The sequence below is a fragment of the Rosa chinensis genome, chromosome 3, assembly GCF_002994745.2.
Source record: "Rosa chinensis cultivar Old Blush chromosome 3, RchiOBHm-V2, whole genome shotgun sequence".
Classification (NCBI taxonomy): domain Eukaryota; kingdom Viridiplantae; phylum Streptophyta; class Magnoliopsida; order Rosales; family Rosaceae; genus Rosa; species Rosa chinensis.
The window spans coordinates 23,702,120-23,766,976 of NC_037090.1; the positions used below are offsets into that span (position 1 = coordinate 23,702,120).

The 64,857-nt window shown below is 37.3% G+C and overlaps 7 protein-coding genes, 2 long non-coding RNA genes and 3 other non-coding genes across 31 annotated transcripts; 1 reads left to right on the forward strand and 11 right to left on the reverse strand.

Annotated features, from left to right (window-relative positions):
- Positions 1-12,817: 12,817 nt before the first annotated feature.
- Positions 12,818-13,432, reverse strand: LOC112194318. The gene has a single exon (XM_024334569.1). It carries the CDS (start codon positions 13,430-13,432, stop codon positions 12,818-12,820), a length of 615 nt encoding a protein of 204 aa, XP_024190337.1.
- Positions 13,433-25,987: 12,555 nt separating this feature from the next.
- On the reverse strand, positions 25,988-28,460 carry LOC112191515 (EEF1A lysine methyltransferase 1). Of its 2 annotated transcripts, none has more exons than XM_024330867.2 (5): positions 28,043-28,460; positions 27,817-27,975; positions 27,400-27,481; positions 27,030-27,203; positions 25,988-26,463 (listed from the first exon to the last, which is right to left on the reverse strand). In XM_024330867.2, exons 1-4 carry the CDS (start codon positions 28,349-28,351, stop codon positions 27,058-27,060), a joined length of 696 nt encoding a protein of 231 aa, XP_024186635.1. In that variant the 5' UTR covers positions 28,352-28,460; the 3' UTR covers positions 25,988-26,463; positions 27,030-27,057. The 2 variants fall into 2 exon arrangements, with proteins under 2 accessions (XP_024186635.1, XP_024186634.1); XM_024330866.2 differs by having other exon boundaries at positions 25,988-26,430; positions 28,043-28,459.
- A 9,319-nt stretch (positions 28,461-37,779) lies between these two features.
- On the reverse strand, positions 37,780-38,334 carry LOC121052291 (pentatricopeptide repeat-containing protein At2g20710, mitochondrial-like). The gene is made up of 2 exons (XM_040517004.1): positions 38,271-38,334; positions 37,780-38,105 (listed from the first exon to the last, which is right to left on the reverse strand). The coding sequence occupies exons 1-2, from the start codon at positions 38,332-38,334 to the stop codon at positions 37,780-37,782; spliced, it is 390 nt and encodes a 129-aa protein (XP_040372938.1).
- Positions 38,335-38,974: 640 nt separating this feature from the next.
- LOC112191518 lies at positions 38,975-43,689 on the reverse strand. The gene is made up of 8 exons (XR_005808763.1): positions 43,622-43,689; positions 42,340-43,461; positions 41,387-41,451; positions 40,603-40,712; positions 40,160-40,309; positions 39,997-40,061; positions 39,851-39,889; positions 38,975-39,607 (listed from the first exon to the last, which is right to left on the reverse strand). It is a non-coding gene; the product is annotated as an uncharacterized LOC112191518 (long non-coding RNA).
- LOC112195592 lies at positions 42,003-42,079 on the reverse strand. The gene has a single exon (XR_002934645.1). It is a non-coding gene; the product is annotated as a small nucleolar RNA Z195/SNORD33/SNORD32 family (small nucleolar RNA).
- Positions 43,690-43,905: 216 nt separating the features above from the next.
- On the forward strand, positions 43,906-46,910 carry LOC112191520. Of its 2 annotated transcripts, XR_005808006.1 has the most exons (4): positions 43,906-44,293; positions 44,448-44,500; positions 46,082-46,237; positions 46,354-46,910. It is a non-coding gene; the product is annotated as an uncharacterized LOC112191520 (long non-coding RNA). The 2 variants fall into 2 exon arrangements; XR_002932990.2 differs by lacking the exon at positions 46,354-46,910 and having other exon boundaries at positions 43,913-44,293; positions 46,082-46,341.
- Positions 46,911-47,245: 335 nt separating this feature from the next.
- Positions 47,246-47,776, reverse strand: LOC112194320 (pentatricopeptide repeat-containing protein At2g20710, mitochondrial-like). Its single transcript, XM_024334571.1, has 2 exons — positions 47,711-47,776; positions 47,246-47,653 (listed from the first exon to the last, which is right to left on the reverse strand). The coding sequence occupies exons 1-2, from the start codon at positions 47,774-47,776 to the stop codon at positions 47,246-47,248; spliced, it is 474 nt and encodes a 157-aa protein (XP_024190339.1).
- Positions 47,777-49,075: 1,299 nt separating this feature from the next.
- LOC121048854 lies at positions 49,076-54,712 on the reverse strand. Of its 18 annotated transcripts, none has more exons than XM_024330874.2 (8): positions 54,572-54,712; positions 53,567-54,420; positions 51,471-51,536; positions 50,755-50,819; positions 49,971-50,080; positions 49,598-49,685; positions 49,385-49,487; positions 49,076-49,284 (listed from the first exon to the last, which is right to left on the reverse strand). In XM_024330874.2, the coding sequence occupies exons 2-5, from the start codon at positions 53,706-53,708 to the stop codon at positions 50,072-50,074; spliced, it is 282 nt and encodes a 93-aa protein (XP_024186642.1). In that variant the 5' UTR covers positions 53,709-54,420; positions 54,572-54,712; the 3' UTR covers positions 49,076-49,284; positions 49,385-49,487; positions 49,598-49,685; positions 49,971-50,071. The 18 variants fall into 18 exon arrangements, with proteins under 18 accessions (XP_024186642.1, XP_040372042.1, XP_040372041.1 ...); XM_040516108.1 differs by having other exon boundaries at positions 49,598-49,657; positions 50,755-50,828; XM_040516107.1 differs by having other exon boundaries at positions 50,755-50,828.
- On the reverse strand, positions 51,388-51,463 carry LOC112195591. The gene has a single exon (XR_002934644.1). It is a non-coding gene; the product is annotated as a small nucleolar RNA Z195/SNORD33/SNORD32 family (small nucleolar RNA).
- Positions 51,631-51,712, reverse strand: LOC112195614. The gene has a single exon (XR_002934669.1). It is a non-coding gene; the product is annotated as a small nucleolar RNA U31b (small nucleolar RNA).
- Positions 54,713-54,903: 191 nt separating the features above from the next.
- Positions 54,904-57,081, reverse strand: LOC112194321 (pentatricopeptide repeat-containing protein At2g20710, mitochondrial). Its single transcript, XM_024334572.2, has 2 exons — positions 57,067-57,081; positions 54,904-56,552 (listed from the first exon to the last, which is right to left on the reverse strand). The coding sequence occupies exons 1-2, from the start codon at positions 57,079-57,081 to the stop codon at positions 55,311-55,313; spliced, it is 1,257 nt and encodes a 418-aa protein (XP_024190340.1). The 3' UTR covers positions 54,904-55,310.
- A 319-nt stretch (positions 57,082-57,400) lies between these two features.
- On the reverse strand, positions 57,401-60,160 carry LOC112195049 (pentatricopeptide repeat-containing protein At2g20710, mitochondrial). The gene is made up of 2 exons (XM_024335374.2): positions 59,759-60,160; positions 57,401-58,877 (listed from the first exon to the last, which is right to left on the reverse strand). Exons 1-2 carry the CDS (start codon positions 60,035-60,037, stop codon positions 57,747-57,749), a joined length of 1,410 nt encoding a protein of 469 aa, XP_024191142.2. The 5' UTR covers positions 60,038-60,160; the 3' UTR covers positions 57,401-57,746.
- Positions 60,161-64,857: the final 4,697 nt, after the last annotated feature.

Genomic DNA, 64,857 nt, shown 5'->3' on the forward strand with positions numbered 1-64,857 from the left:
TTTGGTTCTTTTAACACCTATTAAAGTGTTAGTACTGTTTGTGTTATTTTCAACAAGTAAAATTTCTTGTTGAGCCATTGAACAATTTAACTGTAAATAATCATTCATAATAACACCAGAACCAATTTGAACAGAATTTTTAGAAATAAGAATTCCATTACTATCCATAACAAGTCTACAACCAGATTTTACTAAAAGAGAAACCGAAACCAAATTCCTTCTCATGGAAGGTACATAAAAAACATTGTCCAAAACTAACAATTTTCCTAATCCTAAATCGAGCTTTAAGGTTCCAATAGCCTTGACTGCCACTCTCATGCCATTGCCTACACACAGGTTCACTTCATCACTTTTTGGGATTCTCCTCCTTATGAATCCCTGCAAAGAATTAGTAATATGAATAGGTGAGCCTGAATCTATCCACCAAGACTGTGGTTCAACATTTATAAGATTAATTTCTAAAGAAAAAACTGTATTAGAAAAAATCTTACCCTTTTTGGCTAACCAATTTTTATAGCCAGTGCAGTCCTTTTTCATGTGTCCTACTCTTTTGCAAAAGTAGCACTTGAACCTAAATGGCCTATTTTCCTTGGCCACTGCAGCTGTTGAACTCTTAGTTATGGCTTTGATAGGCTTGAGCTTATTTTGGGGCTTTTTCCTTTTAGGCTTCTCAATGAGGTTAATGGTTGTAGCAGGTTCCTTTTCTTCCTTGATCCTAGATTCTTCATCCACACAGATGGATATAAGTTCATCTAGAGTCCAGTTTCCCTTTTGAGAGTTGTAACTGGTCCTAAGATGACTAAAACTGTTAGGCAAGGAATGTAGTGCATAATGCACTACCTGCTCATCCCTAACCCCCATCAAGAGCTCCCTGAGTCTGCCATTTATATTGATCATCTTCATAATATGCTCTCTAACTCCCCCTGAACCCATGTACTTCAAATCATGAAACTCCTTGGTTAGCCTAGCAGCTTCTGCCTTTTCACTTTCTTTAAACTTAGCACCTATGAGTTCCAAAAAATCTGATGCTAGCTCAGGTTCTTCTATACTTCCTCTGACAGTCTTGGACATAGAGGTACGAATGAGGTTCTTAGCCATTCTATTGGATCTATGCCACTTCTTGTAAAGATCAGTTTCCTTCTTAGTGCTCTTTTCAGTTAACTCTTCAGGTTTATCCTCAGTGAAGCAATAGTCTATGTTCTCATGCATTCCCATATAGTTCTCTACAGAATCTAGCCAAGCTCTATAGTTGGTTCCAGTTAGCATCAAGACACTGTTCAAGTTCATGTAAGAGTTACCTAAGGAGCAAAACAAAAATTCGTGTGAGTTCTCAATTTGTAAAGAAAATAACTTTAAGTTTTCTGTGTTTTATTTAGCTTTAAGCAACCAAAACAAGAACATACAGAAAACCTAAACAATCCATACTTGCATTCATATCAGTCCATAACCAAAAATAATGTTAAGCAACACTTTTGAGCAGAAGCATAACATCCTGGAGTTCTTTATCAATATACCATGTTCAATGAAAACAAGTTATCCAAAGAAATTTATCCACATCTTTAGACAGAAGAAAAATTTTTAAGTATCCGTATTTATTTTCATCAAGCACGCATATTGCTGTTTTGTATTCTAAAACCATACTTGACCACTTCTTTGGAAGATAAAACTGAAGCATAGTTTTAAAACACAAAACACAATTTCAGTTTTGTTATTCGATCAGTTACTTGATTAGTTACCTGACCAGTTACTTGGTCAGTGACCTGGCCAGTTACATGGTCAGTGACCTGGCCAGTTACATGGTCAGTGACCTGGCCAGTTACATGGTCAGTGACCTGGCCAGTTACATGGTCAGTGACCTGACCAGTTACTTGGTCAGTGACCCGACCAGTTACATGGTCAGTGACCTGACTAGTTGGTCAGTTACCTGATCATCGTTTTCTGCCAACATCAATGAAGAATGCTTTGTGCATCATAATCACTTATGCCAACAGAAAACCACAAAACCCATGAGCTTTTAACTTTATATTCTACCCAGATTCATCCTTGTAAGAAAATTAAGCTCTCGTATCTGTCAATTTTAATAATGTGTAAACAAAATCTGGGAGATTTTTGTTCTTCATGCAATTTTTACACAATCACAGATACAATACCATATCATCAATCAATTCATCATGCATATTCAAGCACAATCAAAATTGTTTCGATTCCAAGAAACCACAGAACAATCAAGAAATTGTAAATTTCATCCGGTCACCATCTACTCTAACCTAACGCACGCCGGGAATGCAACTAGTGTTCTTGAGCACAATCAAAATTCAATTATCATGCTATGAATCGAAATCAATTTCACAGAAAAACCTGTTTTTGCTTTTTCCCCAATTTGCTGCTAAAAATCACAGCGGAAGCGTGAACTTGATATTTAACCAGATGCAGCAATTGACTTAAGTAACTTACCTTGATCAGTTACATGACCAGTTACATGGTCAGTTACCTGATCAGTGACTTGGTCCGTAAAGCAAAAACCCCTTTTCTTTTTTTTTTTTTTTTTTTTTTTTTTTGTGTTTGTTTTGCAAAACCCTAAAACGATTTTGATACTTGTGAGCCTATGCTCTGATACCAATTGTAAAATAACCATATACATGCTCACAACATATGCACACAATCATAAAAGGGATTAAGGCTTACCTTCAGCAATTACTGGCATGGATTCCATCTTATGCAACTGCAAACACGAACACTGAATATAGCCTTCTGTTACTTACCAACTTGCTTCTCAATGGACAGAACAATGTGCAAAACGTCGGTAGTAATCAGGGACCAATTCATCTGTATATATAGGTGACTTAAACCTCAAGAAGCTTCCCATTAAAGCTATCCATATCGGTTTAGGTTTCCTAGTTAGATTCTTAATGTATCACAACTTGTAGCCTTCCTTGTAGACTAAGCAATAGATTACTATCCTTAATGAATTGATACACTATTCATTAAGTCACTAGTATTGATTTACTGTTTGTATCCATGTTAAACTAGGATTGATATTAAGCTAATCATCAATTACTTTATGATGATATGTGTTATGTCCATATTTGATCTTACAATTTCGGGTTGGAAAAGGTTTGTCTAATGATGAGAAAGCACAAAAGTCAGCTCTTCAACATTGGCTTGAAGCTAGGATTGATCTAGATTTTGTTTCTTCTTAAGTTGGGTCAAAATTTCCCAAAGTTCACAATTTGGGGTTTTCTAAATTTTTGGCATTGGATTGTAGTTTGGTTTGATAAGGTACTGTGTACCTGATGTTTTCATTTGCTGCGGCTTTATCTTCGATCTGTTTTGTATGGAGCTCTGTTTGGTTAGTGGCTAAGTGAAGCATAATTTCATTTTTCGATTATGGGTTTTGATTTAATTCCAATGATATGTAGTAGAGGAATGCGTTATGGGTTGTGGATATGTGAAGCATAATTTCATTTTCCCATTATGGGTTTTGCGTTTGTGTTTGGCTTCATGTTCACTTGCATTTTTTTTTTTCTGGACCGATTCTCTCATCTGCAATATTCTGGATTGACATATTGGTGAGGGTGACTCCGAATATTTCTTTTTGAAACATGAGTTTCAGATGTACATAAACATGATTGGGTTAGATAGACCCCCTCAGAGGTGTGCTTCTTTAAAGTAGTGGGCTTTTGCTGGAAGTTGGAATTGTAAGATATATAGACATATTCAGCCTTGGATTTGTTGAAACTCCATGGTGTTGCCTTGGTAAAATGTATATGTGTTCGAGTTATTGGGACACCACGCAATAAATATCATCAGTAATTGTAGGAAGTAGCAAGAATAAAATGTTTCCCTGAGATACAGTGTAGGGATTAATTGGAAGGGAACAGTGAAAGTAACTTGAGGGGTATTTATAATGATGTATCATCTTTTTATAAACCCTCCTCAGTTTATGTTCTCGGCGCGCAGAGAAAGGAAGTATCGGAATCGCAGATGGGCTTTGCAACTCATTTCCGGTAAGTAGATTTGGTTCGATTCCGCAGATAGGGCTTTCTTCTCAGTTTTGATGGTGTTGTTGAATGATTCGAGTGATTGAGTAGTAATCGCTCCGTGTGACGAGATTGATTTGTTGCCAGTTCAGCAGCTTCCGACGATTTAGACCAACTGCTTGACAGTGCTTTAGATGACTTCCAGAAATATCAACCTCAGCAAACCCTCCCTTGAAGGGTTCCATCTTTTTCTTCAAAGCTTTACTGTTCAATTAAGAATTTCATAAGTTTCTGTGTTATGTAGAGTTCAGATCAACAGAATTTTAGCATATAGAACATTGCGTTGAAAAGGACCAACATCAGGACTTCTTAGCCTTTCATATCCATTTTACTCTTCTTCTGACTCGATGAAATGAGTAGCAAAAGCACTTGTATGTATGTACAAACAAAAGATTTTATACACACTACATTGCTGACAGTTATCACAACTATGCAACTCTAGTGGGCGTAATTCAATACAATGGCTATTAAACCTCACTGAGGTTATTTGGCATCAACTGTTACCTGTTTATATTAACAGAAAATCCATTTAATCCTCAATGTTGCAGTACGTACACTTCATTGTCGGACATAAAGAAACAAAACATATTTTCCAGAAAATATTCATTACCATTTCTGCAAGTACCTCCACTTTACTTGCATTTGCTACCTAAATTTCAGGAATTAATAGGATATGTAGCTGACAAGATTTTCATTATTGGATGCTAGCAGCTACGACTCCCCCCACTTCTGAAACTTCACTTGCTTCTTCATCTCCATTTCGACCATCCCCCTCCATTTCACCTGGTGTCACAGAGTTTGAATCTCCCTTATTTATCTTATTCAACAGTCTCTCCTGTGTAATCACGGTGATAACATTCTCATCGGTGAGGAGCTTTATATATTCCTTGGCACACTCTGGATCAAGTTTCTTTATCGAGTAATGCTAGGTGAACCACCTTTTAAGGAACCATCTAGAGCCCATCTTAGATGGCAGCTGATGTGGCAGATCCATCTTAGATGGCAGCTGATGTGGCAGATCCATCTCATCAAAGCATAATTCCTGATTTTTATATTTCTATTTTTTTTTCTTAATTATGAAAATTCCTTTTTTTTTGTTTCTTTATTTTCTTTTTAAACGCACCCTTCCACAGAAATTGAGACGTGCCTTAAGGCGCAACATGTCCTTGTTGAAGTCATTGACCCTTTTGTAGTCAAGCAAGAGGATTCCATTCCACTGAACGGCTAGTTCTGGGAGCAAAATGTCATGAATGTTCCCAAAATGTCCCTTAACACTATGCCAAAAATGTCATCAGACGACAGACATCAGACAACAGAAAATCAGTTTTCTGTTGTCTGAGTTTTTCAGACGACAGATAAATTAAATCTGTTGTTTGAATACACTTAAAAACAATACTTGTTTCATTTTCAATATATGATCATATTCAGACAACATATATATGTTGTTGTAAAAGATTGAAATTTTTCATATCAAACCCAAAGTAATTCCCTCCAAGAAGTTGAAGTACTTTCCCTCTCAAAGTTTCAAACTCAGGCTGACTAGTCACTAGGGGTGATATTCAGACAACACAATTAAGAAATTGTGTTGTCTGAGTAAGCTGTGTTTGACTTTTTTATGTTAACTCTCCCTTTCTCTTTCTCTCCCAACGATTGTACGTAGTCCCATTCTTTCTTTCTCTCTCTGTCTTCGTCTCTTTCTTTTGCTTTCCCAAACCTTCAAAAACCAACAAATTCCCCAACAGACCACTGCAATCAGCCTCATCTCTACGGTGCCTCCGCCTTTTTCTCTTCTCGCTCAACCCTTCATTCAGATCCAGTCCTCGGAAGGAGACGGTGGTTTTTCAATTTGGGCGTTTAGGGTTCTTCTAGTTTTGGGGTTTGCCTGGTTTTGGGGTTCTTTTGGTTTCAGAGGGGAGAGTCTACCTGGTCCACTTTCTCTCTCCCTATCATCCACTCATTCTCTCACGCATTCTCTGCTCAAAAACCCAGTTCTGTCTTCAAACCAAAACCTTGTCGGACCGCCTCCCCTACTCGTCGAACTCTTCTTACTCATATCTATATGAAGTCATTACTCAATTATCGGTAGCCATTGCTACTTTTTCACAAATATCTGTGTGAATATTTGATTTGACATATCACTGCTAGCAAAAGCTTCACTCGGCTTTTTCCTATATGTTTATTAATATACCGAGTTCTGACCATCATATTAGTCTTTGGCAAAGAGAAGCAGAAAAACTCCAAGTCTCAAACTTTATCCTCACCTCCACAAAGTGGAGAAGTCTTCTGCATAAAACTTTGAATATTGTGTTTATCTTCAATTTAAACTATGCTTTCATTATTTTCTACTTTTACAATCATCAGTTGGCATCCTCCGGATTCGTCTACTAGTTTCTAACCTATTCTCAGATCTGTTCTTGTTTCAAGTATGGATTTTGAGTGACGACTTAGATCTTGTTGATCGGTTGCAGGTATTTTACCCAAGAAATAGTAAATTGGTTCCAGGTGTATTCTCTCCTCCTCTCTATGCCTTTACCCATACTGTATGATCAATTTGTTATTGGGGATCTTAAATCTTTTCGGTGTTCTTAGTTCCCGTTTCTAGCAGCGGATTGTATTATGATTTGGTGTTCTTAGTTATGAAGTAGGTACTCTAAGATTTGGGTTTTGCATGTAGCATTCAAAGTATGCAATCAAAGGCGGAGGAGAGAGAAAGAGCTAATACAATTTGGAAGCACAGGTAAATGTTCTCAATCCGTAGATTTAGATAAATTTGGTTTTTGGATATAGACAAAAACTTCAATGTTACTGCCATAGAAATTGGATTTCTTTCCTTTGTTGCAATTGATATATATGATGCCATGATTATGGGTTGTTTCTTAAGCACAGGTAGCTTCTCTGGGCACTAGGCTTCTTTCTTTGAGCACCATCCCTGGCTCTGCATTTTTTTTCTCTATATTTTTAAGTAGTGCAGCTGCACTTATTTGCATTTGGTTTATCCTAATATTGGTTTTGCATTCCAATGACTGTTATTTGGAAAAACTTGGAGCAATGACTGTTTTTACTTTGACAATAGAATCTTATTTGGGTTTTGAATGTTGTTATGATATATTGGTTTAATGCATGTGAGAAGCTTCCTCCTTGTTGGAAAGAGAAGGCAGTAGAGATTTAATTCATGAACATAGGTTTTGTTGGTAATGAATTGCTTGATTCATGTCTTTGAGTTTCTGTGTATAGCATTTGGAATTTGGACTTGATTTAGTATTGTTTTTTTAACTGAAATGTTTCTGGAAACTTTCATATATGTAGTATGGCTTTGAATTAAGTTTTTCTTTAGAGACCTTGTGTTTAGTTCGGTACATATTTTTAAACCTTGTTTCAGGTTTAGTAGGCATGGATTTGTATGGTCCTTCTTTACTCATCAAGTGGGTATAAATTAGGTGAACTTTCTTATCTCTATATTATAAATCATCTTCTTATTTTGTGTAATGTAATTCGTGTTGCATTGTTATATCTGTGTTTTTTTTTTCCCTAATGGTAGGGAACTAGGGATGTAATAGGTGAAGGGATCAAATGGAGGAAATCCTGATATTAAGAGCATGTAAGTTCTTTGCTTCTGTTTATGGTTCTATATAAATCTTGTGCTCTGAAAAACATTAGCTAGGGAACTTGAAACATTTTTGCGTTGGGACAGGTGTCATTTTTTGTTTGTGTTTGCTTTACTTTGATGTAGTGATTATTACTTTGTTATATGATGGCTATTGTTAAGTACTTAGAAAATAGTTTAAGATTTATTTAAAAGAGCATAGACTTTCTCACCTAGCATTGTTACATTCAGTGACATAATTGCAGGGAGCTTGGCCAGTGGTGGAATCAGCCTAGAAACGCATGGCATTTCATGCACTCTCAATCTGGGTTTGTTAGTATAACAATTGTTTATGAAAGATTTTACACTCAATTCTTTCTGCAAAAGATTTTACGCTCAACATTTGTGTAGAAGGTTTTGGGAAAAATTTCTGTAACTTGTTATTCAAAGTTTTTATTTGATAACTAAAGTCCTATATGAATGATTTATTAGAGGTTTAAAGTAATGATGTTTGCAAGAGTTTGTGAGCAGTGGTATATACGTATTGGTTTTGGGAAAGCTGAAATAAGAGTATTACCTTGTGAAGTACATTTTCCTTTTTATTTCTGCTCGTTTGCAGGTTACAATTTTGGCTGGTGTTCTCCTTCACTTCTCTATTTCACCCAAAGGTATTGTTGGTTGCTCTTATTTTGTTTCTGAATTTGTGGTGGAGTAAGTTTGGAGGTAGAGTTTTCTCCAAATGGGATGTAGTATCAGATTAAGGAGTTGGCAGTTCCAGCTTTTAATTTTCTCCAGTACACTTGCACTTTTATTGAGAGGATTGAATATTGATTATATATTATTTCCAGCTGAGAAGTGGTCTGATTGAGAATTGTTGTGAAATATTTTTGTATAGACAACTATTAGAAATTATTTCCAGCTTGCAAGCTTGTTGCATTGCTTTTGGTAGCTGGGTTGTGGTTTTGCGCTTCATGGTATTTTTTTTTCTTTTCTTAAGTATGATATACTTAGCAAATTATCTTTTCTAGCTTTACTTTTTGTGCACACAGTTAGCTTTGTTAATTGAATGTCTATAGTTATAATGTAAACAAATATCAATCCTTGTTTTGAGCATGAGGCAGTTGTAATGTGATCTTTGGTTATGTACTTAGTTTCGCTCTTGAAATATGTCATATTTGCTAAATTTCTGTGTTTGTGTTGTCTGCAGATTGCAAGAATTATTTGGAATGACTATCTTCTCTTCAAAACTTTGATGCCTCAATTAGCTGATATCTCTGGAGGATTATCCGTTTGAAGAATCAGAGCTGTTACTTAATTGGCTAACTTAGTTGCTCTAGATTAGTATAGACGTTGCTCTAGATAGTAGTTTTTTGCCTTATGAGTTTATTGAGCTGATGCTCATTTAGGTTTATGTATGAAAAAATTATGGATGTATTTGTTGGCTGTAATGACAGATTCAATACTATGTCATTTGTGTAGTTTCCAGATTACATCTTAATAGAAATACAAATGTGACATCTGAAATACCATGCAACCACTAAATCAAAGCCACAAAATATGTTGTTGGTGCTACTTAAGAACAACAGAATTCAGGAAAAATCTATTGTTCTTTTCTCACTCAAACAACAGAAAAATGTGGTGTGACAATAAAAACAAAGACAAAAATATATAAACTTTTGTTGACTCAAAACAAAAACAGCAACATATAATTGTATCTTAAATGAATGTACAACAACAAACAATTGTCTTGTGTTGGTAGTTTAAATAACAGTTAAGTGTTATTAGAATACAAAACAAACAGCAGAAAACTGTTATTGTAAGTCATTACAAACAACAGATAATTGTCGTCTGAATTTTAATCAGACAACAGACAACTTGAAAACCTTCTGCGACAGAGGAAATCTGTCGTCTGATACCCCCAAGAGACGGCACCGTACCAGACAACAGAATTTTTTTTCATCAGACGATAGAGGAGATCTGTCGTCTGATTGCTTTTTTGGCATAGTGTAAGGGCATCCCATAGTTCTTTGGGTGTCTTCAACTGAAGGTACTCCCAGTGTAGGCTAGGATCAATATGTCGCCTCAGAAACATTAAGGCATTTGCTTTCACCTTATTAGATGGTTCATCATCTTTGGGGTCGGTAATGGTGGCAGTGTAGTCTTTTGCCACAAAGGCAGTTTCTACATCGGAAACCCAACGGTGGTACTCAAGTCCTTCTGAGTCCAAGATGTCAAATTCAGGTCGAGTTGGATCAGCCAGCTACATAAACAAGAGAGAAGATATAAATTACACAGTCATAAAGACATCCACGTAAATTATTTTCCAAAAAAATGTGAATTAGATTTCAAGACCAAGATTCGTAATGGTCACATTTTTTCTTTCGATGCTATGTGAAAATGCTTGATCACAGTAAGTGTGTATGGATAATACACATGAATTTTCATTATCATGGCCAAACAGAATTGATATGTTGCATTAAAAATAATCATAGCACATTTAAACATAGCATATATAAAAATAAACTACATGGCATGCTCAAATTTCACAAATATACAACAAATTATATACTACACATAATAAGAGCAATAATATATCATGCATAAAATAAAATACAAACGATAGCATAATATAAAGGCATGCTTAGGAATAATTTATATAAGGATAAATATAAAAAAAAAACATGCTCAAAATTTCATAAATAAACCATAAACAATGAAATATATAATCATGCTTAAAGGTAATTATATAAAACATAAATAACAAGGCATGCTTCAAATGATCAAAATTATCGACTAAACATGCTTAATAACAAAATATAATAAAATTCACATGCTTTGTTAAAATCATAAAATAAAATAAAGAAAACATACTTGATTTCGAGAAAATAAAACAATCCTAGCATACGCGCGTGTTGATGCAGGCGTGCGTATCGATGTTTTTTGGGCTTGAGAAAACTAGGCCGCTTCCTCTTCCTTTTCAGCAGTGGGCTTTGATCTTTTTTTTTTCTGGGCCTGGTCTTTTCTTTGGGCCTTCTCTTTTTTCTTTTCTTTTTCTGTTTCTTTTTTTCCGTTTCTGGGCCTGTAGGGCCTGCTTTTGTTTTATTTTTTTATTTGGGCTGGGTGTATACTTTGGCCCTTCTCTTTTTTCTTTTTTTTTTCGGGCTGGGATTCCCCTTTTTTTTTTTTTTCCGACCGGACCTTTTCTTTGGGCCGGTTTACTTTTTCTTTCTTCCTATTTTTTTTTCTTTCTCTTTTTCTTTCCTCTCTTCTTCTTTCTCTGCTTCTTTCTTTTCTCTCTATTTGTTTTTCGGTTTGCAGGAAGAAGAAGAAACTCGTGCAGATGCCGGTCTGGATGAGGGCGCGGGGGCGCTGGGGTTGGGCTAGGCCGGGGCGGGGCTGGGACAGGTGCAGGAGACGAGCGGATCCCGGTTGGCCAATCCGAGCGTTGGCGGAGGCGCTGCTGCAGATGGGCTGCCGGATTCTTCTGGGATCTGTGCTGGGGGCTGCGCGAGTGGGCTGGCCACATGGGTAGGAGGATAAACTAGGCTGGAGCAGGGCTGCTAGTCGGTTTGGATCGGTGCTGCTAGCCGGTTTGGATTTGTGCAGTGATGGAATTTGGTTGAGGCCGGCTGGAATGGTGGGTCAGCCGGTGTTGCAGGCTCAGGGGTCTGTCTGGGCGAGCAGGAGGTGGCTAGGCAGGGCTTGCGGTCCCCGATCTGGTCAAAGGAGTGGGTGTAGGCTGCAGGATTTTTTTTTTGTTGGTGGCGGCAGAATAAGAAATTTTTTTCTTCTAGGGTTGTTGATTTTTTTTCTTTGGCTATTGGCTCTAAGCGTGCTGATAACGTGTTAAAGTAAAATGACAATTGGAATTGGTCTGCTCATTTCATTTCATAGTCCCTTTATATAGGGATAGAATTCCAACGGAAATATCGATTACATTAATGATACTAAATGCTGATTGATTGTAATCACTGATTCCTTGATTCCCTCTACGTCAGTTACTTTGACGAAGGCACACAATATGTTTTTCCTTTAACAATTTGTTCTTTCTATTTTTTAATTTAGTTTTGTCTTATATGCTGCTTCACAAACTTATTTGGTTAGTTTACATGAGGACTCTATGTCCCTTGTTTCATGATCCTGTTACATTGATGAGAAAGACCTTTGTCTATTTTTTTCTCTCAAGAATAGTTGCATCATAGTTTTATTTTTCTATAATTTACCAAGTAATTTTGAATGCATGTTCTCTTGAATTTTTTTTCTTCGAAAGTTTTTTATTTTATTTGAAAGGGGTTTGGAACCCAGCCTAGCTGGGAGGCTCAGCCCCACGCCCGGTTCCATTTATTATATTAATATTACGATTTTGCAACGGAGGGGGGGGGGGACATAAAACCTGGACCCCGTGCTACAAGAGAACACTGATAATAATCCTCGTAGAGTACATCCTGAATAATAGCAGGAGTCTCATCTATCCAAACATCATCTAACCCAGAAAAACTAGCAAGGCGTGCAAGCCGATGTGCAACACCATTTGCTTCACGGAAAATATGTCGAACTTTAACTGATTGAAAAGAAGATAAATACTCTTTGCAATCATCTAAAACCTGACTTACTTCTGAATAATTCTCTCCAGTACCATTGAGTGCAGCAATCAGGAGGGCAGAGTTGCTCTTAATATCAAATTCCGTCCAACCTTGGTGGATACCAAGAAGAAGACCAGCTCTACATGCCTCAGCTTCCATATTAAATGTTGAGTGTGCATGCAGAAAAGGCCTTGCCATAGTGTTAGGGGCCGCACTTGTAATGCTACAAGCAACCTTGTCCAAGGTCATTAGTCAAGCCTTTGATTGGTTTGCTTGTGTGCTAGGGATGTTTTGGTAATTTATAAATTATGTAATTTATTTTATTTTAGCATTAGTCTCCTCGGCCTTTTTCATGTTTCCTCTTGTCATGTTCATGTAAGGTTGATATGCTCTTCGGGGAGGAGTTCTTAGTCGGCATAGTTTAGACTAGTGAACTAGTATAGGTAAGCACATGTACTTTTGCCTCCCTTGCCATCTTACCATCAATAAAAGAGAAATTTTTCAATCATCTGTGTCTTGTGAGATTGCCCTTTGATCTTTCCTTTCGATTATTCATTGTTCTTCGTGGTTGCCCAACGTTTATATAATTGTGTTCTTGCTTGTTGCTAGCACTATTTTAATATCGTGTGGCTTTGATTAATTGTTCCTTGCAAGGCACTCACTTGGCTGACTTGCTTGCCAGCAAGTGCCGCACGGTCCGCTTTGCACATTGCAAAGTTCAGCCCGTGACACATAGCTGCAATACTCGTACCCGATTCATCTCTGACCACTAACCCAATGCCTCCAACTCCACAATCTGCTCTAAATGCCTCATCCATATTAATTTTAAGCCTCCCACTCAGAGGGCATTCCCACTTCGTGACAGGCCTCTTTTTCTTCCGTGTTGCTTCCGGATGGTACAATTGGAACTCCTCCACTCTCTGCTTACACCATGCAATCATGTGCATGGGTTGAAAAGAACCACCTTTCCAAACAAGGTTATTTCTTTCACTCCAAATTAACCATAGAGCCATGAAAAAATAATCACAGAAATCAGAGCATAAATCATCCATCATGTCAAATACCCATTGTCTTACGTCATGTGCTGCATGATCTTTTGGCTTCAATTTCAAGGGATAGAAATGCCAAAAGCATTGAAGAGCCAAGCGCTCCTTAAACACATGTCGATCAGTTTCCACCATCTTGCCACAGAAGGCACATTTACAGTCATGCTTGTAAGGCACCATTCGAGAATAAAGGGCTGACCTAGTGGGTAAGGCACCATGCAACAGACGCCACATGAAGACTTTGGCATTCCAGAGCTTCTTCCAGTAACACCGTAACTGACCACCTGCAATATATTGGATGATGTCGAGGCTCTTCTCTCCAAGACCTGAGAGTTTAGGAAAACATGATAACCACTTCTGACGTTATAGATTCCCTTGGCATCATAATGCCATACAACCCTATCCACAGACTGCCGAATACCCAAAGGAATAGCAGCTTTTATAAACAAAGAAAATGAGAAGTATGGAATGAGAATTAAAATGGAAACGAATAATAAAAATACTATAGATGTGTTTCTATTATTGTAAATCTCTACAAAAGGAAAAAATAAAAATTTTCTTATTAATTTGTTGTCTGTAACAGTCTTTTTATATAAGGATACATATGTCATTTAATAATTAAAAAATAAGGGAGGTCTAGTAAGTAAATTAAGAGGTCCCAATAGAAACTCTCAAGTTTTAATTGCCAGAAAAAAGAAAACCAACCAGAGGCATTCAAACTTTGTTTATTTTTTCCTTCTGATTGAATACTCAAAATCTTGAAGTAAAAAAATGTACATACACAATGTGGTTTCCTATATAGACATGGATATTCTCTGTCTAGTCATTGTTGCATAGTAGTGCTTGGTTACCTTAAAACCTTGTACCCAAAAGAATATACATTCTGAAACATGTTTTGTAATAGCTATATCGTGAACAAATTAATTGCATACAAGGCGAGGATATATGGGAACCAATAATGTGGTGATGTTCTTTCATGAACAATTGATCTCGAACATGATCAATATTGATTATGTTCAAGATCAATTGTACGTGAATCTTGTGATCTAGTGATCTCCAATCCAGAGTTTTCTTTGGGTGATCTTTCTGCCATTCTTTAGGAGGAATGAAGCAATCTATTGAATAGTGGTGGTTTGCTTACTTTTTAATTGAGAAATTCTTAGATAAGGCAAACGTACCAACCACGTGGTACACTGAACTAATCATGTTTATATTTTATTTGTATTTTGAAACTATGTTTAGTTAAAATGAAATACCCATGATCCCCCCGAAATACCCATGATCCCCCCTACATATGCACTGATTGGTTGAATGTATCCATCACGTGGCACGCCTGCCCTTTCTAAAAATCTTTCATTTTAATTTTACATTTTTGTCTATTTAACCCAAAATTTGGACTATTGACATTCTTTTTCTTGGAAATTTTATAAAGTGATGGTGAAAAAAATGGGGAAGTTTTGGCCTTGTCCCCATATACCAAACGCGGTCGTTGAATTCTATTTTTATTAGATAAAATAGTTGTCCCTGTTATCAAATTCATTTTATACATCTGTTTCAATTACATCTCTAGCTAATAGTATTAGGAGTTTGAAGCCTATAAGTAACGGGCCTGCATCTCTCATCTCTGTCTCAACCTCTTCGCTTCCGTGCTCTCGTATCTTGTGGTTTATCTCTCTGTTTTTTTTTTCCTGAGAATTATCGTTGTTTCTCTTTATCGAGTATGAGTTCCAGATGGATGACTACAACAGGTGCTCCAAGCATCTTCCTGATGAATTGATTGAAATGATTGTAAAGCGTCTACCCCTCATCGATTCAGTCAGATTCGCTGCTGTGTGTCCTTCTTGGAGAAGTGTATCGTCACAATTAGGCCTGGCAACGTGTGGGTATAGTGCGGGTACGGTGCGGGTTCTTAACGGGTTTCGCGGGCCAAACCCGGTGGGTTTGCGGGTTTTCCGTTGGAACCCGGTAAAACCAGTAAACATTTTTTTAAAAAAAACTTTTTATCAAAGCAATTAAAACCAATTAAGACTTATGTATATAACCCCTCATTTGCCATTTTCTCTGTATGAACTTTTTTGGTTTTCTATTTTGAAAATTTTGATTTTCTATCTTTTTAGATTTTTTTTTCCTTTCCTTCTTTGACAAAAAATAATTCACAAATCACAATTATACGACGATCCAACAGTCGGACCCTCACAGATCACCTAGAGGATCATCTTTACCGTTTTATACGATGATCCAACGGTCGGATCCTCACGGATCGCCCGTAGGCTCATCCTCTCAAAATTATACGAAGATCCAACGGTCGGATCACCTAGAGGATCATCTTTACCGATTTATACGATGATCCAACGGTCAAATCCTCACGGATTGCCCTTAGTTTCATCCTCTCAAAATTATACGACGATCCAACGGTCAGATCCTCACAGATCACCTAGATGATCATCTTTACCTATTTATCCGAAGATCCAACGATCAGATCCTCACGAATCACCCTTAGGTTCATCCTCTCAAAATTATACAACGATCCAACAGTCAGATCCTCACGGATCACCTAGATGATCATCTTTACTGATTTATACGATGATCCAACGGTCAGATCCTCACGGATCGCCCTTGGGTTCATCCTTTCAAAATTATACTAAGATCCAACGGTTGGATCGTCCCGGATCGCCCTTAGAATCATCCTCACAAAATTATATGACGATCCAACGGTCGGATCGGATCCTCACCGATCGCCTTTTGAATCATCTTTACAAAATTATACGAAGATCCAACAGTTGGATCGTCCCAGATCGCCTTTAGAATCATCCTCACAAAATTATACGACGATCCAACGGTCGAATCCTCACGGATCTTCTTTTGAATCGTCTTTTCACAATTATACGAAGATCCGACTGTCAGATCCTCATGGGGAATAAGAAAAATTATAAAAATGCCCTGGTTGAAAAAAAAAAGGGAACCCGTATGAGTAATGGGAAATGGGTTTTTGGGAAGGGTTTTGAGTTAACGGGTTCCAATGGGTTCCAATGGGTTTAGCCCGCAAAACCCTGATTAATAAAGGAGCGGGTTTGTGCGGATTTTTAGCGTGCAGGTATAGTGCGGGTTTGCGGGTTACGGGTTTAAATGCCAGGCCTAGTCACAATGGTTTCAACGAGTAACCCGACTTCCATGGCTCTTGAAATCGATTAAGTTTCTAGACTCAGAATTTGTGGATTATAATATCTACAGTCCAAGTGAAGACACAGTCTATGACCTCAAGTTTCGAAGAGAAAATAATAACACTACTAGAATTTCGCTCTTAGACATCACGACAATTACATTGGTGAGAAATTCACGCGATGTAAAAAATTATCATAAACATCGATTCTTCAAATTCCGATTTATATGTATATAACTGACATCATTTTTTACTGTTGACTGATGTCTATATTTTGATTCCAAAATTTTTGAAAACGCGGAAAGACTTAGGGCATGTTTACTTACTTGGAATGGGAGGGAATGATTACGGGGTAAAAACATTCCTGCGTTTACTAACACATAAAGGAATCAGAATGATTCCGGGTAAAAGAATTCATGCGTTTACTAACACATGAAGGAATCGGAATGGATGTAGGTCCCACCTCCTTATTAGGAATCGATTCCTGAATACTCAGGAATTCGATTACGAAGGGGGGAGATGGGTTTAGGAATCATTCCTCCGAAATCAATACCGATTCCTTTCTTCTCCCATTCCACTTGTCTCCGATTCATGATTATTTTCCATTCCTCCAAGTAAGTAAACGTGTTAAAGTTAAACAATTTCGTACACGCGGGGAACAAAATTTTCCCACTTTACTTTACTCACTCTCTCTCTCCCTTCCCCGAAACCTATCCCTCTCCTCCTCCTCCTCCTCTCTTTCTCTCTGTCTCTCTCTCTCTCTCTCTCTCTCTTACCCCCGTCCCAACTGAACCGGAACCAAAAAACCGTAGAAAACGAATTCTAAGAGATTTCTTTGTGGCTCATCTCAGAGGTGCAGGCTGGCGTTGACTCGTCGGAGGAAGGCTAAAAAGATGGTGGCTACGGTGAGCCCATTCCGGTGGTTGGAGATCATGACGGAGGAGAGAGTGTCCTCCAGATCCACTTTGTCTCTCCTCCACGAATCTGAGTTCTTGTTTCCTTTCTGTTCGACACCCAACCTCCTCCTCCATCTCCGAACGGCACCGAATCGTCCTCTTCTTCCTTCTCCGCCTTCGACCAGAACCCGTCTAAGAACTAAGAGGAGAGAGAGGTCTGGTGCGAGGGGTTAGGACTCAAAGATGGTGGATGTTCCAGAGTTCAAGGCCTCCGTTTCAGAGACGAATTGGAGCAACTCCGAAAGAAGTGTGGGTAATTTGAATCTTTTTAGTTTATGGATTTGGTTTTGTGTCTTTGAAGTATTTGTGAGTGGGTTTCTTAAGTTTCTTCACTTTTGTGTGATTCCTTCTTTAATTTATTGAATGCATTGGATTATTGGCATGATACTCATATGAAGATATAGATCCTCTAGGCTTTTTTTTGATTGAGGATGGAACATAAAATTAAACTATCGCCAAAAATGGTATACCCAGAAAAGTACTGCTGTTGATTTTATGAAATTCATAACTTCAGAGATATATTGACTGCAGAGGAGCTTAATCCCTTTCATGATGGCTCTGCACAATCACAGATGCACTTCCTTTGACAATTATTTTACTTTGTTCGTCAGTTAGACTACTTTTGTACATATGTGTAGGTATCCATCTGCCCACGGAGCAGTATTGCTTTCGCTTGTGAAAATTGAAAAGTTGAACCCTTGATGTGCTATTTTCAAAGGTATTAATTTTAATGCACCTCATAGGCATTGTCAGTAACTATTGTTGCAAGTTTTTCATATTATTTTCCTTCATGGTAGTACCAGTTCTTCAATAATGCGATTGGTTATTTTAATGAAAAAAAGAGAAAATGTTACAAACAGTACCTGAACTATGGCTCATTCTTAACTTCAGTACCCGACTATGCAAAACTATCACTTTGGTACCCCAAGTTTGAAGTCCGACCCAAGAATGGTACACTCCGTCCATCACGGCGTTAACTATCTAACCACGTGGCATATTTTGAGGGCCCTCATGGTTTGCCACGTAGCATAGACTTAACGCTGTGATGGACGGCGTGTACCATTCTTGGGTTGAGCTTCAAAGTTGGGGTACCAAAGTGATAGTTTTGCATAGTCGGGTACTGAAGTTAGGAGTCGGCCTAAGTTCAGGTACTGTTTGAAATATTTTCTCTGAAAAAAAAACATCAGATCTACTTCTGCTAAAGATGTGTATCGACCCTATTTGAAGCTCATGCTACTCCTACAGGTAGCTTTGATTTGAGTTTTGTGTTTTGATCTGTTTGGTTACTGGGTTTGCTTTGCTTTTTCAATTGCTTCACTTTTGTAAAGAGTTTAGTATAGTATTACTATGCAGCTTTATGTAGATAATCAGATACCCAGTTTTGCTTTCTCTTTATTGTACTTAAATTGGTAATCTTTTCTGTAAATTGTTCTAAGTTGGGTCGTACTGATCTGTACGTTTTTACATATTGGGTGTTTTTGTTTCTTATTATTGGCTGGCTTATAGTATTATTTGGATTGGATTGTGTTTGCTCAGGGCCATTGATAAAGCACTTCTCTTCCCTTGTCAAGTGGACGAGGGCGGCATCTGCAAAAGCACCCCAATCAGGTAAATATGAAGTGACTACTGTTTTCGGTGTATTTTGGTATTTTTGTTCTTAGATTAGTGGTTTGTTAAGTATAAGTATACTCAGTGGTGTGTGTTATATGGTTTTGTGGTATTGTAGATGGGAATGTTGTTCAGTTTGAGAGTGGGTACTTAGTCGAGACTGTTGTGGAAGGAACTGACATTGGAGTTGTTCCTTTCAAGATCCGCATTTTAGAGGATGGCGAGCTCTTTGCTGTGGATTCTGTTAATAGCAACATTGTTCGGATTATTCCTCCGTTGTCCCAATGTATGCAAAAGTATTTACTTGCAGTTGACACATTTACTTCAAAGTATTTACTTTCAAGGTATCATTTATGCTCTTCCAATTGACACATTGTTTTCCAAAGTTTGTTTACTTGGAGTTTATGCTTCTTCTACCATTTTTCTACTTTGTCTGCACTGTCATATTCTAGATTGTTGTTTTTGAGCATTGGTGAGGTTATTTCATTATCATCAATGAGAGATCTCACCAAAGTTCCCTTAATTAAAAGACAAGTCACTAGTTCTGGTTCATGATCGATCTTGAAGCAAAGAAAGGATTGAGGAATAACGCAAGGACATGCAAAAGTTTATTTGTTTTCCTCGAGAGTGTTCATGCGCTCACTCTTCTCTTTCTCAATGCATTTATTTCATTGTCCCTTTGATATCATCAGTAAGAGATCTCACCAAAGTCCCCCTATTGGTAAAACAAATTTCTAGTTCTGGTTCTTATCAGATAAAACTCTCAGTTTACTAATACTTCACCAATCATTAGTAACCATCATCATAATTATTATTTATGCTATTAATGAATAACAGTTAGATTTTGTCTTCAAGAAAGATATAATTCCATGGTTTCCATGGATGGTAATGCAGAACTTCAAATATTATCATTCAAAGCCACTAAGATTAGGCTTTTACGTAGCCTATGTATTCACATTCAAACAATGTAGGTGTGGACTTTGGCCTATGTCACCCCTGTGTACTTTATATTTTAGCTATAGATTAATGATACCGTTAAGTCATTGCCCTCTACTTTAACTACTTTTTGTGATTTGAAGTTGCAATTTAAGTGGATATCTGTGAAACTAGTTCTCAACTCATTGGCACATGTTTTTGCTAGGTTCATTCGTAGCTACACCAAGGACTGGAAATTCAAGTTATAAGTATTTTTATCTTATAACAAACTGCTATTTTTTTTTCTTTTTCTTTTTACTGTATCTACAAACTGTTTTTGTCTTCATATGGTTTATTTAGGAGACTTCAATCTTGTTCTTTTCTTTTGCTATTGTATATGGAGAAGTTTAGGCCATACGTCCCCTTCTCCCTACTCTTTGTACTGTTTTTATCAATAATATTAATGAGAATTTTCTTTGGCTTACCACCGGTATTCTCATTGTGATACTTTTCTAGTGAAAAAACTGATTTAGTAATCACTTATAAACTAGAAATTGAAGCAAAAAGAATGAAGACACAACAATTTGAAATAACAAACTGATGTTATAAATGACTCAGGATATCAGTTCTATCTATAGAACATATGTCTAATACTGATATATAAATCAATTTCTTATGTAAAACGATGTCATAGTAGGATATGAAATTAGTTTTTTTTATAAATCAAACGATGTCTATAGTCATTTTATACATCAGGACCTTACAAGAAACTGATGTCCAGAATCATTTTTAACATCGGCTAAAAACTGATGTCTAGGATTTCATGATCTTTAACATCACCCACTAAGACATCGGACGTTTTTTTTAACATCGGTTTCTGGCCGATGTTAAAGGCCGACATTTGTCTATTTAACCCAAAATCTGGACTCTTGACATTCTTTTTCTTGGAAATTTTATAAAGTGATGGTGAAAAAAATGGGGAAGTTTTGGCCTTGTACCAAACGCGGTGGTTGAATTCTATTTTTATTAGATAAAATCGTTGTCCCTGCAGTTATCAAATTCATTTTATACATCTGTTTCAATTACATCTCTTATAGTATTAGGAGTTTGAAGCCTATAAATAACGGGCCTTCATCTCTCATCTCTGTCTCAACCTCTTCGCTTCCGTGCTCTCGTATCGTGGTTTATCTCTCTGTTTTTTTTTCCTGAGAATTATCGTTGTTTCTCTTTATCGAGTAGGAGTTCCAGATGGATGACTACAACAGGTGGTCCAAGCATCTTCCTGATGATTTGATTGAGATGATTGTGAAGCGTCTAACCCTAGTCGATTCAATCAGATTCGCTGCTGTGTGTCCTTCTTGGAGAAGTGTATCGTCACAATGGTTTCAACGAGTAACCCGACTTCCATGGCTCTTGAAATCGATTAAGTTTCTAGACTCAGAATCTGTGAATTATAATATCTACAGTACAAGTGAAGACACATTCTACGACCTCAAGTTTCGAAGAGAAAATAATAAGTTGGATGCTTCACGTAGTGATAAGATACGTTGCTCGGGCTCTATTAATGGCTGGTTGATTATATCTGAATGGATGTCGCAGAAGAATATGATTCACTCTGCTAAGACGACTTGCGTCAATTATTTCTTGAACCCAATGACAGGTGATCGTATTAAGCTTCCCCAGCTGACCGGAATCATCCCATGGAGCTCCGCGGCCTCTTCGGATCCAAGATGTTCTGATTGCATTGTTGCAACCTGTTTAGATCCAAAATATGATTCTGATCGCAATATTTCAATTGAAGGCGGGATGAAGCTGGTGTTTTGCAGGCCAGGTAGTCATGAATCATGCCCTTGGGAAGGGCAAAAACGTTATATACTTTACGTTAAATTTCATGAGGATGGCAAATTATACGTATTAGAACTGGCTGATTGGCCTCGTTATGAACTAGTTGTTCTTGTTCTTGTTTCGGTTCCTGTTTTAGATCCATTAAATCAATGTCAAGGCAAAGGCAGGTGTGAGAAAATTATTGCTTATAGGGAAAAGACAATATTTGCTGGAATGCCATCAGGGGATTCGCCGTCCGGCATTGGGAGACCATCATTTTTCTGGTCCTCCAAAGGTGAGATTATACTGGTTTGGGGGCGCGATTGGCCCGGCAGGAAATTTCGTGCGTTAAAGATGGATGATAAAAGTGGTTATAATCCTGTTTGGATGGACTTGGAGACGAATGATGTTGCTGAAGACGAAGTAGTCTTAGTATCCGCCTTACACAGCACCTCAATGTCAAAGTTGAAGACATTTATGACAACCATAGACGAGGCTTTTCTTGGACTTTACAAATTCTTCACCTGCCATGGTTCGTTGAATTGTAAGAATATTTTACCTGGGGTCTGGTTTACGCCCAATATAACCAGATAAATCAGAGCCAATTACTAATATATTGAAGGAGATTTTGGATATAGGACGTCCCTTGTTCACTACTTTGTTTTAGAATTTCAATGTTTTGAAATTTGGTCAAAATATTACTTGGATGGAAATGTTGGAAATTTTATGATTTAAAATTAAAATGATATTTATTTATTTCTTTGTGCAAGCCGGGTTACTATATTTTCAATATTAATTAGTGGTTTTCTATATTAATATGTAATAATTATTTGACCACTATATGGTTTATAGCTTTATGCAGAGCCGGTCATGAAAATATTTTAATGTGGAATATATATATATATATATATATATATATATATAGGGTGTACTTTTTGAAACCGAGAACTGACATAAATTGAATCCAACCGATGAAATTTAATGAAAATTATTTTGAATCGATTGCTTTGAAGTTTTGGTGCAGTTTGCGTAGGTATTTACGAAAACTCAGAAAGAAAGAAAAAAGAACCTAAACGAAAGCATATAATTAATTAAAATTTATATTTTTGCTAGAAGTGATTGATTCTTGTTAGCTTTATTAGTGCAGGCTCTCAAACAATATATAATGTCCCTTGACTCTAACCATATCTCAAGTTCCATACCTGTTTAATTTATTATTGCTTGATTAGTTTTCTAATGTAAGTGCAACTTATTTTGCTTGTTTGTTTTGTTTCCCTTATATATTGAAATTTCTCGTGTTTTTTGTTTTGCAATGCATCTTATTCTGTTCAAATGAAAATAGTGGATATTGCGTACTTAGATTTATGCGCGAGTAGTACGCGGACTACGAATTAAACGAATAAAACATCTATATTGATGACAAAGATATGGAAAAATATTGCCTTTTTCATATGAACGAACTGTACTAATATTAAACGTCAATTTTCATTGACTACATTAAATCAAAAGAGAATATTGTAGATCCTCTTACAAAGGGTTACCTAGAGAGCAAGTAATATATGCATCGAGCCATCGAGGGGAATGGGTCTAAAGCCAATTCAATGAATTGAACTTGCCAGAAACCCAACCTAGGTGATTGGAGATCTCATGGTCTAGGTTCAATAGGCAAACTAGTTGAGTGAGATTCAAAATGTTGAACACACAATATAAATCTTTCCGAAGATAGGAAAGTGTGTTACTTGTGATGAAGTGAAAGGTTGAATACAATATTCTTAATGACACTAATCTCTTACTTTTTAAGAGGAGTATAGCTAGATATTCACAAATTAGGTGTCATCAATGTAAGAGTAAATGTACTGTCGACTTTTTCTCTATGCTAGGGTTTCTCTCTAGTAGGGAAATCGATCGAATTTGAATTGTGATGGCGGCGGAGGAGGCTATTGTGCACCTAGTTAGGGGCGAAGATGTGAGATCCCGAATTTTAAAGTTGGTCAAATTTTATTTTTGAGGTTGCAAATAGAAAGTAGAGGTCGCCACAACTTTGCAGCATTTTTCGGTGAATTTTTCGAGTTCTTGAGATATTCTTAAGGAATTTTTGAATTTTAATTGAAGGAAAATAGTTTGCTAACGTGGTGATTTCTGATTGGTTATTGGGTAATAGATGACATGCGCGCGTGTTGACAATATGATAAGATAAATTCTTAGGTAGGGATCGTTCTACCACATGGCGGTAGGGCAGCCTAATCAAAATTAAGAAAGAATTTAGGGCTAAATACTAGTAAATACCCTGTGGTTTAGGTCCAAAATCAATTCAGTCCCTGGACTTCTAATTTCATCAAAAACACCCCTGCACTTTCAATTTTGATCTAATAGGTCCAATTCGTTAATATCCTGTTATGGGTTCAAGTTATAGTTGGATTATTTGTTGAAAAACTATTTATTTTTAATAGTAGAACTCACTCCTAAATTGACTATGCAGACCACCTCGACACCACATCATAAAACATAGGCCATATATGAGCCACATTAACAAGTTAAATAACTCAATTATTGGAAAACTAACAAATTAGACCTATTAGATCAAAATTGAAAGCGCAGGGGTGTTTTTGATGAAATTAGAAGTTCAAGGACTAAATTGATTTTGGACCTAAATCACAAAGTAGTAATTTGTATTTAGCCCAAGAATTTAGTATACCCCGAAATTAGCCGTATTTTAATAAAGCAATATACCCAAAACACTCCCCTACAAGGTCTTGATTGAGCAGCTCTACCGCCACATGGTACGGTTGCCATACCTAAGAATCTCTCTGATGATGATAATATCATCAAAGTGGTTAGTCATTTGCCATTTGTCAAGTGGTGGCATAAGGTTTTTATGTGCTTGACAAATGATGGTGGATGGCTTAGGTGTTGACACATGATTAATTCTTATTGGTCATCTTCCCATATAAATAGAGGGACCAACTGCTTCTTCTTTCATTTGCTCCGATTTTCTCCGAGAGATTTTCTCTTTCTGATCTCTCTCTCCCCTCAATTTTTCTCTCTCTAGTTTTCTCTTTCTAAAACTTCGACGAATCATAATTTTTTTATCCATAACTCTGATTCAAGATCCGTGAAAGGCTACAGATTCGTCTTCATTCCCTCTTTCTATTAATGGAGGTTTGAGTTAGATCCAATTGTTATTACTAGATGACTCGTTTTAGGAGGCTCGATTTACGATCATTGTTTTAGGAGGCGATTCGTATTGCTGAGGTGAGTGAGTTGTGTAATATGTTTCAAATATTCTTATTTGCTACAAAAATGGTGGAAAAACATGATTTTAGCTATTTACAAAATGTCTCTCTATTTTCAAGTGAAGTATGTCTATATGAAAAATATGCAGGGTTTATACATACTATGTGCTGGATTCATTGTTTGACTAGTCATGGAACATGAGATCTTCTTGATTGATTATGCTGAGATACAGATGTGTCACACGGTGGTATTGGGCTAGAGAAGGCCATTAGGGTTCCCGTGAGATACACTAAATTGAAGGATAATCAATAAGAAGGGATGATGCGATGTGATGAATTGATGTGCATTGATGTGTATACGATCTAATACTTTCAGTGTGTAAAATGACATGACTTTACTGGTATATTACATAATCTACTCACTGAGCATGTGCTTTTGCTCACCCACCCATCTCTAAGGGATGGTTTACATACTGCATTACTTCATCATTATGCTAATGTTGTGGTTGAAGGTAATTCTAAGTTGCTAATTGACTGTATTCAAGGAAGATGTGAGGTTCCATGGATAATTCAGATTCTCATGCAGGATGTAAGGCATTTGGCTCATTAGTTTAATTTCATTGTGTTTCGACATATTTATCGAGAGGCAAATTTCTTGGCAGATTATCTAGCTGCACTGGCTCATAGATCTCAAAATAATTCTATATGTTTTTTCTATTTACCCCTTGTTGTGCCCCCAAAGTTCTATTTGGATCAGTTGGGAAATGAAGTTAGTAGAGTTTTTTTTTTTTTTAAGTTTCTTGTATTCATTTCTGTCCTTGAAAAAAAAAAAAAACATGATTAATACATTGGACTTATAAACGTACAAATGAGGTAATCGTCGCTGAGTAAGTGAATGCTCGTCCATATATCGAGATATGCTCAAATAGAAGAAGCTCCTCAACCAAAAAAGAAAAACAATAGAAGTTTTTCAACCAAGAAAGAAAAAGAAAGATAATAAATGAGGCGAATAACAGTATCTCTAAACATAAAGACCAAATTGGTAGAATTCAAGCTGTAAATGCCATTGAAAAGAAAAAAATCGAGTTACACGACATCAAGAAAAACTCAACATGACCAATAGCAATTGTTTCTTCTGAGTTACATATACCCGCTTCTCAGTTTTTTTTTTTTTTTTTTGGTTATAAATAATACAAACAGAGAAGCAGCCACAAGGAGGAGGAGGCGGAGGAGGAGTGGGGAATAACAAGAGCGCAACTCTATACTCTGAAACTTTGCATGATGCAAGTCAACATGGCACATTAAACTTTGGCTTCAAAAAGTCAGGTTGGGGCATTGAAGAAATGGAAGTACTACGAGGAATAATAACGCAGACCAGAAGAATGATACATACTGCCCTGCTTTCACCACACAATACAAAATCTTCCTAGCACCCACGATACACTTGGCAGGCAATAAATTTCAATTGCGTAGCTGTTGAATCTGCAGACAAAAAGTTCACCCATCAACAGCCAACTGCAGAGCCAGGAATTTAACTCAATGAGGCTTAAATAATATAACACCAAATCTAAAACTTGTGACTTCATGGCTTCATCTAAAGTTATTTAAGTAAGATGTCATTACTGGAACATCTAACAACCAATATACACCAAAAAAAAGTGTCATTTAATAGACTACTACAACATTGATTGTTAATCTATTTCAATATTCAATAATAGGATGTCCATTCATCATGAATGGTTAAGAGACAGAAAGGAGCAATCGGGTCAATATCCCCTTCACTACTATGTCAGTATGCCACTGATAATAGCTCAGATTTAGTATTTTTCACCAATGCTATCAGAAGTTTGCAAAAGCCGAAAGAAAAAAACAAACACCAGCACTTTGCAGCTAAATATTTGGTCCTAATGAAGTTTGTCTATTCACTGTCTCCATAACCTGTGCTAATGTGTACACAGGTAAGATAGCATACAGTATGCAAAGACTACATGTATAGATAGTGACATGATACAGAACATTTAAGGGTTCCATCACATATTTTAGCGCACACGAGAGAAGTGTCCCCAATGAATCTCACTTACCAGTGTCAGGCACATGAGAACAGAGTTCCTAATTGTCCCACCCTCCTAATCTAGTCCCAGGATCATAACTTGTGAACAGCCGAAACTCATTTCCTAGTTTGCTGGAGTGCCGAGGCCTAAAACCACATGGAAGCAATCCCATGAGCTCAGCTGCTCTCTCTTTCTGCACCTCTCCTGCACGTCATCATATAACTATTTAGATAGATACAGTAAAACCTGAAATGTCCTAGAAACAACATTTGGTCACTTCTACTTCCTATATTTATCACAATAAACTCATTGGCACCAATGCATTTTAAAACAAGTAGTAGTTACATTGTAGGAACTGCCAATCTTACACATTCTGGGAAGTAAAATGGGCAATGTCTACCTGTGAGGAGGAGCAAGTAAGGTTTTTCTGATCGTGCAAGAAACGAAACAGTTTTAGCGACTTTCTCCAAGCACTCTTGACTCTGTAAACATCAATTACACTACATAAGCAACTTGTCCACACTCCACAGAAAAAGCATAAAACATAACCTCACGGGCAAATACAAAAACCTAATTACCCAAAACATGAAACCGACGCTGAAGCTACCGCAAACAAATACAAATAAAACTAATTTCTACCATATTCCATTTGCAAATGCAGGAAACCAAAATCCAAAATTTATGCAGCCTTCAATTTCAAACATCAAGATAAAGACGAACATAGCCGATTCGCAGAATGATAAGGTTGAGATGTCCTTAGCAAGCTGAAATTACTAAATGAAAGCCAATAAGGACGAATGCGCATAATGTAGCTCACCAGATAAGGAGGATCAGCAACTACAACATCAAAGCCATGCTTTAGCTCCAAAGGCAAGTCTTCTGGTTGGTTGTAATCATAAAACGTGAAATCACTCCCGTATTGCTCAAACCTTCTATCATACTCCAGCAGTTGTACAGACACATGAGAATCAATACTCTGAAAATTCGAACAGAAATCAGCCAAAATTGAACAGCAGAAACCTAAAAGAGTGAGATTGAATGACCTTGAGATAGGCGTAGAGCGAGGGACAAGCGACGCAGGCGACTCGAGTGGAGTCCGATTTGCAGAGAGTGAGGACCTCTTCGGCTAGGGTTTGGGCCGTGTGGTGGTCGTACCAGAACTGGCTCATCCGCCAGTCCTCCGAGATCAAAGCCGGCGCCGAGTCTGCTTCGGCGGCGGTGTCGTTTGAGGACTGGCTTTGCTCGGTGAGGAACTCCTTGAGAGCTTCTAAGGCTTGAAGGCTTAAAGTCGGTGCGTCATCATCGTCGTTTTGGTGGCCGGAGATTGAATTGGGGAGGAGGTCTTGTTCCATTTGTTGGTGGCGATGTAGACCAAAGTGTCTAGTAGTGAAGAAGTGTGGGTCTGTTTGGGAAAAGGGTTTAAGGGAACGGCCTCTAAATTTAGTTTGTACCTAGATAAAACCCCAAAACAGTTAAGTTTTGAACAAGAAGGTTATCCTACACCTTTACGCCAGGGCACATCTATAACTTTGATTCTGAATGACTGATGTGTAATACGTACCTGTCCCTATATCTCTCAGGTATGATTTTCCGCAAGAGATCCATTTACAAATTGCATGATCCAATACAGAACTGTTAACAGCGGAGATTGAACTTAAATTGAGCTCAATCACAAGCACGCTCATATTAACTGAACCAACCCATATTTAAACTTCCAATTTTCCTCGTTTTTTCTTTTCTTTTTCTATTTTTGTCTCCACATTTTTCTTATCTTCACATGCACCACCTATCTCCAGCACCACCCACCTTCCTCAACCACACTCACCTTTTGAGGTACCACTATTTAGTATAGTGATGCTTTTTGTTACATATTCTTCCAAAGTTTTATAGAAGTCCTCAGCACGGACTTTGAAAATACGTAGTGTTATACTCTAATCTAAAATAAGTCCATGCTCATAATTGTTTGCGAACGAAATGATTAATTTTAATAAGATTATGAAATAAGTGTATATGAAGTATGGACGACATTTTCGTCGGTAAAAATCTCTCACTCATTTTTCATCTAATTTGTTTATTATTGATTTATCAAATTAAGAAATTAAACTCTGGAAACGGTTATCAAGCCTTGGCGATGGCCATAACAAAGTCACGAGCTAGCGTCATGACCTGACACCATTGTTGTGGAGGTGGTGGTAAATTTATTTAACCAAAGCACAGCAAGCAATTCAAACAACCAGTTCATGGAGTGGTGGTAAATTGTTTTTATCTACCAGACAAGTAAACTAGGCTTCTTATATAGATATTAAAGATGCCAAACCAACAATACTAGTGTTTGCCGAGACATGCCTGCCAGGCACAAAACTAACTTGACAAGGACTAATCCATTGTCGTAAAAAAGGTCAAATTCTAGAGACAATAATTTTTGTGATGATTTTATAAATTCTGCTGCAGAGGCTGATAGGTCTAAAGAGGTGCACGTATTTCGGACCCTGAATTTTGGGTACCAAAGTGATTAAAGTATGATCGAGTCCTTGAGGTACATGTCCCTCAACAAAAGCTCTTGAAATAAGTTGAATAATCTCCTCGCCACACAAATGCCAATGCTTCTGGTAAAATAGGGAAGGGAATCCATCAAAAACAGGGGCCTTGAGACTACCAATGGCAAATAAAGCATTTTTAATCTCAGTAGGTGTAATAGGTCTTCCCAGATCAAGCAAGAGAGTAGAAGAGATGCCAGGAAACAAATTAGGAATATGAAATCTAAGATCAGGACCCTCCTCGTAAGTGAAGAGCTTCTGAAAGAAATTTTGTGCAATCAATTTCATTGCAGCATGATCTTCACACCAGGAACCATTCTGATCATATAAGCCATATCTTCTAACAGTTGTGGTAATGTGGAAAAATTTTGTATTCCTATCCCCACCTTGCACCCACTTCTCTCTAGATTTTTGTCACCATAAAAGAGCGTCACGATCTCTGATATCTTCATATTCCAGAATAAGTTTTTTCTCCAGGTCAATCAAGAAGAGATTATCATTAGTACATCTTTGCTTCTGACTACCACAAATTCTAGCCAACAATTTTTTTTTCTGATGGAAAATATTGCCAAACACTTCTCTGTTCCACTTTCCCAAATTCATTGCTAAATGTTTAATTTTACTTATGAACTCACCTGTAGTCTCATTCCAAGTATTAGCAATAAACTCACTATAATGACTGCGTTGCATCCACATAGCATAAAATCGAAAGGGAGGATCAGCTCTACAACTTCTAAACTGATTTTGAAGCCTCAAGAGTAATGGGCAATGGTCAGACTTCATTTTAGCAAGATGTTGCAGTTTGGCTTCAGGGAATAATAATCTCCAATCACTATTACAAAAGCCCCTATCCAATCTCTCTTTAACTGTGCCACCTGACCAAGTATAATCTGCCCCAAGGTATCCTAAATCAATCATACCATCATACTGAACCCAAGTCTTCATGCCTCCAAACTTTCCAATATAAGACCCACCATTTTTCTCAGAGAAGGATAAAAGTTCATTGCAATCGCCAACTACAACCCAAGGGAACTGATATGCAGTATGAATATGAGCTAAATAATGCCATAGACCTTGTCTCGTAGTAATACAGGGACTAGCATAAATTCCAGTTAACATCCAACTCCTCAACCCACACCAAGAAATTTTAACAGTTATGGATTGTGAGTTAGAATCAAGAACCTCAACTTTGAAATTGGAGTTTCTCGAGACCATCCAAATCCCACCAGAAAAACCATTAGCCTCCTTAATCTCAAATACATTGAAACCCAATTCAAGAAGGTGCTTCTTAGCTTTTATAAAATGAACTCTTGGCTCACATATAATAAGAAAATCGACATTATTCATTTCGACCAAATCTGAAATAGCAGAACGAAAGTCATCGCCCCCAGCACCTCTAGCATTCCAAAATAACAGATTATCCATTTAGAGTGTGGAAAGGGTAGGGCATAACCCTAAGATTCAGGAAACAATCATATCCTTTCCCTTATGTGAGGATAGATTGGACTGCAAAGCATCGTCAGTAGCAGAAGCCTGCATGACGAATGAACAGGCTAAACTCTTGGAACTACTGGGAAAATTATCCTTTGTACCCTTTCCAATTGCACTTCTAGTTTTTGAAGCAAGTCTAGTTTTACTAGGAGCAGGCTTGGCATTGGAAATCTCTTGTAAAGGAGTTCTCCCTCTCATAGGATTAGGCATTGCATCAGAATGCTCTGGGTTTTTAACAACAGCCTTCTCCAGTTTTCCTTCACTTTACTCTCCTTAGGTAAGGATTTCTTAGTTTTCTCTTGCACCTGCTTCCATATCTTCACAATTTTCGGTTCAGAAGCACTAAGCTTATCAGTGTGGGTTTTGGGAGCAATATCGTGAGCATTACATTCCAATTTTTCTCCCTCAATACCATTCTCTGCCTGCAAAGGAGCAAATTTGGACCCAGATAAGTTCTTCTCCTTAACATCTTCACTTTGAGCATTACTCATCATCTTTTTCTTCCGATAGTTCATGATCATCCATGGTCCCATGTTACTCTTGACTGCGCAGTTTGTAGTGGATGGAACAATATGAGGACTAGCCTGTGTAATGTTCTCAGGAATCGGTATACTACTGTCGGTCTTCGTTACAAAATTATCACCACAAAGGGGACTGCTTCCCTTATTGGTCACTGCTTCCGAACCTTCCTCAACATTTGCTAGCTCTCCCACATAAGGACAATGCTCTTTAACATGACCATTAACTCCACAATTGAAACAGATGGTTGAGATACCTTCATAAACAACATTGAAAGGTCTGGAATCCACTTCAACAAAAGGTTTCAAAGGCTCAGCTAGATTGATTTCAACATAAACCCTGCAAAATTTACCCCTGGCTTGAGCTAAAGTGTGTTGAGCAACCTTAACTACCTTGCCTATCATGCTCCCAATCCTTTCCATGGTGAATTGCTTAAAACACTTCACAGGTAACCCATTAATTGGCACCCAGACATCCATATGAGTAATCTTATCTGCATCTAGCAGTGATCCAGGGACCATTGCAAAGAGCATAGGTCATATCTTCAACCAATTGAAATTTCACAACGAAAAAAGAATTCGGTAGATCAATTAGTTGCCACGGTCCCTTCATAGTCCATTTTCTAGTTAGAGCCCTCTTCATGAAGTCATATGCATTCTCAGTATTAGGTCTACCCATCAACTTTACAATCATAGCACAATTCCAATCTAAATCAAGTTTATCTTCTACTCGCTGCGAAAAACGAATATTAGGGCCAAGCTTACCATCTGTAATGGTGTAGTCATCTTCTCCCAGCACGAAGTCCTCCATCATAGCCGTAGAGAATCAACTGATCAAGCTGAGTACAGAAGCCGCATAGCTTAGCGAAGGTTTCAAAGTGAAGGATTCCCTTGAATCCATAGGTGCAGTCTCCTTAGATTCGAGTTGAACCTTTCCGATCTCATCCCACATTGAGTCATCATATCAGGTCCGCTAATATTGGGTTGGTGAAGCCAGAGCTCCCTGGGAGCAGCCGAGAAACGAAAGATGGACGTCGCTGTCTCAAACAAGATGGTGGAGCAATGATCAAGGACTTCTAACAAACCTGGAGAAGCGGCATGTGCGTACAAGTACGGCACCAAGTCTCTGGCTTTTTTCATCCTCCACCACCACACAATTCCATACATGAAATAACTTATATTTAAAAGTTGGTCGCATATGTAGTCACTTGGTTTTGCCATCGTTACTCTGGTTCAATAGAAAAGAACCATCATAGATTCCTTTATTGGTTGGCTACTGGCTTCCCTCCTGGTTCGATCGGCCTTCATAGTCCTGCCCTTGCTGCATAAAAGAACAAACTACGCAAGAAACTCCCATCAGCAAGTTCCTTTCCTTGTATAAGTGGAAAAAAAATGCACCATACTCTCGGTGGCCTCTTTCTTTTCCCTTGCCAAAAATGCAGCCAATTCCTCTTCCCGTTTCCGTTTCCAAAAAAAAAAAACTATAAATCCCTCTTTGTATCTCTTGTTTTATTCTTAAATAAATTTTCACTAAATGTTAAAAAAACGGAAAGAGGAATTGAGTAGGTGAACATGACTGAACTACTTCATATTAATCTGGTGGTGAATATGAAAATTTCATCTTGTACGGCTCAAACAGAAACACCCCAATACTATAGTTCTAACGGATGTGTGGAATAGAAAGCTTAAAATTTATTTACTTGAGAAAAGAAAGAATAAAAAACCCGAAATACTTGAATATTGGAGATTTTATATACTTGAGAAACTTTAGTTGTTGCCTATCAAACAAAACATTATTAATTAATAACTTTGCATAGTGTTAACATTTTATAAACGTAATACCATTTTATAAACGTAATACATTTGCGTGGATGATTGTCGATCATTAATAATTTTACATTTGTGTGGATGATCCAAATAATATTATAATAAATGAGAACGGGCGTGGGGCTGAGTCCCAAACCCCTTTCAAAAAAATAAACATTACAACGCGGGGCGGGGGGGGGGGGGGGGGGGGGGGGGGGGTGGGGGTGGGGGTTGGCATAACTTTTATTCTTAAATAAATTTTCTCTAAATGTTAAAAAAACGGAAAGACGAATTGAGTAGGTGAACATGACTGAACTACTTCATATTAATCTCACCGTGAATATGAAAATTTCATCTCGTATGGCTCAAACAGAGGGAAGTGAAGTGATGGGTACGTTGTGGAGAGGAGAACATTGATTTTTTTTCTTTCTTTCTTAAACCACGAGTAGTCTTTCTGCCTTTGGTTTATTTTTTATTTTTTTTTTATTGTATTCTAAGATTCTTAGGATATATATGTCTTCAATACAAAGAGGGATTTATAGTTTTATTTTTTATTTTTAAGAGTAAAAGTTACAGTCCCCGATGATGCCACCAGAACAGCCGCGATGAAAATTGCTATGAAGTACACGCACATATATAGCTTCGACATTTCTTGACCTCTGTTGAGAATGAAGAGAAATAGTCAGAGAAACAGTGAACGAAAGCTTTAGGTGACGGAGATTTGAAGATGATGTAGTATCTAAAATCAAACGATGAAGGGAGCTCTAGGGTTTGAGAAAACCAGGTCCAATTTACCACGAATGGAAGCTCTAGGGTTTGAGAAAACCATCCATTAAGTGTTGGATTTTAACACAAAAGGCCTCGGTAACAATTTCATTTCGTTGAGAACAAAGAGATATATTTAAATGGAAATCGCGGCTATCAGTGGCATTGTCGGGGGCCTTAACTTGTACTCCATATGTAAGCAATGCCCTAAAATTTTATTCACAGAAATTGCGGGCATCCCCAATGGAACCCCCGCTTCTTTATTCCATTAAGTGTTGGGGCCGTGCTATGAAGTACACGCACAGATACAGCTTTGACATTTCTTGATCTCTGTTGATAATGAAGAGAAATCGTCGTTAATATGAAGAACAATTCACTCGTGATGAGTGATTAAGTGTTTTTTTTTTGTGGTAGAGATCTTGATGATCACCTGATAAAAAAAGAAAGAAAGTGTTTTTTGTGAAATATATATAAATGGAAATCGCGGCTATCGGCAGCCAGTGAAGGAATCTCAACCACCAATGTCTGAAGTCTTGGCATCCTTGATTCAGCTAGTCCTGAGTAAAAAAGGTAAGAAACAGCACTTGGCTGTTCCTGTTCAGATATTGGAGAAGGCGGAAGGTAGTTTAAGGAGTCGAATGATCCCCAAGGTTAAAGTCCTATGGGTTGAAGGTGATCACAAGAGGGTCAGTTGGCAGATAGAGTCCGAGGTGTTGGGAAAATTTCCCCATCTGAGTTGCAAGACAGTGATAGGAGCACAAAGTGCGATGATATTATTGAGTATGTGCCCCAATTTAGACTTGTTTCTCTCTTACTTTCGTGTTTTGAGTCATTAAGTCATTTTGAGAGTCTTGTTGAGTGTTTGGCGTGAAATAGGTGGAAAACGCAAAATTCATGAAGATTCCTAGCTGGATCAGGATTCCTCACCGTCGACCTTTTTGCAGTCTTTACATTTTAATTCCACTTATTTTCTCTAAAAAATTCTGATATTCTCCTCCTTGTAAGAAACCTTGCCTGGTGGAACTCTTGGAAACAGCAATGACAGAATTAGAAAATAAAGCATTTAAAACGTTTGACCAAGCAATGAAAAAGGGAAATAAAGGATAAAGACGTTTTCAGAAGGGGAATAAAGGAGAAAGACGTTTCAGTTCGGAAATTAAATGACCCCATTATGAGAGGAATTAAGGCCATAAAGGAGACGTTTCAATTGAGAAATTAAAAGAATTATGATGCAATCCCATCCGTCCAAATGAGGAAGGGTATGATCGACAAAAGTCAACCAATGCTCCCCTATAAATAGGCAATGTCCAGACCAGAATTGGTATCACTTCCAGGCCAAAAATTTCACTACACCAAAATTTTTCATTCATAGCGCTAAAAAAACGCTATCGTAGGGTACCATAACGTTTTAGTAAACACTATGTCTGCCGGAGCTATAATAGATCAAGGGTCTATCATAGCATTTCTGCAAATGCTATGGAAAGTTTGACATCCATAGCGTTTTGGAAGCGCTATTGTATAGGCTTTGGATAACACTTTATAAACGCTATGTTGAACATTCCATAGCATTTGCTAAATGCTATTAGTAGATATACTACAAGATATATAAAAAAACGCTATTATTCATCATTCAATAGCATTTCTATGGTGCTACTATTCTATATTTGTTGCATTAAATAATACATTGTCACAGCACCTTGGATATACAATAAAATGTCTTCACATAAAAAATACATCATTTTCATTAATAATCTCAAAAGTAACCAAAATACAAAGTGACATTCCTAAAATTACAAGTGCACTTCATATCTCGGCCAACAAGGTTTATTCCTTCTATATTAATGATATTTGCTAGAATTAACCCACTAACAATGATTTTGGGCTTTCTTTTGATTGTCGACATGAAACTAAGCACAGTGGTTGATAACATGCTAATTCTTGAACACTCTGTACAAACAAGTACAATTTGTTAACTGGGTAAAGAGAAATTAAATGAGGAACAATGATTTTAAATTAAGAAGCTATAATGACAATGACTTACCACATAATGCTATTCTACGCAGTGATTGTCCACAGCCATTGAAATTGCAAACTGGGTTCTGTAAGCAATTACAACTAATAAGAAACTTTGAAAGAGCAATTGTTAGATAATAGATACTTGAACAGGTTGCATAAAATGCATAATTAAACAATACTCAAGTTATTGCCCACTACATTGCCGAATGAAAACACAACCCAGAATTATGTATGCAAATCCTGACTATAATTAAATTGATAAGCCAAAGTTAAACATGCTTCGTTAAAGCGTCAAAGTTTCTATGTCACATAGAGAAAGTGGCATCTAAAGTTCTAAACAAGGAGAAAATATATGGAAACAACAAATTTGATTACCTTGAAAGAACCATTCACTTTTCAACTCCTCGACCATTTCAACTCTTTGGTGCAAGGGTTTTATGCAGCATATTGGTTATGGTGAAGTCTTGCAAGCTGAAGCTTGGGGCCTTGTGACTGGCACTGGCCTTCAAATTGCGGTTGATATGCAGATTAAGCATCTAGATGTGCAATCTGATTCTGCTATTCTCATAAATCTTATTCAGAGTAAGGATATTGATTTACACCCTCTAGGGACTCTGATTTTGAACTGCAGTTCATTGATGAATCACTTTGAGTCCTGCTCCATCAAGCATATTCATAGAGAAATAAATATGGTGGCAGACATCTTAGCGAAGCATAGCTTGGACAACAAATTAGGATTTTGCAGATTGGACACAAACCCTCCCTTTGTGAATCAAGTTTTGATGGATGATATTGATGGCCTAGTGAGGCCTAGGATGGTTGTAACAGCTTCGGCTGAGTTGTAGTAGTTTCTTTTCCTCTTTTTCTGGGCTTAATGCCCCCATGTAACCTAAAAAAAACAATACTCGTGTTTGGATGCAATCAATCTACTCATTTATCTTTACTAGTGTTCGATACTTCCAATCTATTGACAAATTGGACAGAAGAAGAAATTACAAATTGCAATGCAAGCTTTTCTACCACATAGAACATCTCACATGAAAACTTTGGTATGTATAGAGCAATGGGTTGAAAAGGACTACCATCAGGATTTCGTGGCCTTTCATATCCATCCTAGCTACTCTTCTTCTGACTTCAAAAGCCTCTGTATGTATAAGTACAAACAAATAATTGTATATACACACTCCATTGCTGACAGTAGAACAACTAAGCAACTCAAGTGGGCATAATTCAATACAAAAAAAAAGTGGGCATAATTCAATACAATGGCTTAAACTTCGCTAAGGTTATTTGGCATCAATTGTTACCTGTTTATATTAACAGAAAATCGATTCAATCCTCAATGTTCCAGTACAGTGAGTACACTCCATTGTTGGACATAAAGAAACAAAACACATTTCTTCCCCAGAAAATATTCATTATTTTCATCTCTGCTTAATCCTCAGTACCATTTATGCAAGTATCTCCACTTTACTTGCATTTGCTACCTAAATTTCACGAGTTATTAGAACATGTAGCTGATAAGATTTTCACTATTGGATGCTAGCAGCTACTACTCCTCTCCACTTCTGAAACTTCAATTGCTTCTTCATCTCCATTTGGACCATCCCATTCCATTTCACCTGCTGTTACAGAGTTCAAATCCGTCTAATCTGTCTTATTCATCTTATTCAACAGTCTCTCTTGTGTAATCACGGTGATAACATTCTCATCGGTGAGGAGCTTTATATATTCCTTGGCACCCTCTGGATCAGGTTTCTTTATCAAGTAGTTGAGACAGGCAGCCCAAACATCCGTGTTGGTCTTCCAACCAGGCTGCACAGCCAAAAATGCTTTTCTCGTCAACTCAATTGCCTTCTCAGTTTGATCATGATCAGGATGCACTTTTGCCAAAGAATACCATGACTTTGCATCAGGTTTCGCACCCTTCAGTATAACCCTTTCAATAATAGCTTCGGCCTTGTCAAGAAGACCTTTTCAGGAATAAGCAGCAATCAAGTGATTTGGGATATGAACATCATAAACTGACTGCTGAGATTCCCACTCTTCAAAGATCTTCTCAGCACTCTCACTATCGCCAATCTTCAATAGTGAGGTTATCATGATTCTATAACCCTTATTGTATACTTTCATCTGACCTTTGTAAAGTTTCCAGAGTCTCATAACATTATCTTTCTTCCCTAGTGCTGCACATTGCGGCATAAGTGCTTGTATGCTTCCCTCTGTCTTTCGGAACTTGGTATCAGCCCCTCAGACTTCTTTAGCATTGCCAAAGCCTTGTCCTCATTTCCAGCTTTCATATAAACACTAGCGCTATAGCCCGCGCCATGCTGCAGGTTTGTTTGCTTGCCGCAGCACTTCTAATCCAACATTAACTTTTCTTGACCAATATTTGTTGTCAAAAGTAATGCTTCACTTTTGAAGATTTCATTCAGTTTAAAGAGCTCCAGATTAGAAATTCCTTGTAATTACTATCACAAATCAATGTGCAGCACACATTATCTCCTTTGCAGCAGATATGAGAGGTTCTCATTCAAATGTACAAACAAAGAAAGAGATCGGACGAACACAGAATCATATAAATCAACACTCCAAAAGCAGGTCATCCGAAATCGGCATTCTAAGGATATGCAAGCTTAAAGCGGGACTGCACACAACTGTGCAACCACAACTTTTGGGTCGAATAAACATAATTGGAACATTAGAAGATGCATTTTTTTTTTCATTTTAAAACACTCACTCCAGCCAACAATATAACAAACACAGTTTTGTTCAAATAATCTTTTGCTTGATTCATCAAGTCTGGTGCAATGCTAAAACTGAAAAGAAAAGAACAAACAGATTTAGAAAGAGAAGCAAATGAAATTTATATTGAACTTATTTTGAAAAACTGTTATACACAATACAAAGGGACTGTTATACACAATACAAAGGGTCAGAGGATCTTCATCTTTTTTAGAAATGTAGTAAGAAGCTTCAATTGGCATGACAAAAACGTCTAAAAGTCCCAAGTAAAGCAACCCAAACCATTCTTCAAGCTCTATGCTTCTCTAGTATAGTAACTACAGAATTCATTCAAACTTGCAACCCTAGATATTTGCGCAAATCAGAATAGCATAAAGTGGAATAAGAAATAGCTAATCAATAAAGCTTTATTCCTCATAGAATACTGACCCATGCACTTTCACTAAGGTAAATAGTGAACCAAACTATATTAGAGATTCAAAATAAAGTGGTTTTGAAATGAAAGCTTTAACCAAATGATCTTTTCCATCTTTCAATAGGTCAATAGATTTTGTTTTCCTTGTTACAGGATCAGGGTAATGGCAGACTTGCTTGCATACAGAATCTGCTTAAACAAACAGGAACAACACCATTATGCTCAAAACAGAACTCCACCTACTAACAAATAGTATAACTATATTGCCCATTAGAACTGCAGTACATTTCTTTTCCTGATATCCCATACCTTAACCTGGAGAAAACACAAAAACCAAAGAAACAACACAATCACTTAGAAACTAATCCAACTGCAATATGAGGCAGAATTACTTATCTACAGACTACAACTTTCCTCCTACCAGATTTCATTACATTTTCCCTCATTCATGTGCTACTAACAAAGTTCTTAATCCTGATTAGTCAATTTCAACTTTTCTGAACTTCTCTCAGCAAAAACAAAGCACCATGGGTCTGGAAAATTGAAGTGGACACTTACAGTTTGATCACCAGAAGCTGTCACAATTTTAGTATCATCCTGTAAAAACATTACACTGCATAAGCACCATATTACATCTGCTACATTTTCACAACGATAAGGAAAAAACTCAGCAAGTAAGATAAAAAATAGTAAAGGAAACAGACCTCGCTTGTCAGCTTGGCATAGAAAACAACCCCAAAACCACCTTGTCCAATCTTATCGAAATCAGCTAACAAAAAATCAAAATTCAAAAGGAATTAGGAAAGATGAATTATTAACCTGAAGAAAATCAGAGGAGAAGACGAAAAATAAGAGGAGAAACCATACCCCAAGACAGATATGTTTGATGAATTATTAAACTGAAGAATATCGTCCAGATTAAGGCCACTATGGGGAGATTTCCCTGCTACATTACAGGCATTTGAGCCCCTCTGCCACTTATAGATTGACTGTCAAGCACTGTATCAGATTGTGCTTCTGAAAGAAGATAAAAGCAAGGTAATTTTCAAGCTATAAAATAGGTATAAGCTTTCAGCTCTACTTTCACCTCACCTATCACACATATTTTAGTTAAATTGTCATGTAAGGAAGATAAATAGTTCCTGATCAGAGACATCTACACAAACTATTTTTAAACTTTTATTTATGCATGTGTATTCATTCTGAGTGTTGGCTGATGCTGTTGGCTTATGCCTTAACAGAAATATTGTCAAGTCTATACTACTGCAATAAGAAAGAGTGATTATTTGGTTCTATAAATTGAATTATACCTTTCTATTCTCTGCCTCTTCTTCTGAATTCAGTGAGAATAAACAGCTATGTAAAAATATTCAAGCATTTCCTTAGATTTCAGTTGTTTTGAAGAAGGGAATCAATTGCCCTGCAACATGAAAATGCAGAATGATTAAGCACAGGAACCAATGACATGAAAACATCTAACAATAAAAATCCAATCACATTATATTGAGGGGATACATTACTCGTGATAACTGTTGGATACTCAAATGCAAATTGATCTAAACACACCAAGTTTTACTTTTGATCAGACAAAGAACTCAAATGGGCACTTCTATATCCAGGGTTAAAGTAACAGAAAGCTGTTGAGAAACAAATATCTGTGTGTCGCAAGACTTGTATAGATTCTATGTATGCCTTGCAAACGAAATGTCCAGCTACAAATAAAGTCTGGACATTAGATACCATGGGCAATTAAATCCTTCCATCCAATCAACAAATTGACACAAACAGAGCAAACACAAATGTCTAAAATGGGTTCCATTAATTGCAACACATCCAGTAGATAAACACAAATGATATCTCTCCTTAGTTTAGGAGTTAAATGAATAAAGCACAAAGTCCAAATGTAGGCAACAGCAAGAGAAACAAATAAAGAAAGGAAAGTATTTATAAGATTGAGAGAAAAAGCATAAGAAGTTGTGGATCAAAAACTGGTAAAAATAGAGCATGGTTGAGTTCGGAGGAGGATTTTACATGCAATGTTGAACTGAAGGAAAGTAGAAACAGAGCAACTGATGTTGTTGACGGAGGTCATACCTTCTGTGAAAGAAACCGGATCTCCAAGCCTTTTGGGAGCAATTCAACCTTAGAAAACTGCAAAACTGTAAGATCTGAATCAAAATTATTGATTCCCATACCAATATTTAATTTCCAAGCAATACTATTTTGGGTACATAAATGAGGTCGTGTATAGAGAATTTCGATTTGATCAGTGTAATAACAATCTGGAAATTTTAAAATGGATTTTATTTTTGTACACATCACTTAAACTTACTGCTTTCTTCTCCAAATGAAAAGTGAATCATTCAAATAACTGATAATAGAGTTATATATAGCATACAAATTAGTGAAAACTAATATCAGTTGAAACTGAACATAAAATTCAATAAAGATTGAAGCAGACAAAATTGAGACAAAAAGAATTTCAGCGCTATGGATGTGTGAGAAACGCTTTGACTATAAAGCAGCAAGTACAATTAAAAACCACAAGGCATTAGGTTAAAGTTTGCATGACGGATTGCAGGAAGACTTTTAAAAATTAAGCAAAAAAGAGACAAAATTGAAATTTGATCAACTATTCGCCCAACCTGCATCTCAAGATGCAAGCAAGCACGGGCATTAAGAGTTATCCAGAAGTAAAAAGGGAATGCAACGTAGATCAGATGGTAGTGCATGTAAATATTCATCATTCAACAGCAGAAAAGATGGGTACAAATCATCACTTCTTGTTGCATACCCCCAAAAAAATGTGACATTTTCAACAAAAGAAACGACACCGGAAAGTAGAGCACATATTGCGTACCCCAGACAAACAAAACAAAATTACAATTATAAAACCAGATCAGAAAGACAATCACTGATTTACCCTATCAAAATCGAAACAGAAGATTGAAACTGAGTTAGATAAACCAAATGGAATAGTCGAATGAGATTGATGAAATAGATCTGAAACCCTAGTGAGCGAGAGAGCGAAAGAGAGGGTCAATTACCAAAAACAAAACTTGAATTGGGCTGCATCATAATCAAATTAACTGAAGTTAGATAGAGGCTTCCAGATACAAAACCTCAGGCTTCTGTCGGTGTCCGATGTCCTTCTGTACCATTTCCTTGTCAAATTCCATTGGCACATCAGCTTTTCCAGCAGCACAGAGTGCACGTATCATCATTCTGAAAACCACAGAGTCTGGTTCAAAACCGCCTCTCTCTCTCTCTCTCTCTCTCTCTGCTCTTTGGTCTCTTTCCTTCCCTCTGAAAAGTCCAATTTGCGAGGGTTCTTGTTGGGTTACGCATCAATAATTTAATAGTAACAAATCAAATAAACCCCAAGTTTGGTTCTTTTTTGGCTCTACAAGCAAGGAAGCTCGTGGCCTAATCAATGAGGCTTCTAGTCGTGGCCTAAGGAAGCTCCAGATCTGACTCATATATTTTGCAGAATACCAGGTTGGAGTTCAAATCTGGGGTATAGTGATAGACGGTTGGTGAGTTGAACGTGAGGCTCTTCATCATTTATGTGCGTTTTTTCTCATAAAAACCAAACCGGACATGAAAGAAAAAAAAAATTTCTATTTTCTATTTCAAATTTTAAATCAGAATTGCACAGATACTTTGGTTTTTCTTCTAAACCAAAAGAAACACAAACAGGTCTTGAGGTGGCAGCACTTCCCTAACGATATAATCCTACCAAGCTTCTACTATATTCTAGGATAATAAATTAAACCTGTACAAACTGTACCGGGAGGTGGTTGGGTGTCCAGGCAATCTACCAGTACCCAAGGTCCTAAATAACAAAACCTAACATCCAATATTTCCCCACCCTGACAGGTCAGCATTGTTTTGACCTTGTATTTGCTTGTGATGGCCGCCATCACCGTGTTCGCATCATATTGAGTATTTGGCATAAATTGGGCACCCGGACCCACACCCATCAAATCATGAAACTTGATTTGCTCCCACAGGTAAACTCCTTTCAGTAGGTAGTCATTAGAAGTTGGTAATAAATCTGTGGTACATGAACCGTGTTTTCCCCATTCATGTTCCCAAAATTTTAGGTTTGGTTTACCCATAATACTGGGCCAAGCTTTAATTAGTGCAGCTTGAATGTCGCTATTAATCTGATAAGAAGAAATCGTAAAAGATAATTAGATATAATTTATTGACATGGAGTAGGTAAAATTGAATTTAAAAAAATTCCCTCAAAAAAAGAACTAGTTAGAGATATGTATATTAAAAAAGAAATAAATGAAAAAATAAAAATAAAAACAAAAACATTACCTCACGGTTAAATGGAGGGGCTGATGGACAATTATTAACTGGAACAAATTTATAGTTAGGAGATGGTCCTTGAAGTCTCTCGGCCCACAGGCCATGTATGGTCCAAGGACTAGTGCCATTCCTGTTAAAAGGATTTTGGAGGACCAGCATGATATACTCGTAACCTTTTGTCTGTGCTGGCACAGTTGCGGGAAATAAAAATAATATGAAAGCAAGAAAATAAATGATTTCCATCTCTTGATTAAAAAAGAAACAAGTACGTTTTTTGGTGATGAAATAAAGAACAAGTACGTTTTGAATAAAGAACAAGTGTGTGTTGCTGCTTAGCTAGCTAATGCATTTATATAGTAACCTCAACCCGACTGTTTAATTCACTCCTGAATCAATCGCATGATCAACCTAACGAGATGAAAGCTTTCCATGTCAAGTCTCAACTACTCAACTCATGTAAATCTGCTGAGTGTGACAGCGCCATTCATTCTTCCTCAGCCTCACACATGTAAAATCTGCCAGCCATTCACTCTCTCTTTCTCCCTTTTTGCCTACCTGTTCCTTTCTCTCTTCCTCGTTGGAGCGAAACAGCAGCAGCAGCCTCTGTTTTTTCCGTTTCTTCTCTTCCACCGTGACTACCACCGGTGGAGCAAGATTCTAAACAGATTACAAGTAAGACAGGTTGGGTTATATGCCATATTTGATATCAAATTTGGGATTTTGTATTCTGGATTTGATGTAAGATTTGGAGGAGGAAAGATTAGGGACCTGGGTCTGGGTTTGTTTTGGATTGTTCTACCATGATTTCTAATTTGTTTCATTTATTCTTTGTCAGTTGTTGCCCAAGGCTGGGTGATTGAAGCAGAGGATATATACGGTTCGTATTTGGTGAGTTCCTTCCTGATTGCTCCGAGCACCTCATTTTTGTTTTGTCTAATTATTTATGTCAAAACCCACGTTTCTATTCATCAAAATCGTTACTGGGTTTTGAAAATGATAAACCAAAAGAAGAACATGAAGGTGGCTCTTTTACAGTTTCATACCTTTTTTGGATTCATCTATATCGCTTGAGGAGGGATTGGATTGGAAGTTTCAGGCTTTGTTTTTGTTTATTAGTATTAAAATTTGGTTTTGACCTAAATGAAATTTTATTGTCTGCTCTTTAATTGATAGTCTGGTTGCGTTTTGTAAAACATAGATATTTTGGCATCTGTTTTGCTTGCATTGTGATATGGATATCTGTTTTGCTTCCAACTAAATTTTTTTTGGCAGACTGAAATAGTAAATATATGAATCGTGCAAATGAAAATTATACAATAATGAGTGCAATTTTATGACTTTCTGTTCCAAGTTAAGTTAATAATGATTGTTATGGTTTTAGTTTAATTGTGTGTTGGTTGCACATCTTATATCATCTTAGATCTTATATGATCCAAATGAAAATTTAGTTACAGTAAGCTGATGGTTGGAAAAAGGTTTTCGGAGCAAGTTAAAACTCTGAAAGGATTTGTAGAGGCAAAATCTGTTGGTGAAATTCATTACGGTTTCCTATTGTGTTTTGATATAGGTTAGCAAACGTTTCTTATTGGGTTCGCCTCATTGAAATGTAGAAATGTAATCCACTTTTTGTATATAGAGGGAAAAACGAATAAATGGAAATTAAAAGCTTTCCAGGTGTAGGATGAAAAGCTGGTGTGATTATTATTCTGTGTGTGTGAAAGGTTTGAACTTATAAGCAGTGCCACTATTGTGTTTGAGATGCTCAAGTGAACTCTCAAATAAGACTGGAGCATAGGACCTACCTAGATTCAGAAGAGCCTCTTCACCCAGCTAAACCAACTCCTAATAGACTAAGGGCCTTCCTTTACCCAGCAATGATCCTATCTCTAAATCCCCATTATTAATGTTTCATTTTATCTTTAAAAAAAAAAAACTGCTTTTAGATGAATTTATTTGAAAACAGGGGTCAACTAATCATCAGCTTGATGGAAAAAAGAGTTACCAGGAAGCATGACAATATTGAAATGAGCATACTATCACTGTCATGACTAAATGCATTCTAAACACTTGATGCAGTCTTCAATCCTGAATATTTATGTAAACAATATGATTATAAAAATAACATTAAACTTGCATTTCAGAGTGGCGGAGCTTTGCTTCATGTTCCAGGGACCATAGATAAATTAAAATCAGTTTTGCTTTTAGTGTGCTATGCTTTCAGTTTTAAAGGTCTGTTAACAAGAAAAGAAAAAACAAAAAGAACTAATGTTACTGTTACTACTAGGAATCTGTTAAAGGGTTGCAAGTTGTGTCACTCTGTTGTGACTATTTCAGTCACCAACAACAAAAGGCTACCTCCAAACTCACCCTCTCCTTACAACACAGCAAGAGTAGTAGTGGAAGTAAACTGCTTGAAGGTGGTTGTAGGTCATGTGCTATCTCTCTAATTATTCTTGCATCTTTTTGCAGTTTTTGTGCCTGTGAGGCATAAGCTCCTCCACCGGTTGCTGCTTCGGATTGTGAGAGAGAATAATTACTGTGCTTTGGGTGGTTTAGGGTTTAGAGTTATCTCTCAAGGAATGAGCTTTTCCTCTGTAAAGGGTCTGATTCTCAATTTCTAACCATGTAAGTAATTTGAATATGTATGTATTTTTGAATGAACCTTGCATTACATGTAAGCAACCTTCATTGCTATTTCAGTGGAATGAAGTCATAATTTAATTTTTATATGTTAACAAAAGCAAATTCTGCGGCAAAGTGCGGGCAACTTTTCTAGTTCTCTACTCCAAAGTTCCAACCCTTATGAACAGTAAACTCTTATGAATAGTGCACTGACTTTCTTGCCCCTGCTATTTGCGTCGAATTGCCATTAGTTACCTGCCGTTTGTCCTCATCACACCGCTTCGAAGATTTTCGGTTTATATCAGCTTTCGTTTCTCAGTTTTGATGGTGTTGTTGGATGATTTGAGTGATTGAGAAGTAATCGCTCCGTGTGACGAGATTGATTTGTTGCCAGTTCAGCAGCTTCCGACGATTTAGACCAACTGCTTGATAGTGCTTTAGATGACTTCCAGAAATATCAACCTCAGCAAACCCTCCCTTGAAGGGTTCCATCTTTTTCTTCAAAGCTTTAAGCTTTACTGTTCAATTAAGAATTTCATAAGTTTCTGTGTTATGTAGGGTTCAGAACAGAATTTTAGCATATAGAACAGTGCGTTGAAAAGGACCAACATCAGGACTTCTTAGCCTTTCATATCCATTTTACTCTTCTTCTGAATCGATGAAATGAGTAGCAAAAGCACTTGACATATGTACAAACAAATGATTTTATATACACACTACATTGCTGACAGTTATCACAACTAAGCAACTCTAGTGGGCGTAATTCAATACAATGGCTATTAAACTTCACTGAGGTTATTTGGCATCAACTGTTACCTGTTTATATTAAGAGAAAATCCATTTAATCCTCAATGTTGCAGTACACTTCATTGTCGGACATAAAGAAACAAAACATATTTTCCAGAAATATTCATTACCATTTCTGCAAGTGCCTCCACTTTACTTGCATTTGCTACCTAAATTTCAGGAATTAATACAATATGTAGCTGACAAGATTTTCATTATTGGATGCTAGCAGCTACGACTCCCCTCCACTTCTGAAACCTCACTTGCTTCTTCATCTCCATTTCGACCATCCCCTTCCATTTCACCTGGTGTTACAGAGTTTGAATCCGCCTCATTTATCTTATTCAACAGTCTCGCCTGTGTAATCACGGTGATAATATTCTTATCGGTGAGGAGCTTTCTATATTCCTTGGCACCCTCTGGATCAGGTTTCTTTATCAAGTAGTTGAGACAGGCAGCCAAAACATCCTTGTTGGTCTTCCAACCAGGCTGCACAGCCAAAAGTGCTTTTCTCGTCAACTCAACTCCCTTCTCAGTTTGATCATGATCAGGATGCACTTTTGCCAAAGAATACCATGACTTTGCATCAGGTCTCGCACCCTTCAGTATAACCCTTGCAATAATAGCTTCAGCCTTGTCAAGAACACCTTTTCAGGAATAAGCAGCAATCAAGTGATTTGGGATACGAACATCATAAACTGACTGCTGAGATTCCCACTCTTCAAAGATCTTCTCGGCACTCTCACTGTCGCCCATCTTCAAGAGTGAGGTTATCATGATTCTATAACCCTTACTGTATACTTTCATCTGACCCTTGTAAAGTTTCCATAGTCTCATAACATTATCTTTCTTCCCTAGTGCTGCATATTGTGGCATAAGTGCTCGTATGCTTCCCTCTGTCTTTCGGAACTTGGTATCAGCTCCTCAGACTTCTTTAGCATTGCCAAAGCCTTGTCCTCATTTCCAGCTTTCATATAAACACTAGCAGTATAGCCCGCGACATGCTGCGGGTTTGTTTGCTTGCCGCAGCACTTCTAATCCAACGTTAACTTTTCTTGACCAATATTTGTTGTCAAAAGTAATGCTTCACTTTTGAAGATTTCATTCAATTTAAAGAGCTCCAGATTAGAAATTCCTTGTAATTACTATCTCAAATCAATGCGCAGCACACATTATCTCCTTTGCAGCAGATAGGAGAGGTTCTCATTCAAAATGTACAAACAAAGAAACAGAGATAGGACGAACACAGAATCCTATAAATCAACACTCCAAAAGCAGGTCATCCTAAATCGGCATTCAAAGGATATGCAAGCTTAAAGCGCGACTGCACACAACTGTGCAACCACAACTTTTGGGTCGAATAAACATAATTGGAACATTAGAAGATACATTTTTTTCATTCTAAAACAATCACTCTAGCCAACAATATAACAAACATAGTTTTGTTCAAATAATCTTTTGCTTGATTCATCAAGTCTGGTGCAATGTTAAAACTGAAAAGAAAAGAACAAACAGATTTAGAAAGAGAAGCAAATGAAATTTATATTGAACTTATGTCGATACATTTTCCCTCATTCATGTGCAACTAAGTGAAGCAAATGAGGGAAAATGTAATGAATTCTGGTAGGAGGAAAGTTGTAGATAAGTAATTCTGCCTCATATTGCAGTTGGTTTAGTTTCTAAGTGATTGTGTTGTTTCTTTGGTTTTTGTGTTTTCTCCAGGTTAAGGAATGGGATATCAGGAAAAGAAATGTACTGCAGTTCTAATGGGCAATATAGTTATACTATTTGTTACTAGGTGGAGTTCTGTTTTGAGCCTAATGGTGTTGTTCCTGTTTGTTTATGCAGATTCTGTATGCAAGCAGGTCTGCCATTACCCTGATCCTGTAACAAGGTAAACAAAATCTATTGACCTATTGAATTCATTACATTTTCCCTCATTCATGTGCAACCAAAAAAGTTCTTAATCCTGATTAGTCAATTTCAACTTTTCAGAACTTCTCTCAGCAAAAACAAAGCACCATGGGCCTGGAAAATTGAAGTGGACACTTACAGTTTGATCACCAGAAACTGTCACCATTTTAGTATCATCCAGTAAAAACATTACATTGCATAAGCACCATATTACATCGGCTACATTTTCACAACGATAAGGGAAAAACTCAGCAAGTAAAACAAAAAATAGTAAAGGAAACAGACCTCGCTTGTCAGCTTGGCATAGTAAACAACCCCAAAACCACCTTGTCCAATCTTATCGAAATCAGCTAACAAAAAATCAAAATTCAAAAGGAATTAGGAAAGATGAATTATTAACCTGAAGAAAATCAGAGGAGAAGACGAAAAACAAGAGAAGAGAAACCATACCCCAAGACAGATATGTTTGATGGATTATTAACCTGAAGTATCGTCCAGATTAAGGCCACTATGGGGAGATTTCCCTCCTACATTCCAGGTTGCCACAAAAGCTCTGAAAGACAAACCCGAAAGGGATGTATTTAAAAAGTTGCAGCATATATAGTAGTAAGGAAAGCAAAATGAAATAGAAACAGGAGAAAAAAAAAATTAAATTATGATTACCGAAAAGACTGAACATCTCGACCCACAGGCATTTGAGCCCCTCTGCCACTTATAGATTGACTGTCAAGCACTGTATCAGATTGTGCTTCTGAAAGAAGATAAAAGCAAGGTAATTTTCTTATTTTCATGCTATACAATAGGTATAAGCTTTCAGCTCTACTTTCACCTCACCTATTGCACATATTTTAGTTAAATTGTCATGTAAGGAAGATAAATAGTTCCTGATCAGAGAGATCTATGCAAACTATTTTTAAACTTTTATTGCATGTGTATTCATTCTGAGTCTTGGCTTATGCCTTTACAGAAATATTGTCAAGTCTATACTACTGCAATAAGAAAGAGTGATTATTTGGCTCTATAAATTGAATTATACCTTTCCATTCTCTGCCTCTTCTTCTGAATTCAGTGAGAATAAACAGCTATGTTAAAATATTCAAGCATTTCCTTAGATTTCAGTTGTTTTGAAGAAGGGAATCAATTTCCCTGCAACATGAAAATGCAGAATGATCAAGCATAGGAACCAATGATATGAAAACATCTAACAATAAAAATCCAATCACATTATATTGAGGGGATACATTAATCGTGGTAACTGTTGGATACTCAAATGCAAATTGATCTAAACACACCCAGTTTTACTTTTGATCAGACAAAGAACTCAAATGGGCACTTCTACATCCAGGGTTAAAGTAACAGAAAGCTGTTGAGAAACAAAGATCTCTGTGTCGCAAGACTTGTATAGATTCTATGTATGCCTTGTAAACGAAATGTCCAGCTACAAATAAAGTCTGGACATTAGATACCATGGGCAATTAAATCCTTCCATCCAATCAACAAATTGACACAAACAGAGCAAACACAATTGTCTAAAACGGGTTCCATTAATTGCAACACATCCAGTAGATAAACACAAATGACATCTCTCCTTAGTTTAGGAGTTAAATGAATAAAGCACAAAGTCCAAATGTAGGCAACAGCAAGAGAAACAAATAAAGAAAGGAAAGTATTTATAAGATTGAGAGAAACAGCATAAAAAGTTGTGGATCTGAAACTGGTAAAAATAGAGCATGGTTGAGTTCGGAGGAGGATTTTACATGCAATGTTGAACTGAAGGAAAATAGAAACAGAGCAACTGATGTTGTTGACGGAGGTCATACCTTCTGTGAAAGAAACCCGATCTCCAAGCCTGTTGGGAGCAATTCAACCTTAGAAAACTGCAAAACTGTAAGATCTGAATCAAAGTTACTGATTCCCATACCAAAATTTCATTTCCAAGTAATAGTATTTTGGGTACATAAATGAGGTCGTGTATAGAGAATTCAATTTGATCAGTGTAATAACAATCTGGAAATTTTAAAATGGATTTTATTTTTGTACCATCACCTAAGCTTATTGGTTTCTTCTCCAAATGAAAAGTGAATAATTCAAATAACTGATAACAGAGTTAAATATAGCATACAAATTCGTGAAAACTAATATCAGTTGAAACTCAATGAGAACATAAAATTCAATAACGATCGAAGCAGACAAAATTGAGACAAAAAGAATTTCAGTCAGAAAATTTCAGCGCTAAGGTTATGTGAGAAACGCTTTGACTATAAAGCAGCAAGTACAATTAAAAACCACAGGCATTAGGTTAAAGTTTGCATCACGGAAGACTTTTAAAAATTAAGCAAAAAAGAGACAAAATTGGAATTTGATCAACTATTCGCCCAACTGTGCCACTGCATCTCAAGATGCAAGCAAGCACGGGCGTTAAGAGTTATCCAGAAGTAAAAAGGGTATGCAACGTAGATCAGATGGTAGTGCATGTAAATATTCATCATTCAACAGCAGAAAAGATGGGTACAAATCATCACTTCTTATTGCATACCCCCAAAAAAATTTGACATTTTCAACAAAAGAAACGACACCGGAAAGTAGAGCACATATTGAGTACCTGAGACAAACAAAACAAAATTACAATTATAAAAACCAGATCAGAAAGACAATCACTGATTTACCCTATCAAAACTTTCTATCAATTTCTACATGAATGAAATCAGATAGTCATTCACCACCTTGCATCTCTTGGATGCAAATAAGACGGGGGCTATGATCACTATCATCATTTTCACTCAAGAACCAAATTCAACTTTACAAATTGCAAGCTAAACAAATACAGCAGGGCGATAATGGTGGAAAAAGTCAATACCCTGAGCGAAAGAGAGGGTCAATTACCAAAAACTTGAATTGGGCTGCATCATAATCAAATTAACTGAAGCTAGATAAAGGCTTCCAGATGCAAAACCTCTATCTAACCTCAGGCTTCTGTCGGTGTCGATAGAGGCTTCCAGACGCAAAACCTTAGACTCATACGCATATGTTCAGGGCGAAGGGCCGAATCGTAATTGTGACAATCGGCTCGGCTCCACCCTAGACACCAAACGGCTTATGAACATTAGTAACAGTAAACCCAACTTTTGTATATTTAGAATAATTGTTGGTTTCTGAAAAGATTGCACGTGAGACCTCTAAAACTAAACAACCAAATTAATACTCCCACGTTATACCCCAAATGGAGGAATCCCAGACAAAGCCCTGCCCTGCATCCCATTTACTTATCCCTAATAGTGAACACAGTAATATATGAATTCTCCATTCCACACCAAAAAAAATAAAATAAAATCTTTAAAGAAAAAACCACACTCGCAGAAAGTTACATAAACCTATGAAGAGGTACATACCTGATAACCTAAAGTGAATGAACATCAGCACAAAACATAGCATAGTCTCACTCAAAAGAGGGCATAAGACATTGTATATTGCAATCCAAACTTAATAACAAATATCATAATAAGAAAAAATGGGTTTTGTTTTAATGTAGTTGGATATGATTGATTGATTGCATACACATGCTCCGACAATTGACATGCATTTACCAGGCAGCAAAATTAAAGTGATGGAAATTAAAATAGAGTATATAACCCAAAAAAACAGAGAGAAAACAAAAAACAAAAAAACAGAGTAGGTAGCATTAGCAATTTAGCATATGGGTAGTGGTTAAGCAAATTTATTAATGGATTCAATATTGCCATGAAAAATTCCATTAAATCCCCTTTCTCACGCACACCCTTTAAGGCATATTTACTCCTTGACAAATCAGAAAATTGTTCACAGATAATTGTGATTAGGAATTTGAGACTTTAACTTGAAAAGGCCGTGTGATTGAACCATGAGGCATGACATATTTGGTCTTTGGTCATATTAATTTGATTGATTTTCTTATATTTATATGAACAAGTGGGCTTTTTCTTTTCTGGGAAGAACGGGATTTGGGATTTGACAAGGAAAAGAGTAATTGCAAAAATTGATTAACGACTAAGCACCCTATTCAATTCGAAGCATATAGATAAACAATTTAAAGACTCTAGAGATACATTTGATTAAAGATTGCAGAGAGTTCACATGTGCATTTATCAAAAACAAAGACAGAGGTCAGAGTGAAGTTGCTCAGCCATAAACAGTACAACTTTAGTTGTAAAGCCTGGGTTTGTCATGAGTAGTTGAATAGTACATCCCAGACAGAAGCCAATCCATCAAGATGGATTGGTTTAAAAGGGTTGATAGATTTATCTAGCTCAGAATCTATAAGCTAAAATAGCATGGACTTTCACTGCACATCTGTTTGGCCATTTGATTTCTGAGGGTTTTGATTTCCGAATCTGGTTTCCTCCACAACAGTTATATCTTCCTTTTCTCCCAGTGCATTCTCTTCCCCAACCTCACCAACCCCAACATAGGTTTCCTTAGATGGCTTAGCGAGCGTCGTAAAGTTATCAATCAATCGTATGAAATTTTGAGAATCGGAAATGAAGGGTTTTAGAGGTTGAGCTCCAACACAGGGACTATAAAGCCTATTCCTTTACAATTCTCTAATAAGAAATGAAATACCCAACACAAAATCCAAGAGAAATCAAATCAACTTACATAAGGAAGGGAGTGATCGGCCGACATTGAAAGGGCCGATATCTCCGGTTCTGAGGGAGGTGGCGAGCTCGTCAGCGACAGTCAAGCAAGAGGAGACCCAACCGGTGAGACCATCTCGGACACCCAAAGAGTCATGTTCCATCTGTCTCACTGTCTCTGCTCTTTGGTCTCTTTCCTTTCCTCTCAAAAGTCCAATTTGCGAGGGTTACGCATCAATAAGTAACAAATTCTTTTTGGGCTCTAGATTCTAGAAGCAAGGAGACGATTGGTGAGTTGAACATGAGGCTCTTCAACATTTATTTATATGCGTTTTTTCTCAACTTCAGAAAATTTTAAATCAGAATTGCACAATACTTGGGTTTTTATTTTATTTTAGTTTATTAAACCAAAAAAAAAAACATACAGGTCTTAGAGGTGGGAGTGGGAGCACTCTATCCTACCTAGCTCCGACTATATTGAATAAGACCCGTACAAGTTGATGTTGATTGGGTGCCCATGCAATTTATCAGTACCCAATGTCCTGTATAACAAAACCTAACATCCACTAGTTCACTGACAGAACATATCAATATTGGTTGGACATAATAGACACATTTGATGCCGTTCAGCACGTCCTCGGTTTGATATTGAATATTTGGCTTATAAGTGCCATTCTCACCCATCAAATCGTGAAACTTTAGTTTCTCCCACAAGTAAAGTGCTTGCAGTAAATAACTAGTGGAAGTTGGCAATATATCTATGGTACATGAACCGTGTATCTCATATTCATGTCTCCAAATTTCCATGGCTGTAGTCATATTCGGATAGGGATTTGGCCAAGCTTCAGAGAGTACACTTATAACGGCGTCACTAAGCTAATAAGAAGAAATCATAAAAGATAATTAGATATAATATTTATTAGACATGAAGTGGGTAAAATTAAATGAAATTACATTTTGAATGCAAATTCCCTAAGAAAAGAACTGTATATTCAAAAAGAAATAAATGAAAAAACAAAAACATTACCTGATAGTCAAATGGAGGGGCTGATGGACAGTTATCAAGTGCCACATACTTATACTCAGGAGGAGATTCCCCTGCAAGGTTGACTGCCCAGATGCCATTTGTCGTCCAAGGACTAGCGTTGGTTAAGAACGTAGGATTTTGTAGCACCAGCAAGGTGTAGTCATAAATTTGTGTTTGTTTTGCTGGCACAGTGGGGAAAAAACACAACATGAAAGCAAGAAAGTATATGAGTTCCATCTCTATCTTTGTATCAATTAAAAGAAGGTTGAAAAAGAACCAAAGTACGTTTTGCTGGTTAGCTAGCTAATGCATGCTTATATAATAACATCAACCTGACTGTGTAGTTCACTGCTTCCAATTTGGTGAGCATTGCCTTAGGCGTGGAAGCTTTCCATCTAACAGTATCATTCATGCTTCCTCACACAACTCTGCCATTCACTCTCTCTCCCTCTCAATACAATGGCTATTAAACTTCACTCTCTCTCTCCCTCTCAATACAATGGCTATTAAACTTCACTGACGTTATTTGGCATCAACTGTTACCTGTTTATATTAATAGAAAATCCATTTAATCCTCAATGTTGCACTACACTTCATTGTCGGACATAAAGAAACAAAACACTTTCCCCAGAAAATATTCATTACCATTTATGCAAGTACCTCCACTTTACTTGCATTTGCTACCTAAATTTCAGGAATTAATACAATATGTGTCCGACAAGATTTTCATTATTGGATGCTAGCAGCTACGACTCCCCTCCACTTCTGAAACTTCACTTGCTTCTTCATCTCCATTTCGACCATCCCCTTCCATTTCGCCTGGTGTTACAGAGTTTGAATCCGCCTTATTTATGTTATTCAACAGTCTCTCCTGTGTAATCACGGTGATAACATTCTTATCAGTGAGTAGCTTTATATATTCCTTGGCGCCCTCTGGATCAGGTTTCTTTATCAAGTAGTTGAGACAGGCAGCCCAAACATCCTTGTTGGTCTTCCAACCAGGCTGCACAGCCAAAAGTGCTTTTCTCGTCAACTCAACTGCCTTCTCAGTTTGATCATGATCAAGATGCACTTTTGCCAAAGAATACCATGACTTTGCATCAGGTTTCGCACCCTTCAGTACAACCCTTTCAATAATAGCTTCGGCCTTGTCAAGAAGACCTTTTCTGGCATAAGCAGCAATCAAGTGATTTGGGATACGAACATCATAAACTGATTGCTGAGATTCCCACTCTTCAAAGATCTTCTTGGCACTCTCACTGTCACCAATCTTCAAGAGTGAGGTTATCATGATTCTATAACCTTTACTGTATACTTTCATCTGACCCTTGTAAAGTTCCCATAGTCTCACAACATTATCTTTCTTCCCTAGTGCTGCATATTGTGGCACAAGGTGCTCGTATGCTTCCCTCCGTCTTTCAGAACTTGGTATCAGCTCCTCAGACTTCTTTAGCATTTCCAAAGCCTTGTCCTCATTTCCTGCTTTTATATAAACATTTGCCACAACCGCATAGTTAATCCAATCCAAACGACAATCAGGATGTGATTCCCATTGTGCAAGAATCTTCTCAACTGCCTCAAAGTCAGAAGCAGCAGCATATGCACTGAGCAGGATCCCGTATGTGAATTTGTTACACTGGATGCCCTTCTCCTCCATTTCATTCACCAGCACATCAAGCTTATCACGCTTTCCAGTCTGATAATACAAATTGAGCAAATTGTTGTAAGCCAACGACGTCCTAGCGAGCCCCAAATCCCTAATCTTCTGCATTGTGGCCTCCGCTTTCTCAACAAACTTTGCATGGGCATAGCAGTTGAGCAGAGCCAAGTACACCCCAAGCGATTTCAATTGTATGGGAATGTTGTCAAAATAACTCTCAGCTTGTTCCACTCCATGAACTTTTGCAATCAAGTCCAGTCGAACCGCTGCATCAGCCGGAGAAAGTTCAAAGTACCTTTTGTCAGTCATCCACATTGATACCTAATTATGTGTGATCTGACCGTCGTTGAGTAGAGCGAAACGCCAGGTAAACGAGAGTAGAAATTGAATAGGGGGCTCCAGCGAGAAGGCTTCATCTGGAGAGAAGAGGGAGGATTTAAGGCGGAGCTGACGGTGGTGTTCGGAGCAGAGCAGCCAAATGGGGTCTAAACTCTAAACATTTCTGTTTCAGGGAGACGTGCTCAGTGTGGGTTTAAGGACCCTTTTTTAAATAAATAAATAAATCCGTAAAAATGAATTTCAAAGTTTACCTCAGTAACATTTTGTCACATTTTGTTTCTTGGCATAAGTTTCCCGTTTATAAATGAAATTTGCAAGTTCGATTTGCAATATCAGTTGTTTATATAATAAAAAAATAAAATAAAAATTATGAGAAATTTATTTTAATAATAAATCAGTGTTCGGCTGTCTTTAAAATTTGATTAATGAACTATACAAATTTGATCCTTTTTCTGGTCGTGGTTGTGATTGTAGTTAAATATCCAGCAACAAGTACAGTGAAGCAATTCATTCACTTCATTGTGTAAAGCTATATCATTTTTTGCAATGGCAAAATTGCAACTGATGAGTGGCAGTTGTGAAAGTAGTAATTTGTCATTTCGGGTAACTGCAATTGTAGAAGTGGTAATTGCATTGTAACAATGCAATTGTAAAATCTACCGTGAAAGTGGTAATCGCATGAGGCAACTATTAATCTAGAAGACGATAAGGGCAACAATTATTTCTCCTCCGTTGAGTAAGAAGAAGGCAGCTGATTCCATCATAGAAATCTTCAGGTACCAACCTACATTAATGCAGTTCAGGAGTGTTGATAAATCAGTACTAGCAAATTGGTAAATATTGTTTCTGCTTCTTCAGGGTTGGATAGGTTTCGTGTTTGTAGCACACTTGATGGTCAAACTAGAGAAACAAAAGCAATGTCTTCATTCGCAGAAACAAGAAACATTTTGTTAACATCTCAGCTTCTCCCTGATGAACATTTTACCAGGTCTTAGAAGTTAGACTTGCATTTGCTACCCAAATTTCAGGTGTTCTTTGGAATCCGCATACACATGGTTTTCCTAATTGGATCCCAACTCCTAAAAGCTACTACCGCCTAGATTCCACCACTGAAAGTTTCACTTGTTTCTTCATCCACCTTTGGACAATCCCATTCCAATGGGCTACTACAGCAGTTCAATACTCATTTTCGATATGATTCAACAATCTCTCCTGCATATTCTTATCCACAACGAGTTTTATGAATTCCTTGGCTCCTTCCAGATCTGCTTTCATTTTGAACTTTTCCAGACATGCGACCACAACATCCTTGTTCGGCATCCACCCTGGTGGCGCAGCACAAACTGCTTTTGTTGCCAATTCAAGTGCCTTCTCAATTTGACCTTGATCAAGATAACCCTTCGCCAAATAAATCAATGTCGTATGATTAGGTTTCCCATCTTTCAATCTTATCCTGCTGAGAATTGCTTCAGCCTTGTCAAGAAAACCATTCCTGGTATAAGCACCAATCAAGGTATTTGGGATACGAATATCATAATTTACAGGCTCAGATTCCCACTCTTCAAAGATCTTCTCAGCAGTCTCAATATCATCAGAATTCAAGAGTGAGGTCATTACGCATATATAACCCCTGCTGTATACTTTCATCTGCTCCTTGTAACATTTCCATAGTCTCAAAGTATCGTCTTTCTTCCCTAGTACTGCATATTGTGTCATAAGGTGCTCATATGCTGGCCTCTGTCTTTTAGAATTTGGTACATGTTCCTCAGATCTCTTTAGCATTTCTAAAGCCTTGTCCACAGCTCCTGCTTTTGTATAACCATTTGCTGCAATGGCATAATTAGTCCAGTCCACAAGAATCTTAGGATCGGATTCCCATTCTGCCAGAATCTTGTCAATTCCCTCGAGATCAGAAGCAGCTGCAGCTGCACTGAGTCTGATCCCATATGTGAATCTGTCAAAACCGATGCCATTCTCTTCCATTTCACTCATCAGACTGTCAAATTTCTCATGGTTTCCAGTCTTATAATACAAATTGAGCAAATCATTGTATGACCATGACGTCCTACAGAACCCCAAATCCCTCATCTTCTGCATGGTGGCCTCTGCCTTTTCCAACTGTTTTGCACGAGCATAGCAGTTGAGGAGAGCATGGTAAACCTGAAGGACTTTCAATTGTTTAGGAGTGTTGTTAAAATAAATCTCAGCTTCTTCTATTCCATGAACTTTTGCAATCAAGTCGAGCCGGATGGCTACGTCAGAGGGAAAAAGTACGGCGTACCTTTTGTCACTCATCCACATGGACACCTGGGAGTTCAATAAATAATCAAGTTTCAAAGCTGAGGCCTAATATATACACAATCTCTTCACACATCAAATAATCAAGAAAGAAAGTACAAATTACTTCCAAATTCTACCGCCTAGAACATCATTACATGCATGTTTTCTGAATCCCATATAGAGCATTGGTTTGACAAAACAACCATACAGGGGAATTCGTGTGTTGCATAAGAAAAAAAAACTAATTATTAATTAATTTCTTATGACTAAATTATTATCAAAGCACGACTGAATTATAATCAGAGCACTTCCATTATTGATTGTTCTGACTTGGATTTTTTTTCTTTCTATAAAATCATATTTGTGGTAAAACAGTCATGTATAACATAAACATTGTTACGTGTGAGAATGTGTTCTCTCACATTTTAGAAATATAACTTCGTTCAAGAACTTACAAAAAAATCATACACAGGACAAGACTAGTGTCATTACATAACAGTACTGTTGCTGGGGTTGTGTAGTGAAGTTTAAGCACAGAGACACCAATTCAATTCCTTTTCTGCTTTTCACACCAGTTAACGTAGTCATGGTAAATTATTCTTTCATCTGCAACACAAGTAAACTAAGCTACAAACGATCTGGCTGCACGTGTAGATTTTCAACGTGCAGAATCCGCAATTCTATTGTATTACAAGTACTCTATTCATCTACCAACTAGACGAAATCGCATACTGCGCAATCATACATCCAAATATAAGAATTAAACTATAAATACAAATCAGTATCAACTAACAACTCAAATTAGGCATAATTCAAAAAATTTAGCTATGAAATTTCAGCGAGTTCAAACTAGGAGGCAATCAATTGAAAACCAAAAACCTTGATTTTGAAGCAGAAATTAGTAATACCTCAAGAGCTCGGCCGTAGTCTTTGTAGTACCTGAGCTCCTTGATGATAGTGACGAGCTCATCTCTATCTACAGTTTGGCCTTCTTGGACCCACCGGTCGAGAATCGGTAAAACGGAGGCCTGAAATTCGCTCCCGCAGATCCGACGGTAGAGGGTGTTCAGCGAGACTTTCCAGAGCTTCCGATGAGATTTGGGCACCGCCGTTGAGTACAGCGAAACGTGACAGAAGCGGGAGTAGAGAGTGTTGAATAGGGCGCTGAAATGTGAGTGCTTCATCATCTTGATCGGCGAAGTTGGGAGTCGCAAGAAATTGACACAGGGGATTAAGTCCTTGGGATTTGTTGATACACAAAAGGGTTTAAACCTTGTACTCTTCAAATTTAGAGCAAAATATGGGAGAGGGGGAGGATCTCCCATGGTAGGCTATAAGCCAAATGGTTTTAGCCTACCAAAAACAGAATATTCCCTATAATATGCTTTTTTAGCCTACCAACAAAAAACAGTGCTGCCACCGTAGGCCAAATTCTGGAGGCCAAAATCAAATATCATCACATCTAACGGCTATAAGTGGTGGAGGAGTGCCTCAGTACAATGAAAGTGGTGGATTCGGAACAAGCGATGGTTATGGAGGAAGTGATGCTAATCTACCGGAATACTAGCTAATTTTAGTTTTTTATGTGTAATTCAATAATTGTTAGTTTCGTTGTTTTACTTTATGTTGTTGTTTATGTTTTAGTATTTCACATTCTAGTACTCTTTTTCCCAGCTCAGAATATATTTCCGAGTATGGTTTTGACGAGGCTATCAATAAAACTAGTCGATTTGGTTAAATGAAAATAAGTATATCATAAAAATTAATGGTTACACATTTATTTTAAAAATTCTAAACATATCAAATATTGGGCTCATATTAAAGATCTCAACAAGATATTTACAATGATGTAATTTTAATATTTAGTAACATTATAAATAACCCATGTATATAGGAAACATGATTTTTCTTAAATGTAAAATTTATGTTCTTAATGAAAAAAAAAAAAAAAAAAAAGCAGCGGAGCCCACAATTTGGCTTACCAAATCTGCAGCCAAATTTGGCCTAGCAAATTTGAGAAGGCTAAAAAAATTTCTTGGTCTTTGGGATATGGCTTACGGTGGGAGTAAGGGGTAGGCTATAAATAGGATTATAGCCTACCATGAGAGATGCTCTAAGGTAGCATTTTACCTGAGCTACCTAATCTTTTAAGCAGATGAGGACACGTGTCTAATGTGAGATCCAATGGTCTATATCTCTTTGTGTTATAGATTTTACAATAATACCCATTGAAGTTTTCGTCCTTTTTTTGGTCTGTCTATTCTTTGTTATCGTCTTCCACACCCTTGTCAGTTCCATGTCTCTAACTCTCTCTTTGTTATCACATCAAGTACATATCTATTACAACCAATTCAATCCCAACCTCCTCACCAAAAAAATTACAGATCCATGCCAGACAAAATGGGTGTTGCTAGAATCCAATGAAGACATCGACTTTCTCAACTGGGTCAAGCACAAACACTGAAAAGAAATGGAAATCACAACTGGGTGTTCTTACTTGGCTGCGAAACTGATATGGGCCTCGCGCAAAGTTGGGGGAGGGTTCAGAAATCCAAGCGATGAAGAAGAAGAAGAAGAAGACGTCGATTTGGGTTTAATTAAATTAATAATGAAGATGAAATAATAAACAAGTAGTAGTAATAGTAGGCTGTTCCGGAGGTTTCAGAGTCATAGAAATCACTATGGTCAATGACTCCATTCTTGCATTCTCCTTCCAATCTCCCAAGGCTTATGGAAATTGACTCGTTTTCCTCTCTTATTTTATAGATAGTTGACCCTTTGGCTTTTGCTAACTTCCCATTGTCTTTCGATTTGGCTGTTCTTGTCGCTCGTCGTCTTCACACAATCCCAGACCCAGTCATCCCAGAGGAAACCAAAACCCCCTCCTGTGCGCTCTTGATTATTTAGATTTCGATGGAGTTGGTGCTGTTTTCTTAGATTGAAACAAAAGGACATGTTTAATGGGTGGAGGATGAAGGATGAAGGATGAAGAATGGTACTGATGAATGAAAAACTGGAAGACTGCGGAGAGGGGGGAGAGAGAAGACAAAGAAGATTGGCAATAGTAAAGGAAAACTGACTTTAGAAGCAAAATGAAAACCAAATTTATGGTACACCATTAGATCTCTCAATAGACACGTGTCTTCATCTGCTTAAAAGGTTAGGTAGCTCAGGTAAAATGCTAGCTTAGGAGAGGATCCTCTCCCGCAAAATATGCATATTTTTTTGCTCCAACAACTTTCTTATACTTATCTGAACAATTTCATTCACACATCGATAAATATTAGATACATATCTTCTAATTAATACATTTTTTATTTTATCGTTTTTTTAGAAATACAACTCCAAAGTCCAAAATTAAAAAAGACCTAGTGCTCTGCTAGCAGTCTGTTTCTGAAACTTCCTCCATATTCATGGAAGATTTGGGTGACTCCGGTGGCGTGGTGGGGATCTGGCGTAGCGGCGAAGGTTGTTTGCCTCGTTTCTCTTCCTTGCGGCGGAGTTATTACTGTGATTTTCGAAGCCATTGGAGGATCGAATGGTGGAATAGCTTTCCGATTTTGGTGGTGGATAGGGGTAGTACGATGGACGCTGTGGTGAGCAGGTCGAGCGGTTGTCAGCCAACAATGGAGCAAGGGAACCTCGTCCCTGGTCGTGGTCGTGTACGGCGGACCTGGATTTGCGTCTAGAAGGCTGATATGGGAGGCATTTGGAGGCGTGAGGAGGGCGACAGATCGCCGGATGCTGAGCCGATGGTCAGAAGCTTTACTGGGCTGAAGACGCCGCGCGACGGGGTGGTGCAGACTGGTTCGAAGATCCGGATTTGGGATCCGAGTCGGATCCAAATTTGGGTCTGGATCTGGATCACGGGTCGGGTCTGGGTTTGGACTTGGTACTGGGCCTAGATGTGGGCTTTGAGGTTGATTTTCATTTGGTTTTCATTTTTTTGTTTCATAGGTCACTTTAGTGGAAGATTGATCTCTGTTTGGCATATTTTTTACGTGGAAGATGTTTGGATGGTCACATCACCAGTTATATTGTTAGAAGATTGCCCTTTAGTGGTCGGTCACACTATCGATAACTTAGGTGGAAGATTGTTCTCTTTTCGACGTAAGATGTGCGAGGAATCTGCTTGGTCGGTCATACCACCGGTTACTTTGATAGAAGATTGCCCTTTTATGGTCGGTCATACTATTAGTAACTTTTCACATAGCACGGCTTACACCCGATGCGTCCTCAGATGCATTTTTGCATCCAATCGTTTCTTTGCTAGGTTTTATGTTCATTGTTTTATTTTCGTATTTTTCATTTATGATGTAGTTTCTACATTTATCTTTTGTAATCTTTTTTATTATTAATGGAGTTGACATTTATTCTCAAAAAAAAAAAAAAAAACTCCAAAGTTTAAACTTCCTAAATTATTATCATCACCGTACATATTCACTAAATACACTTTCTTATATATATGTGTGTGTGTGTGTGTGTGTGTGTGTGTGTGTGTGTATGTGTGTGTGTGTTATAAAGTAGAAAGAAGATAAAGAGAGAATAGTTGGGAGGAAGTAGAAGTCCCTCATTCAGTCTCATTAGCCTCCTTTATATAGAGGTAGGGTTTACATCAAAGTACATAACTAATGAGTATTTACATGGACATCCACATAGATAATAATATTTACAACATTCCCCCTTGAATGTCCACCAATGAATGATGGTATTGGACGCGCTTATTGTTGCCTTGTTAAAAACCTTGTCAGGTAACAAAAACCCATAGGGACAAAAATAACCCTGGTCGAAGGACAAAAAGAGCACAAAGCGCATATGTCCTAGGTAGCATGCTTCTGGATGCTCCCCCTGATTGTTGCAAGCCTCATTTATGTATGCGATAAGCTACATGTACCATGTATAGTAGCTTGATGTGTCTATCACTGAAGTGAGACCATGTGTACTTTGCATATAGGGGCTCATCACAAATTTTCATACCTGCAAAGTTAAAGCAATACTAACAAAGCTAGACAATATAAAGAAAAATCACCATGGCATATCTAGCCATAAATATCAATATCTTTATGTATTGATATGTCTCATACAAGCTCTTTAAGAGCTTTAAGTAATTCATAACTTTGCGAAAGTTAGAATATGTTGCAACATTATAATCATAATTCGAATTCGATTATGTAGTCTTGTCATAGTACTTATTGAGGCAATTTAGATCACGTTGACTATAACGAAATAAGTACATATGAGCTAGCTTTAGACTCTTTGATTCCATAAGTGAGCTTCAGGCTCTTTCAACCATTCATGGTCTTGCATTTTGAATCCTTCAAGGATTTGATAAGCAAAAACGCCTATAATGACACTTTACTTTTGAGATTTTACTTTTAGCAATGTGTCTTTAAGATCTTTATAATATACGATGACAATGTGCCATAAATCTCTCGTCAATATGACAGCTATATGTAACACTGTGCTTATAGAAAATTGTCATTCGTATAAGAGAAGATATTCATAATCTCATGTCTCTATAAATAGACATTGTGTCATAGTGATTTATCATCACTTTTGGTAAATGCCCTTCTGTACCATGTAAGGTTAAAGGTCCAAGTGTTTCATCATGTTTCAAATATCCAATTTCATTGGAATTGCCTCTTTCCAATTTGGCCAATAATATACTTTGTCGACATTCATAATGAAACGTGGTATACCGTCAATACAACCCTTAATGATTTTTGGTAGCTACCAAATGTAAATTATCATCAATGATCATTAATCATAGATCCCACACATTCTTATATGCATGCATTAGCTATAATAAGCTAATTGATATTGGGTACCCATGCCACTTTTGGGGCATACATTGTCACTTCCAGGACAATCATCTCTCATAGATGAATTATGTAGAATGTGGATCTTTTTACGTATAATCTCATGTCGAGCATTATAGGCCTTGTATGATCTTCTCTTTTTGGGAGCTTAAAACTTTAGACCTGGTGGACATAATCCACACAAATTC

What these genes read in the sequence shown, in the direction of transcription:
- LOC121048854 (XM_040516108.1), bottom strand. Translation starts at nt 53,708, where the DNA reads ATGGAACATGACTCTTTGGGTGTCCGAGATGGTCTCACCGGTTGGGTC. An exon ending in CCGATCACTCCCTTCCTTAT is followed by an intron (nt 51,537 to 53,566) that starts GTAAGTTGATTT and finishes TGTTTGTCTCAG; the next exon opens with GTACTCAATATGTGCTCTAC. An exon ending in AATGTCAAATTTTTTTGGGG is followed by an intron (nt 50,829 to 51,470) that starts GTATGCAATAAG and finishes ACTTTGATTCAG; the next exon opens with ATCTTACAGTTTTGCAGTTT.
- LOC121052291 (XM_040517004.1), bottom strand. Translation starts at nt 38,334, where the DNA reads ATGCCGCAATGTGCAGCACTAGGGAAGAAAGATAATGTTATGAGACTC. An exon ending in ACTCTGGAAACTTTACAAAG is followed by an intron (nt 38,106 to 38,270) that starts GTCAGATGAAAG and finishes ATTCCTGAAAAG; the next exon opens with GTCTTCTTGACAAGGCCGAA.
- LOC112195049 (XM_024335374.2), bottom strand. Translation starts at nt 60,037, where the DNA reads ATGATGAAGCACTCACATTTCAGCGCCCTATTCAACACTCTCTACTCC. An exon ending in ACTACGGCCGAGCTCTTGAG is followed by an intron (nt 58,878 to 59,758) that starts GTATTACTAATT and finishes TTGAACTCCCAG; the next exon opens with GTGTCCATGTGGATGAGTGA.
- LOC112194318 (XM_024334569.1), bottom strand. Translation starts at nt 13,432, where the DNA reads ATGGTGCCTTACAAGCATGACTGTAAATGTGCCTTCTGTGGCAAGATG.
- LOC112191515 (XM_024330867.2), bottom strand. Translation starts at nt 28,351, where the DNA reads ATGGAACAAGACCTCCTCCCCAATTCAATCTCCGGCCACCAAAACGAC. An exon ending in TTGCTGATCCTCCTTATCTG is followed by an intron (nt 27,482 to 27,816) that starts GTGAGCTACATT and finishes TGATGTTTACAG; the next exon opens with AGTCAAGAGTGCTTGGAGAA. An exon ending in TTACTTGCTCCTCCTCACAG is followed by an intron (nt 27,204 to 27,399) that starts GTAGACATTGCC and finishes GATGACGTGCAG; the next exon opens with GAGAGGTGCAGAAAGAGAGA.
- LOC112194320 (XM_024334571.1), bottom strand. Translation starts at nt 47,776, where the DNA reads ATGGGCGACAGTGAGAGTGCCGAGAAGATCTTTGAAGAGTGGGAATCT. An exon ending in CTCAGCAGTCAGTTTATGAT is followed by an intron (nt 47,654 to 47,710) that starts GTTCGTATCCCA and finishes GTTCTTGACAAG; the next exon opens with GCTGAAGCTATTATTGCAAG.